At 35.8% G+C, this 72089-nt stretch overlaps 1 pseudogene; it reads right to left on the bottom strand.

Moving 5' to 3' along the window:
- Window positions 1-34090: 34090 nt before the first annotated feature.
- On the bottom strand, window positions 34091-35236 carry LOC137758592 (adiponectin receptor protein 1 pseudogene; annotated as a pseudogene).
- Window positions 35237-72089: the final 36853 nt, after the last annotated feature.

Consider the following 72089-nt stretch of genomic DNA (forward strand, 5'->3'; position numbering starts at 1 on the left):
CATCTGAATTAGTGCATAACTACCAATGACTCTCAGAGAAGAGCATGGAAAAGTACAGGCCTACCTATAATCTAATTTAGTCTCAATCCAAGCAACAATTCAAGTTTAGTCTCAATCAAGGAAATCTCTGATGATTAGTACTCATTTCCAGGACGATGAAGTTTTGGTTTCCTAGGCTGATTTGTACAGCAAATTGCTTAGTGACCTTGAACAAGTCTTTAAGTGTCTTTTCTTCTTCTAAAATAGTGACAAAATGGAAATATCTGAAGCTGTCTCGAGGTGTTCTGGGAATTCATTTTTGAAACAGCAATGAGAGACTTAAGAGGGATGGGACAGAAAGCCAAATCATCACAAATAATAAAATTAATAGCTCATCAAATATTTTTTTACTGGTGTTGAATCAGGGCTGAAAAAGAAAATTCTTGGCAATAAATGGTGAAGGTATTTCTCAGAGTGACTAGAACAAGGTACTAAAATACCAAGAGAGTATAGCCTGATAGGAATTTCACAGCCCATTTAAAATTTTTAAAAGCTTTTGTTATAAAAATTTTCAAGTATAACATTTTCAAGTCGAGGAATAGTGTAATGAACTTCAAGTACTCTTAAACCAGTTTCAATAATTATCAACTCATTTCAGATCCTGTTAGGAGTATGTCATCATCCCAAATTATTTTGAAGAAATTCCCTACATAATATTATTTTATCTCAGAGTCCAAATTATCAGATAAAATACAGTGAATTCAAATGTATTTCCAAATGGGTTTCAATCTAAAAAAAATATTTATTAATCTTTACTGACTTGAACCAATAAAAATCAATAAAAAATAATCAAAATTTGTAACAACAACAAAAAAGTACAGAACCAAGAGGTTCTTTTGAAATGTAGAAAATAATCAAGTAGGCAGTACTAAAGATTTATTTATCATGTTGCAGTGTAGAATTATGCAAGGGACACCACTAAAAAACCTGGCAAACCTTTCAAGGCAAGAAATAAAATCTAGTCCAACTATTGCAAGAAAAAATGCAATGCTTTTAGTAAATTTTGACTAATGAGACTTTTAACTACTTTAAATTTTAATTTTAGCATTTACTTCTTGGATTTTTCACCTATTTGCTTGCTTACGAATATTCCTGACCTATTTTATCAACTCTAACTTGGATAGCACTTTTAGAATTGTAGTTTTAAATTAAATGCATCCCATGTATGTAGACAATAGGAGCTGCATACTCTCTATGCTGCATTGAAAATGTTTTCATAGCATATTTTAGTGTGACTTTTCTATCCTTAATAAAACCTATTTCACAATAGTTTCAACTTTAAAAATTTGTTACTGAAGTTTTATATGCTTATATATACTCTTTCTATCTTGATGTCAGTTTAAATCTTCCTTCCACATGTGAGGACTTTATTAAGATTTCCAAAATATGAACTCAAATCAAAGTGACAGGAAATAGGATTTTTAGAAAGAAGACTAGTGTAGAGGCGCCTACTGTCTCATGGAAAAAAATGACAAAATAGTATTTAAACTAAAGGAGACAGATCATGGTCAATATTGAACTAGTTAAATGACATGAAATTGAAATCAAATCCCCATAGGTAAGGTACAGGAATAAAACTTTCTTTACTTTTCTGTAAAAATTTCACTTCATGGGAGGGAGTTAGAGCAGCTGACCTGCCGTCTATCCTGCATGGGTGCAGAGGGAGACCTTTTAGGGAAGAGAAAAGAATCAGGTGACCTGATCTAATTTCAGTTGGAGTTCTGAATAAATATACTAATGTATTTTTATCTCTGAAATGTCCTTAGCAGAATGTCCCTCACTAAGGATTAGCTATTCTAAGTAAAACCCAAGGGCTAAGACTTGGCTTCCTGGAGAATGTCACATAGGCTTTTCAACACTCTGGAGTATGGAATGAACATGTTTTATAATCTGAACACTTTCTTCAGTGTGAAGAACTCCCTGAATCTCATCTATTCTGGGCATATCCTGGATAGGGAAGGAAAGATATGGGGAACTGCCTTTGATGATTTAGACTTCTATTTGCTTTAACTGAACCTCCTTTTAAAAAATTTTTATTTTTGTATTATTTTTTAATTGAAGTATGGTTGATTTACAATATTATGTTAGTTTTAGGAATACAGCATAGTGATTCAGTATTTTTGCAGATTATACTCCATTATAGGTTATGACAAGACAGTGGATGTAATTCCCTGTGCTATACAGTGTATCCTTGTTGCTTATCTATTTTATATATAGTAGCTTATATCTGTTGGCCCTCCAACAGATTTGGCCCTCCCTGTTCCCCTCTCCTCTTTGGTAACCACAAGTTTGTTTTCTATATCTGTTTTGCATATACATTCATTTGTACTATTTTTTAGATTCCACATATAAGTGACATAATACAGTGTTTGTATATTTCTGTTTCACTAAGCATGATATTCTTTAGGTCCATCTACATTGCTGCATATGGCAGTATTACTTTATTCTTTTTTATGGTTGAGTAGTATTCCAGTGTGTGTGTGTGTGTGTGTGTGTGTGTGTGTGTGTGTGTGTGTGTGTGGTGTGTATACACATACCACATCTTCTTAATCCATTGGTCTGTGGATGGACACTTGGTTTGCTTCCGTGTCTCAGCTATTATAAATAGTGCTGCTATGAATTTGGAATGCATGTATCTTTTCAAATTAGTGTTTTTGTTTTTTCCAGATACATACCCAGGAATGGAAATGCTGGATCATATGGTAGTTCTGTTTTTAATTTTTTGAGAAACCTCCATAGTTTTCCACAGTGGGTGTACCAATTTACATTCCCACCAATAGTGTACAAGGGTTCCCTTTTCTCCACATCCTCTCCAGCGTTTGTTGTTTGTAGACATATAGATGATAGCCATTCTGATAGGCATGTGGTAATATCTCAATATTGTTTTGATTTGCATTTCTCTGATAACTAGTAATGTTGAGCATATTGTCATGTGCCTGTTAACCATCTCTATGTCTTCTATGGGAAAATATCAATTCAGGTCTTCAGCCCATTTTCTGATTTTTTTTTTTTAATATTGAGTTGTATAAGCTGTTTGTATATTTTGGATATTAATTACTTGTCAGTTGCATCATTTGCAAATATTTTCTCCCATTCCATAGGTTGTCTTTTTGTTTTGTCAGTGGTTTCCTTTGCTGCGAAAAAGCTTTTAAGATTAATTAGATCTCATTTGTTTATTTTTGCTTTTGTTTCTTTTGCCTTAGGAGACTGATTCAAGAGAATATTGCCATAATTTATGTCAAAGAGTATTCTGCCTATGTTCTCTTCTAGGAGTTTTATGGTTTCAGGTCTTTAAATCATTTTGAGTTTATTTTTGTATATGGTGTAAGGGAATGTTCTAATTTCATTGTTTTACATGTGGCTGTCTAGTTTTCCCAGTGTCACTTGTTGAAGAGACTGTCTTTTCTCCATTGCATATTCTTGCCTCCTTTGTCATAGATTAGTTAACCAAAAGAGTGTGGGTTATTTCTGGGCTTTCTACTCTGTTCCATTGATCTATGTGTCTGTTTTGGTGCTAGTACCAGCTGTTTTGATTACTATAGATTTTTTAGTATAGTCTGAATTCTGGGAGGGTTATACCTACATTGTTCTTTTTTTTCAAGACTGCTTAGGCAATTTGGGGTCTTTTGTGTTTCCATATGAATTTTAGGATTACTTGCTCTAGTTCTCCAAGAAATGTCATGGGTAGTTAGCACAAGGAGATCAACTCGGTGCTTTGTGACCACCTAGAGGGGTGGGATAGGGAGGGTGGGAGGGAGACGCAAGAGGGAGGAGATATGGGGATACATGTATATGTATAGCTGATTCACTTTGTTATAAAGCAGAAACTAACACACCAGTGTAAAGCAATTATACTCCAATAAAGATGTTAAAAAAAATGGGTAAGGATTGCATTAAATCTGCAGATTGCTTTTGATAGTATGGCCATCTTAACAATATTCTTCCAATTCAAGCACACAGGATATCTTTCTATTTCTTTGAATCATCTTCAATTTCCTTTATCAGTGTTTTATAGTTTTCAGAGTATATGTCTTTTACCTCCTTTGTTAGGTTTATTATTAGATAATTTTTTTATGTGATTTTAAATGGGATTTTTGTTTTTTACTTTCTCTTTCTGATATTTCATTATTAGTGCATAGCCATGCAACATATTTCTGTATATTAATCTTGTATCCATGCACTTTGATGAATTCATTTATTAGTTTTAATAGTTTTGGGGTAGAGATTTTAGGGTTCTGTATGTGAAGTATCATGCCACCTGCAAATAGTGACAGTTTTACCTCTTCCCTTATTTCTTTTTCTTTTCTGATTGTTGTGGCTAGAACTTCCAATACTATGTTAAGTAGAAATGGTGAGAGTGAGTATCCTTGTTTTCCTTAATTTAGCAGAAAGGCTTTCAGCTTTTCATCACTGAGTATGATGTTGGCTGTGTTTAATAGCCTTTATTATGTTGGGGTATGTTCCCTCTATACCCGCTTTGATGAGAGTTTTTATCATGAACGTATGTTGAATTTTGTCAAATTCTTTTTCTGCATCTATTGAGATGATCATGTGATTTTTATCCTTATTAATGTGGTATATCACATTGATTGATTTACAAATATTCAGCCATACTTGAAGCCTTGGAATAAATCCATGATCATACACTTTGATCATGGTGTATGATCTTTTTTATGTAGTGTTGGATTTGGTTTTCTAATATTTTGTTGAGGATTTCTGCATCTATCTTTATCAAAGATATTGGCCTATAGCTTTCTTTTTTTGTAGTGTCTTTGTCTGGTTTTGGTATAAGGGTAATAGTGGCCTTGTAGAATGAATTTGGGAGTGTTGCCTCCTCTTCAAGTTTTTGGAGCAGTTTGAGAAGAATAGGTATTAGTTTTTTTCTAAATGTTTGGTAGAATTCCCCTGTGAAGCCATCTGGGTCCTAGATGTTTGTTTGCTTTTTTTTTTTTTTTTTTTAATTACAAATTCAGTTTTCCTTCTAGTGATTGTTCTGTTCAAATTGTCTGTTTCTTCTTGACTCAATCTTGGCAGACTGTATGTTTCTAGAAATGTGTCAATTTCTTCTCCCCTATCATTTATTATTTTGTTTATTTGGGTACTATCTTTTCTTCTTGGTGAGCCTGGCTAAAGGTATATTAACTTTGTTTATCTTTTTCAAAAATCTAGCTCTTGGACTCATTGACATTTTCTATTTTTTTTTTTTTGATCTCTATTTTATTTATTTTCTCTCTGATCTTTATTATTTCCTTCCTTCTGCTGACTTTGGGCTTTGTTTGTTCTTCTTTTTCTGATTCTTTCAGGTGGTATGTTAGGTTGTTTCTTTGAGGTTTTTCTTGTTTCTTGAGGAAGGCCTGTATTGGTATGAACTTTCCTTGAACTGCTTTTGCTGCATCCCATATATTTTGGAAAGTTGTATTTCCATTTTCATTGGTCTCGAGGTATTTTTTTTTAACATCTTTATTGGAGTATAATTGCTTTACAATGGTGTGTTAGTTTCTGCTTTATAACAAAGTGAATCAGTTATACATACACATATGTCCCCATATCTCTTCCCTCTTGTGTCTCTCTCCCTCCCACCCTCCCTATCCCACTCCTCTAGGTGGTCACAAAGCACCGAGCTGATCTCCCTGTGCTATGCGGCTGCTTCCCACTAGCTATCTATTTTACATTTGGTAGTGTATATATGTCCATGACACTCTCTCACCCTGTCACATCTTACCCTTCCCCCTCCCCATATCCTCAAGTCCATTCCCTAGTAGGTCTCTGTCTTTATTCCTGTCTTGCCACTAGGTTCTTCATGACCTTTTTTTTTTTTCCCCTTAGATTCCATATATATGTGTTAGCATACTGTATTTGTTTTTCTCTTTCTGACTTACTTCACTCTGTATGACAGACTCTAACTCCATCCACCTCACTACAAATACCTCCATTTCATTTCTTTTTTGGCTGAGTAATATTCCATTGTATATATGTGCCACATCTTCTTTATCCATTCATCCGATGATGGACATTTAGGTTGCTTCCATGTCCTGGCAATTGTAAATAGAGCTGCAATGAACATTTTGGTACATGACTCTTTTTGAATTATGGTTTTCTCAGGGTATATGCCCAGTAGTGGGATTGCTGGGTCATATGGTAGTTCTATTTTTAGTTTTTTAAGGAACCTCCATACTGTTCTCCATAGTGGCTGTATCAATTTACATTTCCACCAACAGTGCAAGAGGGTTCCCTTTTCTCCACACGCTCTCCAGCATTTATTGTTTCTAGATTTTTTGATGATGGCCATTCTGACCGGTGTGAGATGATATCTCATTGTAGTTTTGATTTGCGTTTCTCTAATGATTAATGATGTTGAGCATTCTTTCATGTGTCTGTTGGCAATCTGTATATCTTCTTTGGAGAAATGTCTATTTAGGTCTTCTGCCCATTTTTGGATTGGGTTGTTTGTTTTCTTGTTATTGAGCTGCATGAGCTGCTTGTAAATCTTGGAGATTAATCATTTGTCAGTTGCTTCATTTGCAAATATTTTCTCCCATTCTGAGGGTTGTCTTTTGGTCTTGTTTATGGTTTCCTTTGCTGTGCAAAAGCTTTTAAGTTTCATTAGGTCCCATTTGTTTATTTGTGTTTTTATTTCCATTTCTCTAGGAGGTGGGTCAAAAAGGATCTTGCTGTGATGTATGTCATAGAGTGTTCGGCCTATGTTTTCCTCTAGAGTTTGATAGTGTCTGGCCTTACATTTCGGTCTTTAATCCATTTTGAGTTTATTTTTGTGTATAGTGTTAGGGAGTGTTCTAATTTCATACTTTTACATGTACCTGTCCAATTTTCCCAGCACCACTTATTGAAGAGGCTGTCTTTTCTCCACTGTATATTCTTGCCTCCTTTATCAAAGATAAGGTGACCATATGTGCATGGGTTTATCTCTGGGCTTTCTATCCTGTTCCAATGATCTATGTTTCTGTTTTTGTGCCAGTACCAAACTGTCTTGATTACTGTAGCTTTGTAATATAGTCTGAAGTCAGGGAGGCTGATTCCTCCAGCTCCATTTTTCGTTCTCAAGATTTCTTTGGCTATTCGGGGTCTTTTGTGTTTCCATACAAATTGTGAAATTTTTTGTTCTAGTTCTGTGAAAAATGCCAGTGGTAGTTTGATAGGGATTGCATTGAATCTGTAGATTGCTATGGGTAGTAGAGCCATTTTCACAATGTTGATTCTTCCAATCCAGGAACATGGTATATCTCTCCATCTATTTGTGTCATCTTTAATTTCTTTCATCAGTGTCTTATAATTTTCTGCATACAGGTCTTTTGTCTCCTTGGGTAGGTTTATTCCTAGATATTTTATTCTTTTTGTTGCAATGGTAAACGGGAGTGTTTTCTTAATTTCACTTTCAGATTTTTCATCATTAGTGTATAGGAATGCAAGAGATTTCTGTGCATTTATTTTGTATCCTGCTACTTTACAAAATTCATTGATTAGCTCTAGTAGTTTTCTGGTAGCAGTTTTAGGATTCTCTATGTATAGTATCATGTCATCTGCAAACAGTGACAGCTTTACTTCTTCTTTTCCGATTTGGATTCCTTTTATTTCTTTTTCTTCTCTGATTGCTGTGGCTAACACTTCCAAAACTATGTTGAATAATAGTGGTGAGAGTGGGCAACCTTGTCTTGTTCCTGATCTTAGTGGAAATGGTTTCAGTTTTTCACCATTGAGGACAATGTTGGCTGTGGATTTGTCATATATGGCCTTTATTATGTTGAGGAAAGTTCCCTCTATGCCTACTTTCTGCAGGGCTTTTATCATAAGTGGTGTTGAATTTTGTCGAAAGCTTTCTCTGCATCTATTGAGATGATCATATGGTTTTTCTCCTTCAATTTGTTAATATGATGGATCACGTTGATTGATTTGCGTATATTGAAGAATCCTTGCATTCCTGGAATAAACCCCACTTGATCATGGTGTATGATCCTTTTAATGTGCTGTTGGATTCTGTTTGCTAGTATTTTGTTGACGATTTTTGCCTCTATGTTCATCAGTGATATTGGCCTGTAGTTTTCTTTCTTTGTGACATGTTTGTCTGGTTTTGGTATCAGGGTGATGGTGCCCTCCTAGAATGAGTTGGGGAGTGTTCCTCCCTCTGCAATTTTTTGGAAGAGTTTGAGAAGGATGGGTGTTAGCTCTTCTCTAAATGTTTGATAGAATTCACCTGTGAAGCCATCTGGTCCTGGGCTTTTGTTTGTTGGAAGATTTTTAATCACAGTTTCAATTTCAGTGCTTGTGATTGGTCTGTTCATATTTTCTATTTCTTCCTGGTTCAGTCTCAGCAGCTTGTGTATTTCTAAGAATCTGTCCATTTCTTCCAGGTTGTCCATTTTATTGGCAGAGAGTTGCTTGTAGTAATCTCTCATGATCGTTTGTATTTCTGCAGTGTCAGTGGTTACTTCTCCTTTTTCATTTCTAATTCTATTGATTTGAGTCTTCTCCCTTTTTCTCTTGATGAGTCTGGCTAATGGTTTATCAATTTTGTTTATCTTCTCAAAGAACCAGCTTTTAGTTTCATTGACCTTTGCTATTGTCTCCTTCATTTCTTTTTCATTTATTTCTGATCTGATCTTTATGATTTCTTTCCTTCTGCTAGCTTTGGGGTTTTTTTGTTCTTCTTTCTCTAATTGCTTTAAGTGCAAGGTTAGGTTGTTTATTTGAGATGTTTCCTGTCTCTAGAGGTAGGCTTGTATTGCTATAAACTTCCCTCTTAGCACTGCTTTTGCTGCATCCCATAGGTTTTGGGTCGTCGTGTCTCCATTGTCATTTGTTTCTAGGTATTTTTTGATTTCCCCTTTGATTTCTTCAGTGATCACTTCGTTATTAAGTAGTGTATTGTGTAGCCTCCATGTGTTTGTATTTTTTACAGATCTTTTCCTGTAATTGATATCTAGTCTCATAGCGTTGTGGTCGGAAAAGATACTTGATACGATTTCAATTTTCTTAAATTTACCAAGGCTTGATTTGTGACCCAAGATATGATCTATCCTGGAGAATGTTCCATGAGCACTTGAGAAAAATGTGTATTCTGTTGTTTTTGGGTGGAATGTCCTATAAATACCAATTAAGTCCATCTTGTTTAATGTATCATTTAAAGCTTGTGTTTCCTTATTTATTTTCATTTTGGATGATCTGTCCATTGGTGAAAGTGGGGTGTTAAAGTCCCCTACTATGATTGTGTTACTGTCAATTTCCCCTTTTATGGCTGTTAGTATTTGCCTTATGTATTGAGGTGCTCCTGTGTTGGGTGCATAAATACTTACAATTGTTATACCTTCTTCTTGGATCGATCCCTTGATCATTATATAGTGTCCTTCTTTGTCTCTTGTAATAGTCTTTATTTTAAAGTCTATTTTGTCTGATATGAGAATTGCTACTGCAGCTTTCTTTTGATTTCCATTTGCATGGAATATCTTTTTCCATCCCCTCACTTTCAGTCTGTATGTGTCTCTAGGTCTGAAGTGGGTCTCTTGTAGACAGCATATATACAGGTCTTGTTTTTGTATCCATTCAGCCAGTCTGTGTCTTTTGGTGGGAGCATTTAATCCATTTACATTTAAGGTAATTATCGATATGTATGTCCCTATTCCCATTTTCTTAAATATTTTGGGTTTGTTATTGTAGGTGTTTTCCTTCTCTTGTGTTTCTTGCCTAGAGAAGTTCCTTTAGCATTTGTTGTAGAGCTGGTTTGGTGGTGCTGAACTCTCTCAGCTTTTGCTTGTCTGTAAAGGTTTTAATTTCTCCATCACATCTGAATGAGATCCTTGCTGGGTAGAGTAATCTTGGTTGTAGGTTTTTCTCCTTCATGACTTTAAGTGTATCCTGCCACTCCCTTCTGGCTTACAGAGTTTCTGCCGAAAGATCAGCTGTTAACCTTACGGGGATTCCCTTGTGTGTTATTTGTTGTTTTTCCCTTGCTGCTTTTAATATGTTTTCTTTATATTTAATTTTTGATAGTTTGATTAATATGTGTCTTGGCGTGTTTCTCCTTGGATTTATCCTGTATGGGACTCTCTGTGCTTCCAGGACTTGATTAACTATTTCCTTTCCCATATTAGGGAAGTTTTCAACTATAATCTCTTCAAATATTTTCTCAGTCCCTTTCTTTTTTCTCTTCTTCTTCTGGGACCCCTATAATTCGAATGCTGGTGTGTTTAATGTTGTCCCAGTGGTCTCTGAGACTGTCCTCAGTTCTTTTCATTCCTTTTTCTTTATTCTGCTCTGCAGTAGTTATTTCCACTATTTTATCTTCCAGGTCACTTACCTGTTCTTCTGCCTCAGTTATTCTGCTATTGATCCCTTCTAGAGAATTTTTAATTTCATTTATTGTGTTTTTCATTGTTGCTTGGTTCCTCTTTAGTTCTTCTACGTCCTTGTTAAATGTTTCTTGCATTTTGTCTATTCTATTTCCAAGATTTTGGATCATCTTTACTATCATTATTCTGAATTCTTTTTCAGGTAGACTGCCTATTTCCTCTTCATTTGTTAGGTCTGTTGTGTTTTGACTCTGCTCCTTCACCTGCTGTGTGTTTTTCTGTCTTCTCATTTTGCTTATCTTACTGTGTTTGGGGTCTCCTTTTCACAGGCTGCAGGTTCGTAGTTCCCGTTGTTTTTGGTATCTGTCCCCAGTGGCTAAGGTTGGTTCAGTGGGTTGTGTAGGCTTCCTGGTGGAGGGGACTAGTGCCTGTGTTCTGGTGGATGAGGCTGGATCTTGTCTTTCTGGTGGGCACGTCCATGTCTGGTGGTGTGTTTTGGGGTGTCTGTGGCCTTATTATGATTTTAGGCAGACTCTCTGCTAATGGATGGGGCTGTGTTCCTGTCTTGCTAGTTGTTTGGCATAGGGTGTCCAGCACTATAGCTTGCTGGTCGTTGAGTGAAGCTGGGTCTTGATGTTGAGATGGAGATCTCTGAGAGATTTTCGCCGTTTGGTATTACGTGGAGCTGGGAGGTCTCTTGTGGACCAGTGTCCTGAAGTTGGTTCTCCCACCTCAGAAGCACAGCCCTGATGCCTGGCTGGAGCACCAAGAGCCTTTCATCCACACGGCTGTCAGGATGCACAGGCAGAGAAGCCCAAACTGGGAGAGTGCAGTGGAGAATCTGGCCTCAGGAACACAGTCCTTTGTCTCTGCAGTTTTTCTCTGCCTCTATGCTGTCCACCTCGAGGTATTTTTTGCTTTTCTCTTTGATTTCATCATTGACCCATTGGTTTTTTAGTAGCGTTTTGTTTAGTCTTTGCATGTTTGTTTGTTTTTTTCCCCTTGTTTTCCTTCTGTAGCTGATTTCTACTTTCATACCATTGTGGTTGGAAAAAAATACTTCATATAATTTCTCTTCTCTTAAATTTGTCAAGGCATATTGTTGTGTGAGGAACCGAATAACCTCCATCCTTTTCATATATGAAAGCTAGAAAGGTAGACAGAGAAACCAGCACATAGCATGTGCATTTCATGTCACCATACTTTCTCAGAATGCCAATCAGGTAGTTACCCTTTTCTCAACCTCTTCTCTCTAAAGGCTAGAGGCCCAATCATGTGTGTCCATTCTTACCTGAGCACCAGTTCAGGTGAAAAGATATTTGGTGGAACAAAGCCAGATTCAAGCATTTCTCCTTTTAATGGTAATTAATGATTCTTAGAAAATAAAACAATATAATTGAAATTTCAAACAAAAATGAATAGTATGAGTAATCATCCTATTTGTTTGGGATTTAGATAATCAATTTCTTTTTTTTAAATAAATTTATTTATTTTATTTATCTATTTTTGGTTGTGTTGGGTCTTTGTTGCTGTGTGCAGGCTTTCTCTAGTTGCGGTGAGTGGGGGCTACTCTTCATTGCAGTGCATGGGCTTCTTATTGCGGTGGCTTCTGTTGCAGAGCATGGGCTCTAGGTGCGTGGATTTCAGTAGTTGTGGCACACAGGCTCAGTAGTTGTGGCTCGTGGGCTCTAGAGCACAGGCTCAGTAGTTGTGGCACACAGGCTTAGTTGCTCCGCAGCATGTGGGATCCTCCCAGACCAGGGATTGAACCTGTGTCCCCTGCGTTGACAGGCGGATTCTTAACCACTGCACCACCAGGGAAGCCCAGACAATCAATTTCTAGGGATGTACTGCCCCTTGTACAAATTTTTATAACTGAGTTTTACTTTTTCCCTGAACTCTCTTTTCATCCTATGTGTTGTGCAGTTTATTGTGGGCTATTTCCTACAGAATATAGGTCTAGATATTGCACCATACTGTGCTTTCTCATCTCCTACTTGCTTTTTTTGGCCTTTTCTGCCAAACACACCTTTATCCTATTACAACTATCTACTGCCATTGGGCTTTTCCTTTCTCTTTGTGTTTCTATCTTTTGCACTAAAAGCTATTTTTACTCTTTGGTTTTCCTAATCTAGAGCTGGTGTCTAAAGGCCTTTAAGAATAAGAATCAGGGACTTCCCTGGTGGCAGGATGGTTAAGAATCCGCCTGCCAATGCAGGGGATATGGGTTTGAGCCCTGGTCTGGGAAGATCCCACATGCTGCAGAGCAACTAAGCCCGTGTGCCACAACTACTGAGCCTGCGCTCTAGAGCCCATAAGCCACAACTACTGAAGCCCATGTGCCTAGAGCCCATGCTCCACAACAAAGAGAAGCCACTACAATGAGAAACCTGTGCACCCCAACGAAGAGTAGCCCCCGCTCGCTGCAACTAGAAAAGCCCATGCACAGCAACAAAGACCCAATGCAGCCAAAAAAAAAAAAAAAAACTATAAAAAAAAGAATAAGAATCAATTTTTGATATATAATCCAAGAAAATCACAATCCTAGGCTTTATTGCATTTTGCCTTTAATCTTTTTCTGCTCACTTGAAGTGAGTTATACAAGCTCCTGTTCTTTAAAATCAGATGGAATCAATTGGAGGAAACAGCCCCTTGCTATCAGGTTTCGTTTTTAGAAAATTCATGGAGAATATGATCTACCTTTCTATTGTAATTTTTGCCTCTAGTTCTATCCTCATCTGTCTGGACTGCTGTGCTAGATTAGTTTTTCTAAGACTCATGTGATTTTCATTTTCATACACAGAAATGGAGAGCAGCTTCTCCACACTGAGAGAATAAAGTCCACACTTGTGACTTGCCATTCAGAGCCCTATAGTCACCTTACATTGATCTTAACCATAACCTGCCTTTCCACTGTTACTTCTTTCTTCTTTTTCATATATCCTTTCATGTATTCACTGCATCGCTCATTCTTCTCTGTACACACAATGTATTCTTTAGCTCCAGGGTTTTGGATTACTTTTTTGGCTTCTGCCTGGACTATTGTTTCTTTTAATCTCTTAATAACCCATGTCCACTTTATTTTTCATGATTTAATTAATTAATTATTTTGATATCTACAGAGACACAATGTATTTTTTATTTTAAAATTATTTTTAATTAAAGTCTAGTTGACACACAATATTAGTTTTAGGTGTACAACATAGTGATTTGACATTTATGTACGTTACAAATTGATCACCATGAGAAGTCTAGTAACCATCTGTCACCATACAAAGAAGCAATATTATTGACGATATTCTCTATGCTGTTTTACATCCCTCTGACATTTGTTTTATAGCTGGAAGTTTATGTCTCTTAATCCCCTTCACCTATTTCACCCTGCCCCCAAACACCCTCTTCTCTGGGGACCACGAGTTTCTCTGTATCTAATAGTCTGTTTCTGTTTTGTTTTATTTGTTCATTTGTTTTGTTATTAAGATTCCACACAAAAATATGATCATATGGTATGAGTCTTTTTCTGTCTGACTTATTTCACTTAGTATGGTACCTCTAGGTCCATCCATGTTGTCTCAGAGGGCAAGATTTAATTCTTTTTCATGACTAAGTAATGTTCATAGTATGTGTATACCATATTTTCTTTATCCATTCATCTATTGATGGACACAGGTTGTTTCCATATCTTGGCTATTGTAAGTAATGCTGCAATCAACATAGATGTGCATATATCTCTTCAAAATAGTGTTTTTATTTTCATCAGATAAATATCCAGAAGTGGAATCCTGGATTATATGGTAGTTCTATTTATAAGTTTTTGAGGAAACTTCATATTGTTTTCCATAGTGGTGGGGTCAGTTCAAATTCCCACCAATAATACACGAGGATTCCCTTTTCTCCACATCCTTGCCAACACTTGTTGTTTCTTGTCTTTTTGATAACAGCCATTCTGACAGATGTGAGGTAGTAACTCGTTTTGATTTGCATCTCCCTGATGATTAGTGATGTTGAACATCTTTTCATGTATCTGTTGGCCATCTATATGTCTTTGTTGGAAGAATGTCTATTTAGGTCCTCTGCCTCTTCTTTTGTTTTTTTTTTTTATGTTGAGTTGTATGAGTTTCTTTATATATTTTTGGTGTTGACCCCTTGTCAGATACATGATTTGGAAATATTTTCTCCAATTTGGTAGGTTGTCTGTTCATTCTGTTGATGGATTCCTTTGCTATGCAGAAGCTTTTTAGTTTTATGTAGTCACACTTTTTTATTTTTTATTTTGTTGCCTTAGCTTTGGTGTCAGATCCCCCAAAAAAAATTAATGCCAAAATCAAGGAGATAACTGCCCATGGTTTCTTTAGGGGTTTTATGGTTTTTGGTCTTACATTCAAGTCTTTAATCATTTTAAGTTAATTTTTGTATGTGGTATAAGATAGCGGTCTGTTTTATTGTTTTGCATGTGGCTGTCCAGTTTTCCCAACACCATTTATTGAAGAAACTGTTTTTTCCCCATTGTATATTCTTGGCTCCTTTATTATAAATTAATTGACCATATAAGCCTGGGTTTATTTCTGGACTCTCTATTAGGTTCCATTGATCTATATGTCTGTTTTTATGCCAAGCATTCTATCTCTATAGCTTTGTAACATAGCTTGAAATCATGAAGTGTGATACCACCAGATTTGTTCTTTCTCAGGAAGGCTTTGTATATTCATAGTCTTTTGTGATTCCATACAAATTTTTAGAGTCGTTTGTTCTATTTCTGTGAAAAATGCCACTGGAATTTTGAAAGGGATTGCATTGAGTCTGTAAATTGCTTTGTGTAGTATGGACATTTTAACAATATTAATTCTTCCAATCCATAAGCATGGAGTATCTTTCCATTTATTTGTGTCTTCTTCAGTTTCTTTCATCAATGTCATATTTTTCAGTATATGGGTCTTTTGCCTCCTTGGTGAAATTTATTCCTATTTATTTTATTCTTGTTAATGCAGTTGTAAATGGGATTGTCAATTTCTTGTTCTGATAGTTTGCTCTTAGTGTACAGAAAGAAATGCAACAAAATTCTGTATATTAATTTTGTAGTGGAACTTTACTGAATTTGTTTATTCAAGTAGTTTTTTTGTTGTATTTTTAGGGCTTTTTATATATAAAATCAAGTTATTTGCATATAGTGACAGTTTCATTTCTTCCTTTCCAATTTTAATGGCTTTTATCTCTCTTCTTGTCTGCTTGCTGTGGCTAGGTCTTCCAATACTATGTTGAATACAAGTGGTGAAAGTGGACATCCTTGTCTTGTTCCTGATCTTAGAGGGAAAGCTTTCAGCTTTTCATCATTGAGTGATGTAAGCTGTGGGTTTGTCATATATGCCTTTTATTATGTTGAGGTATGTTCCCTCTTTACCTAGTTTGTTGAGATTTTTATCATAAATGGATGTTGAATTTCATCAAATGCTTTTTCTGTATCTGTTGGGATGATCATGTGATACTTATCCTTTGTTTTGTTAATGTGGTGCAGATCACGCTGATCTGCAGATACTGAACCATCATTGCATTGCTGGAATAAATTCCACTTGATCATGGTGTATGATCCTTTTAATGTATTTTCTTCCTCCCTCCCTCCCTCCCTCCCTTCCTTCCTTCCTTCCTTTTTTATCTTTATCTGATTTTGGTATCAGGGTAATGTTGCCCTCATACAATGATTTTGGAAGCATTCATTCCTGTTCAATGTATTGAGAAAGATAAGTATTAACTCTTCCTTAAATATATGGTAGAGTTCACTTGTGCAGCCATCTTGTCCTGAACTTGTGTTCAGAGATTTTAAATTACTGAATCAATTTCACTACTAAAGATTAGTCTGTTAAGATTTTCTAGTTCTTCCTGATTCATTCTTGGAAGATTGTATGTTTCTAGAAATTTATCCAGTTTTTCTAGGTTGTCCCATTTTTTGGCATATAATTGTTTATTGTATTCTCTTATGATCCTTTGGATTTCTTTGGTGTCAGTTGTAACTTACCCTCTTTCATTTATTCTTTTATTTATTTGGGTCCACTCTTTATTTCTTAATGAGTCTGGCTAAAAATTTATTAACTTTGTTCATCTTTTCAAAGAAACAGGTCTTAGTTTTATTGGTCTTTTCTATTGTCTTTTTAGTCTCTCTCTCATTTATTTCATCTCTGGTCTTCATTATTTCCTTCCTTCTACTAACATTAGGTTTTGTTTTTTCCTTCTTTTACTAGTTTTTTTAGGTTTAGGTTTAGGATTGTTTATTTTAGATTTTTCTTGTTTCCTGAGTAGGCCTGTATTGTTATAAGCTTCCCTCTTAGAACTCCTTTTTCTCTGTCCGATAGATTTTGGAATATTGTGTTTCTGTTTTTGTTTGTCTCAAGAATTTTAAAATTTCCTCTTTGATTTTCATTGACCCATTGGTTGTTTAGGGGCATATTGTTTAGCCTCCATATGTTTGTGGTTTTTCCAGTTTTCTTCCTGTAATTGATTTCTAGTTTAATACTGTTGTGTTCAGAAAAAATGTTGGATATGATTTCACTTTCCTTAAATTTGTGGAGACTTGTTTTGTGCCTAACATATGATCTATCCTGGAGAGCGTTACATGTTCACTTGAAAAGACTGTGTATTCTGCTGTTTTGGGGTGGAATGTTCTGTGTATATTTATTAAGTCAATCTGCTGTAATGTGTCATTAAAGGCTAATGTATCCCTTTTGATTTTCTGTCTAGATGATCTATCCATTGATGTTCACCATTGGTGGATAGGTTGGGTGGGGCTGGTCCTCAGGGGAATGCCAGGGCAAGGCACATGGTGTTAGCTCAATGGAAGAAGAGTAAAAACAAAGAGGAACCCTTCAGCAATTTTGGTCCCTAGGGAAAGTCCCACCAGATCCCTGCCTCTCCAGGATGTGCCCTAAAATTAGTTAATTAATTTCCTTCTTGTGTGAACCAACCTGCTGCCTGTGCACTGGGACTTAGAGTCAGTGAGTTTATGCATGATCCCTTCAAGAGTGCACTCTTGGTTTCCCATAGCCCTCTAGCTGTCCCATACATAAGCCCCATTGGTTTTCAAAGCCAGACATCATGGGGGCTTGTCTTCCCATTGCAGATCCCCTGAGATTGGGAGCCTGATGTGGAGCTTGGACCCCTCGCTCCTCAGAGAAGACGTCTGTAGTTTGATATCCCTTCTGACTGTGAGTCACTACACTGGGGTGTGGGTTCTGAGTAGCCTGCATCTCTGCCCCTCTTACCCATCTCAATGTGGCCTTTTATTTATATTTTTAGCTGTAGAATATCTATTCTGCTAGGCTTCAGTTTGTTCTCAAAGATAGTTCTCTATGTAGTTGTAGTTTTGGCGTGTCTATGGGAGGTGACCTCAGGATCTTCCTACTCTGCCATCTTGATCTGGACATTTTACGATTCATTTTAAATACCTCTGTCTCCCTAAGCCTGCCCTTCCTTCCTTCCTCCCTCCCTTTGTTCCTTCCTTCTTTCTCTGTCTCTCTCCCTTTTTCTTCTTTTACATTCTCTTTCTTCTTCTTTCTTTTCTTCCTAAGAATCAGGCCTTAGTCCCTTTATTCTCTGTGTGTAAGTTGACAGAGCTTTTTGAATATTCTCCCTCTTCTTATAGTATAAATTGTTTCCCAGAGACTTCTAAATCTCTCAAGTAAAGAGATCATGGAAGTCAAGCTCAACTGGTTCAACAGATATGCTGTGGCAGGTTCTGTAATATAGAAAGAGCTCAAAAAGTAACTGTTGAATGAATGAAAAAAATATGGAATATCAGCTGTGCCATCTGAAATCACTGTAAAGAATTATTTTGGTGCATATTTTATTTCCTCTAAAGTTCTTAGAAACTAGGGTGGCTTTCATTCAACTTTGTACCTTCTAAGGCTCCTCACTTTTTTATTTTGCATGTAATGGCTTAAACAATTTTTTAAGTAATGGATAATGTTTCTTTTACATTTGCACTAAAAATGCATAGGTGTGAGATGTATCACAGAGTAAAATATGGCTGATAACTGGTATGTAGTCCAAAGTTCACATTTGGGTAACTTTATTATTGCTTGCATATTATAGTTTAATTTTTGCTAAATGGTTATCTTTAATCATAAGGGATAGGTATCTTTTTTAGCCTTCTAATTTTAAAATTTCTATTTTAACTAACTGTTGGCATTTGGCATTTTGCAAAATGGTTTTTTGTTTATATGATTCCTATCATAATGACTTTTTTTTTTAAACAAGTGAAAAAAAATTAGATGCTTTCACAGAAGTCAATATAATACAAAGCAACAGTCACAAAATGTTATCGATGTTTTAAAAGAAAATAAATGTATTTATCCAGGGTCTTTATGCTAAGTATTATTTATACCATGTGTTTGTTATGATTATTTATATGCTAAAAAGACATACTAAAAATTTTCTCTTCTTGTAGCAGTAGATCATTATTTTACATAAGATTTCATCTAATAATACATGAATGCTATTAAGGAGGGTGAGCTGTAGGAACAGCAATAAAGATGACCTAGAAGAAAGTGTTCACTTAGTGACAGGAGAAGCTGAAAGAGTTTCAAGATTTGTAGAAAGAATAAGACCCAGAAATTTGCTGAGGGCGGGAAAACTTGAGGTGAGACAGGTGTGACAATATTAGCACGATTCTTTATAATCATGACTTGAATGGTATGTTGTTGTTACTAGACAACTGGAATGCATTTGTCTTATGTGTCTAAACAGAATATTCATTTAATTTTGAAATCAAGGGTTTTAAAATTATAAGGAATATTTCTCTTGAGGATTATATACTTTCCAAGGAGATATGAATGAAAAATTAATGAATGTGTGATGTGCAATTCCTTAGTTCAGTGAATGGTATTCTATGTTACTCAGGCCAGAAGAAACTTTTTTTTTTTTATCCTGAACATCAAATCCATCAACAAAGCCTTTGGATTTTACCTCAGTATCTTATAAATCTTCCCACTTCTTTCACCAAAATCACTGTAGTCTACATTACCATCATTTTCATCTGAACTACTGAAATAGCCATTAAACTCATTTTCTTACATATCTTTTCTCTCTCCTCCAATCAGTTTTTTTGCAGTGCAGTTACTGAACTTCTCAAATGGCAAACCTTATAACATTATCTTCTTGTAAAAAATCTGTCAATGGCTTCCACTGCTCTCAGAATAAAGACAAAATTATTTCACATGCCCTACAAAGGCCAACAGGATTTGGTCTCTTTATCCAGTATTATCTAGCTGCTGATAGCTCAAAAATCTATAAATACAGCTCTGATTTGTCCCATAAACTTCCAGACACATATCTAAGTGCCTAAATGTCTAAAACTGATTATCTCTCTTCTCCCCAGATTTTGTAGAGTTTGGTAATATATTGATATTTCTTTCAAAGTGTTCAGGCATTTTGTTTAGCCTGTCACTTTTTTTTGGCATAAAATATCTTATAATATTTTCTTATTGTTTTGATAAATCTTATCTCTATCTATGATAAGGATAAAACCTATCTTATCTCTAGGTTTGATATAATATGAAAGTCATTCTTACAAATGACTTTTGCACACCTTTCAGGAATGTAAATCGTTGAAAATCAGTTATCCTATGCAATAATCCCATTACAGAAATAATAATCCCATTGCAAAATATTATCAGTGGTTACCTGAAGATAGTTACAAGTAATTTTCATTTTTCTCTCTTTGCACATCTATATTTTCTGAATTTACTACAATAAACGTGTTTTGTTTCTTTAAAAACAATGATGACTGTTTTTAAAAGGTCAATGTTTAAATTGAGTTAAGAGCATTGGTAATAGAATTAAATATTAAAACTTTTTGGAGGTAGCCATTGTAAAATCTGTATAAAATATGAAAAAACATAAAGGCACTGGAAAGCATCTAAAATTAGATAGAATCTAGAGGAGGTTTTACTCTTGAAAAACTAACTGCACAGGGTGAACTTTGAGGGTTTGTAGCTATTTTTCCTGTATGTTCTCCTCAACCGCTGTTTATAGCAGCAGAAAACCACTGGCTTATCGGTGGAGATGACAAAAACAAAACAAAACAAAACCAGCTTAGGGCTGGAAGGATTTCTGGAGATTAAGAGGGAAATCTGTGAGAGAACTACAGAATGCAAAAGACCCCAAACTGAGAATAAATTGCCTAAATCTCTGACAGCTAACTTATGTGTCTTCAGGGAAGAACCTAGTGGGACTATCCCAAAACAGATAGAGATCAGGGAGGAAATTAGCCTTGAAAGATAGGACTGCACTGGATGAGATTTGTGAGTTTGCTGCTATTTTAACTGAATATATTTCCAGAACTATGCACAGCTTGGAGGTAGACAGCTGAAGCCTTACTGGCTTGAGGCATCAGAGGACAGAACTTGAAGCTGGAAGAGCAGTTAAAACTTAAGGGGAGAATCCCCCAAAGCAATGTGATCCTAGAGGGGGTAAGCCCCCAAATCTGTGTATATACTCTGCTCAAATACTTGGCTGCCTGCTGAGCTGTGCAGATGCAGGGGACACTCTCAGGGTTCCAGGCTAAGAAATGTAGCATTGGGAAGTTGTAAAAATTAAGCAGAGATTTGTAAAATGCAGGGTAGAGAGAGTTTGCACTTTGAGTCTGGAGTAGGTAATTGCCCATTATAACAGCAGCAACAAAACACAGTAGAAAAAAAGAAAACAATGGCAAAAACAATAATGAAAAACAATCCTCAGAAGAACCCAACAGATTACAATATCTACATTGTCTGCGTTTTAAACTAAAAAAATCACTAGACTTGCCAAGAAACAGGAAAGGATGACCCACACGTAGGGGGAATAAAGCAATCAATAGAAACTGACTTTGAGTGGGTCCAGAAGTTGTATTTAGCAGATAACAAATTCAAAACTGTTACTATAAATGTGCTCAAAAATTAAAAGGCACATATGATTAAATAATAAAGAAAAATTGGTCATCTGAGTGAAGAATTAGGGAAAAATCAACAGAGAAACTGAAACAATTAAAAGAAGATATTCTAGAGCTGAAAATTACAATAACTAAAAGGAAAAATTGACATAGGCTCAACAATATTTGAGGGTGGGAGAAAAAAATAGTAAACTTGAAATTAGATCAATAAAAAGTAATATAAAAGAGGAAAGTTTATTTTTTAAAAAACTGAGCAGAGACTTAGCTGTGGGACAATATCCAGCAGTCCAATATATATGCAATTTATGTTCCAGGATGGGAGGAGGGAGAGAAAAGTCAATGATCAAGAAAAATCTTGAAAGCAGCCAGAAAAGAATAACAAATTACATGCAAGGGAATAACAGTACAATTGATGATTGACCTCTCATCAGAAACAAGAGTCTAGAAAACATTGGAATGACATGTTCAAATTATTGAAATTGTCTGCCAAGAATTATATATCCAGTGAACCTAGCATACCTGCTCTGAAATTTCCAAAGGAAGTTCTTTAGGCTGAAGGGAAAGGACACAGATGGTAACTTAGATCTACAAGAAGAAATAAAGTACACAGGAAATGATACATACGTTGATAAATATAAAACAGTAACGTTTTTCTTTTTCTATCTTAAATTCTTTAAAACACATGTGGTGGCTCAGAGCAAAAGTTAAGACACTGAACTATTGGGTTTATAATATACATAGGTGTGATATGTGTTAACAGTAACACAGGGGATGGAGCTATCTATAGCTATACGGTTGCAAGTTTCTAGTATTTTATCTTAAATAATTGAACATAAACTCTAAGAAGATTGTGATACATTAAAGATGGATATTGTAATTTTTGGCAAAGACTAAAATGAAATAAAGAGATAGAGCTAAGAAGCCAAAAGAGGAATTAAAATGGAATACTAAAAATAAGTTCGAGTAACAAAAAACAAAGCAGGAAAGGAGGAAAAAAGATGAAAAAATAGATGACGAATAGAAAATATATGGCAAAGTGGCAGAACTAAATACAATCATATCAATAATAGCTTCAGGTAAAATGGGCAAAACACTCCAATCAACAGTTTTAAAGAGGCAGTAAAATTCAAGAACTAGAAGCAGCTTCATGCTGTCTACAAGAGATACAATTAGACACAAAGACATAAACAGGGTGAATATAAGAGGTAGGAAAAATATATACTATGCAAACAGTAAGACTAGGAAAGCTGGAGTGGCTATGTTGATGTAAGAAAAATACTTCATGACAAGAAGGATTACAAGAGACAAACAGGGACATTTCCTAATGATAATTGGGTTAATATATTAAGGAATTATAATAGTTTATAAATGTAAATGTACCTAATAACAGAGCTTTAAAACACATGAAGCAAAAACTGACAGTCTTAATGGACAAATAGAAAAATAGACATTACTGATGATTTTAACATATCTCTCTCAGGTATCAAAAGAACAATTTCACAGCAAAGAATTAGTAAGGTTATAAATTATTTGACTGATTCTGTGAAGCACCATAATGTTATATAATTTTAGGTTTTTAATTTGGTCTGTGACCCAGTTTGGGTAACTTTATTTTGGTACTGAATGTGAGATATGAAGAGAAATTCAATCTTCTCCATATGCTGGCAATACATTGAAAAGAAAACCATTTCTACATTAAATTGCCTTTGTATCTTTATGTAAATTAACTATATATGTGTGGATCTATTACTGGACTTTTTATTGCACTTCCTTGATGTATAGTCATATAGTCTTTTTTTTTGAAAACCACATACCACATGTCTACTACATGGTAAGTATGGAAATCTGGTTGTGTAAGTCATACAAATTTTTCTTTTTCAGAATTGTTTTGGCTATTCTAGTTCCTTTGCCTGGACATACAGATTTTAGAAAAAAATTGTCAAGTTCTAACAAAAATCAATACATAAAAACTGTTGAAGTTTTGATTGGAATTACATTGTACATGAGTTTGGGAAGAAAGGACATCTTAACAATATTGAGTTTTTCAATCCAGGAGTATGATATGTATTGCTCTGTTAATTTAGGTCTTATTTAATTTTTTTAATTAGAATTTTATACATAAAGATCTTGCATATATTTTGTAAAATTTATACCTGTGGTATAAGGTATTTGGTGCCATTGTAAATTATAATTTATTTTATTTTATTTTATTTTATTGGGGTATAGTTGTTTTACAATGTTGTGTTAGTTTCTACTGTACAGCAAAGTGGAGTTCCCTGTGCTATACAGCAGGTTCTCATTAGTTATCTATTTTATACATACTAGTGTATATATGTCAATCCCAATCTCCCAATTCATCCCATCCCTCCATCCCCCATTGGTGTCCATATATTTGTCCTCTATGACTGTGTCTCTATTTCTGCCTTGCAAACAGGTTCATCTGTACCTTTTTTCTAGATTCTACATATATGCGTTAATATACGATATTTGTTTTTCTCTTTTGACTTACTTCACTTTGTATGACAGTCTCTAGGTCCATCCACATCTCTACAAATGACCCAGTTTCTTTCTTTTTTATGGCTAATATATGTACCACATATTCTTTATCCATTCGTCTGTCGATGGGCATTTAGGTTGCTTCCATGTCCTGGCAATTGTAAATAGTGCTGCAGTGAACATTGTGGTACATGACTCTGTTTGAATTACGGTTTTCTCAGGGTATATGCCCAGTAGTGGGATTGCTGGGTCATATGGTAATTCTATTTTTAGTTTTTTAAGGAACTTCCATACTGTTCTCCATAGTGGCTGTGTCAATTTACATTCCCACCAACAGTGCAAGAGGGTTTCCTTTTCTCCACACCCTCTCCAGCATTTATTGTTTGTGGATTTTTTGATGATGGCCATTCTGACTGGTGTGAGGTTATACCTCATTGTGGTTTTGATTTTCATTTCTCTAATAATTAGTGATGTTCAGCATCTTTTCATGTGCCTCTTGGCCATCTGTATGTCTTCTTTGGAGAAATGTCTATTTAGGTATTCCACCCTTTTTTAATTGGGTTGTTTGATTTTTTGATATTGAGCTGATTGTATATTTTGGAGATCAATCCTTTGTTGATTCGTTTGCAAATATTTTCTCCCATTCTGAGGCTTGTCTTTCCGTTTTGTTTAAGGTTTTCTTTGCTGTACAAAAGCTTTTAAGATTCATTATGTCCCATTTGTTTATTTTTTTTGTTTGTTTTCATTACTCTAGGAGGTGGATCAAAAAAGATCTTGCTGTGATTTATGTCAAAGAGTGTTCTTCCTATGTTTTCCTCTAAGGGTTTTACAGTGTCCGGGCTTACATTTAGCTCTGTAATCCATTTTGAGTTTATTTTTGTGTATGGTGTTAGGGAGTGTTCAAATTTCATTCTTTTACATGTAGCTGTCCAGTTTTTCCAGCACCATTTATTGAAGAGACTGTCTTTTCTCTATTGTATATTCTTGCCTCCTTTGTCATAGATTAGTTGACCATAGGTGCGTGGGTTTATCTCTGGGCTTTCTATCCTGTTCCATTGATCTATATTTCTGTTTTTGTGCCAGTCCCAAACTGTCTTGATTACTGTAGCTTTGTAGTATAGTCTGAAGTCAGGGAGCCTGATTCCTCCAGCTCTGTTTTTCTTTCTCAAGATTGCTTTGGCTATTCGGGGTCTTTTGTGTCTCCATACAAATTTTAAGATTTTTTTGTTTTAGTTCTGTGAAAAATGCCATTGGTAATTTGATAGGAATTGCATTGAATCTGTAGATTGCATTGGGTAGTATAGTCATTTTCACAATTTTGATTCTTCCAATCCAAGAACATGGTATATCTCTTCATCTGTTTGTGTCATCTTTGATTTCTTTCATCAGTGTTTTATGATTTTCTGAGTACAGGTCTTTTGCCTCCTTAGGTAGGTTTATTCCTAGGTATTTTATTCTTTTTGTTGCTATGGTAAATGGGATTGTTTCCTTAATTTCTCTTTCTGATCTTTCATTGTTAGTGTATAGAAATGCAAGAGATTTCTGTGCATTAATTTTGTATCCTGAAAATTTACCAAATTCATTGATTAGCTCTAGTTGTTTTCTGGTGGCATCTTTAGGATTTTCTCTGTATAGAATCATGTCACCTGCAAACAGTGATGGTTTTACTTCTTCTTTTCCAATTTGGATTCCTGTTATTTCTTTTTCTTCTTTGATTGCCATGGCTAGGACTTCCAAAACTATGTTAAATAATAGTGCCAAGAGTGGACATCCTTGTCTTGTTCCTGATCTTAGAGGAAATGCTTTCAGTTTTTCACCATTGAGAATGATGTTTGCTGTAGGTTTGTTGTATATGGCCTTTATTATGTTGGGGTAGGTTCCCTCTATGCCTACTTTCTAGAGAGTTTTTAATCGTAAGTGGGTGTTGAATTTTGTCAAAAGCTTTTTCTGCATCTATTGAGATGATCATATGGTTTTATTCTTCAATTTGTTAATATGGTTTATCACATTGATTGATTTGCATATATTGAAGAATCCTTGCATCCCTGGGATAAATCCCACTTGATCAAGGTGTATGATCCTTTTAATGTGTTGTTGGATTCTGTTTGCTAGTATTTTTTTCAGGATTTTTACACCTATATTCATCAGTGATATTGGTCTATAATTTTCTTTCTTTGTGATAGCTTTTTCTGCTTTTGTTATCAGGGTGATGCTGGCTTTGTAGACTGAATTTGGGAGTGTTTCTCGCTCTGCAATTTTTTGGAAGAGTTTGAGAAGGATCGATGTTAACTCTTCTCTAAATGTTTGATAGAATTTGCCTGTGAAGCCCTCTGGTCCTGGACATTTGTTTGTTGGAAAATTTTTAATCACAGTTTCAATTTCATTACTTGTGATTGGTCTGTTCATATTTTCTATTTCTTCCTGGTTCAGTCTTGGAAGGTTATACCTTTCTAAGAATTTGTCCATTTCTTCCATGTTGTCCATTTTATTGGTATATAGTTGCTTGTAGTAGTCTTTTATGATCCTTTGTATTTCCACGGTTTGTTATTGTTGGTCTTTTCCTTCTCTTGTGTTTCCTGCCTAGAGAAGTTCCTTTAGCGTTTCTTGTAAAGCTGGTTTGGTGGTACTGAATTCTCTTAGCTTTTGCTTGTCTGTAAAGGTTTTAATTTCTCCGTTGAATCTGAATGAGATCCTTGCTGGGTAATCTTGGTTGTTAAGTTTTTCCCTTTCATCACTTTAAATATATCCTGCCACTCCCTTCTGGCTTGCAGAGTTTCTGCTGAAAGGTCAGCTGTTAACCTTATGGGGATTCCCTTGTATTTTATTTGTTGTTTTTCCCTTGCTGCTTTTAATATTTTTTCTATGTATTTAATTTTTGATAGTTTGATTAATATGTGTCTTGGTGTGTTTCTCCTTGGATTTATCCTATATGGGACTCTCTGTGCTTCCTAGACTTGATTGACTTTCCTTTACCATATTAGGGAATTTTTCAACTATAATCTCTTCAAATATTTTCTCAGTCCCTTTCTTTTTCTCTTCTTCTTCTTGGACCCCTATAATTCGAATGTTGGTGCATTTAATGTTGTCCCAGAGGTCTCTGAGACTGTCCTCAATTCTTTTCATTTTTTTTGTTTATCCTGCTCTGTGGCAGTTATTTCCACTATTTTATCTTACAGGTCACTTATCCATTCTTCTGCCTCAGTTATTCTGCTATTGATTCCTTCTAGAGAATTTTTAATTTCATTTATTGTGTTGTTTACCATTTTTTGTTTGTTCTATAGTTCTTCTAGGTCCTTGTTAAACGTTTTTTTGTATTTTCTCCATTCTATTTCCAAGATTTTGGATCATCTTTACTGTCTTTACTCTGAATTCTTTTTCAGGTAGACTGCCTATTTCCTCTTCATTTGTTTGGTCTTGTGGGTTTTTACCTTGCTCCTTCATCTGCAGCATATTTCTCTGTCTTCTCATTTTGTTGAACTTACTGTGTTTGTGAACTCCTTTCCTCAGGCTGCAGGGTCATAGTTCCTCTTAATTCTGGTGTCTGCCCCCAGTGGGTGAGGTTGGTCCAGTGGCTTGTGTATGCTTCCTGGTAGGGGGTACTGGTGTCTGTTTTCTGGTGGATGGGGCTGGATCTTGTCCTTCTGATGGGCAGGGCCATGTCCAGTGGTGTGTTTTGGAGTGTCTGTGAGCTTAGTATGACTTTAGGCAGTGTGCTAATGGGTAGGGTTGTGTTCCTGTCTTACTAGTTGTTTGGCTTGAGGTGTCCAGCACTGGAGCTTCATAAATTATAATTTTTATTTCAATTTCCAATTGTTCATTGCTGCTATATAGAAGAATATTCTTATTTTCAGATTGTCCTTGTGTTTTGCAATCTTGATAAACTTGCTTTCTAGTGCTAGTTGCTTTTAAGATTCTTTTGGAATTTCCCAGGTAGATGGTCTTGTGTTCTGAGAATATGGACAGTTTTCTTTCTTTCTTTCTAATCTGTGTTTTTTTCTTTTTGTCTTACTTTATTGTGCTGAGTAGGACAACCAATGAGATGTTGGCTAGGAGTGGTGAGAGCAGAAATCCCTGCCTTGTTCCCAATCATAAAGAAAAGAAGCATTCAGTCTTTTACCATTAAGTATAATTTTAGCTGTAGTTTTTTTTCTGGGTGCCCTTTATCAACTTGATGATGTTCCCTTCTATTACTAGTCTGCTGAGAGTTTTATCATGAAGGGGTGTTGAATTTTTCAAAGGCCTTGTCTGTGTCTATTGAGATAATTATAGGGTTTTTCTTCTTTCTGTTGATATAGTGAATTACAGTCAATCCTCATTATTTGTAGATTCTGTATTTGTGAATTTGCCTGCTTGTTAAAATTTATCTCTAACCCCCAAATCAACATTTGTGGTGCTTTTGCAGCATTTGCAGACATGCACAGAGCAGCAAAAAATTTGAGCAACCTAGTGTGCATGGTCCCAGCCAAGGTCAAACAAGGTGATGCTTTACCTTCTTGTTTCAGCTCTCATACTGTAAACAAGCATCATTTTCATGGTCTATTTATCGCCACTTTCTTCACTTTTTTGTGCTCTTTATTGATAAGTTTACTGTTTAAAATGGCCCCCAAGCATACTGCTGAAGTGCTATCCAGTGTTCCTAAGTGTTATGACGTACAGAAAAAAAAATACATGTGTGAGATAAGCTTTGTTCAGGCATGAGTTACAGTGCTGTTGGCTGTGAAGTTGGTGTTAATGGATCAACAATATACTAAATAAGGTGTCTTGAAACAGAAATGCACATAAAACAAGGTTATATATTGATCTATTGATGAAAATTCACCAATGAAACCATTTGGGCCTGCAGTTTGCTTTACTGGAGAGTTTTCAGGTATAAATTCAATTTCTTTAGTAAATGTAGAAACAGTTTATCTATTTCTTCTTCAGTGAGCACTGGGAGTTTGAGTCTTTCAAAGAATTTTACTATTTCATCTAAGTAGTTGAATTTATGGGTGTAGAGTTGTTTATACTGCTTTCTTATTAACCTGTCATGATGTTGTCTCTTTGCTTTCTGACATTTGTAATTTGCTTATTTTCTCCCTTTTCTTGGTTTGTCTGATGAGAAGCTTATCAATTTTATTGACTTTTTTCCCAAGGAACACACATTTGGTTTTATTTATTTTCTCTCTTTTGTTTATTGTTCTCAATTTCATTGATTTCTGCTGTTATTTTTATTTTCTTCCTTCTACTTGCTTGGGATTTAGTTTTCTTTTATTCTTGGGTTTCTTAAAGTAGAAATTTTAGAATATTAACTTAAGATATTTTCTCTCATATAATACAGGCATTTAATGTATAAATTTCATTCCAAGCACTGCTTTAGCTTCCTGAATCTCCCAAAGTTTAATGTTATGCTTTCATTTTCATTCAGTTAAAAATATTTTTAACTTCCCTGTTATATCCCCTTTGGTTCTCATGACCCATTAGAAATATATTAATTTCCAAATATTTGGGGGATTTTCCAGATAACGTATTATTGATTTCTAATTTTAATCCATCATTATTAGAGATCACACTTTATATAAATCAATTGTTAAATTTTGTTAAGGTTTGATTTCTGACCTAGAATATGGTCTGTCTCTGAAAGTATTTCTTATGTGTTTGAAAAGAGTTTATATTGTGCTGATATTTAGTGGAGTGTTTTATAAATGGCAAATAAGTTATGTTGATTAAAAACATTATTCATATCTTCTATGTAGTTACTGAATTTCTGTCTACTTGTTCTATTAATTACTGAGAGAAGAGTATTGAAGTCTCCTCCAACTGTAACTTTGGATTTTTCTATTTCTCCTTTCAGTTTTATCAGTTGTGCCTCATATTGTGAAGCTCTGTGTTTAGGTCCATAAATATTTCGGATTATTTCTTCATTTTGGATATTTAACTTTATGATATAGAAATATGACCACTCTTTTATTTTGATTAGTGTTTGCATGATATATCTTTATCCATACTTTTACTTTAATGTACTTTGATGTGGTTGGATTAAAATCCATCATCCTTTTAACATTTTCTATTGGTTTCATTGGATATTTGATTCTTTTTCCCTCTTTTTTTCTGACTTCTTTTGGATTAAGTATTTTTTATGATTCCATTTTTACTCTGTTATTTGCTTGTTATTCATATGTCTTTTACATTTTTTCCAGAGGTTGCTTTTGAATTTACAATATCTATCTTTAATTTATCTGAATCTATCTTCAAGTAATATTAAACCACTTCATATGTAGTATACGGATCACAAAAGGGGATACTCTAAATTTCTTCCTTTCCTCCGCAATGCTATTATTGCAGAAACTTATGCTTGTACATATGCTACAGATGTACAATACAAAGCCCCTATTTTTTGGGGGGGTGGTTAGTAATTTATCTTTTAGAACAATTGAAAATAAGAAAAAATGAATTTTATATTTATCTTCATTTATGGCATTTCTTTATTTGTGTTCTTTATTTCTTGAATGTAGATACAGTTTTCTCGCTGGTATCATATTTCTTCTGGCTGGAATATTTCCTTTAACTTTTGTTACTATACAAATCAGCTGCCAATGAATTCTCTAAATCTTTCTTTCCCTGATAACATCTTTATTTCCCTTTTATTTTTGAAAAATATTTTCAGAGTATAGAATTCTTAGTTAACAGTTTTTTTCTTTCATTACATTAAAGATATCACTATACTGTTTTCTGGCTTGCATTGTTTATGATGAGAAGTTTACTGTAATTTTTATCCTTGTTCCTCTATAAGTTATGTGCCTTTATTTATTATTTTAAAAACATTTTTTATTTTATATTGGAGTATAGTTGATTAACAATGTGTGTTTCAGGTGTACATCAGACTGATTCCGTTATACATATACATGTATCTATTCTTTTTCAAATTCTTTTCCCATTTAGGTTATTACAGAGTATTGAGCAAGAGTTCCCTGTGCTATGCGGTAGGTCCTTGTTCATCATCTATTTTAAATATAGCAGTGTGTACATATCAATCCCAAACTCACAATCTATCCCTCCCTCCCACTCTTTCCCCTGGTAACCACAAGTTGGTTCTCTAAATCTGTGAGTCTGTTTCTGTTTTGTAAATAAGTTCATTTGTATCATTTTTTGTAGATTCTGCATATAAGCAATATCATATGATATTTGTCTGTGTATGTGCCTTTAGTCTTTGGCTTTTTTCAAGGTATTTTCTTTTTCTTCCCTTTTGAGTAGTTTGAATATGAAAAGTCTAAGTGTGCATGTGTTTTATATTTGTCCTGCCTAATGTTCACTGAGACTCTTGCATCTGTGTTTTGGAAAATCGCCAGCCATTATCTCTTCGAATATTTACTTTTCCTAGTTTCCTTTCCATCTGCTTTTAAGATTTTAATGACATAGATGCTAGGCTATTGATCTTGTCTCATAGCTCTGTATGTACTCCTCTGTTTTTGTTGTTTGTTTTGTTTTTTTCCTTTCCTGGTCTTTCCTGTTTGTGGCTCAGTCTTTGTTATTTCTCTTGATCTGTTTTCAAGTTCACTGATTGTTTTCTTTGCTGTATCAAGTCTACTGATGAATTTGTCAAAGGCATTCTTCATCTGTTTCCATGTTTTTCATTTCAAGCATGTACATTTAAATCTTCCTTTTAGTTTCCTTTTTCTGCTGAAATTTCTTACCAGATCATGAATGTTCTCTGCCTTTTGCACTGAAGCCTTTTACATACTTATCATAGTTATTTAAATTTTTCTGTGTTATAGTTCTCATATTTAGGAAGTCTTGTTTTGTTGATTGTTTTGTCTCTTGAAAGTGATTTTTTTGCTTCCTCTTATGCATTTAATTTTTTGTTGAAAGCTGACATCTTGTATAGGAAAACAGAGATGGAGGGGAATAGATTTTTATGCCTAAAAATGAGTACACTTTTTTTTTTTTTGGCTAGGCCTCTGGTGCAAAGGGTGGAGTCAGTCAGGAATTGTAGTGTGTTTGGTTTATTTTGTTGCTATTATTAGCCTCTGTACAACACAGACTTCAAATTCCTCCCTCAGTTCCTTGTGTTTAAGATGGGGGCTGGTTTGCCACAAGATTTTTTTCAATATTTGCTTTTTTCTCAACTTTAGGTCTTCCCTTTGAACTTGTACATCAGATAGAGACTTTCTTTACCCTTTTGCCCCTTTCCAGGCAGAAGACTGCTGTTCCTCAATGCTTGCTAGTCTGGTGGTGGAGGCAGGAAGAGAAAGACATTCTTCATTGTTCTGGTTCAGCATCAATCTTAGGCAATGTGTCCCTGAATTCTGGTTGGGGGGCAGGAGGGCTTTCTCAATGATCCTCCCCTCTTTCCCCCAGTTGTAGTTTCCAGCCCAGAATTTATTTTTATTCACACTCAGGGGTAGAGGGATTGTCCCTTTTTCTTCCTTCAGATACACCAGTACTATAAAGAGAACATCTCCACTAACCCTATAGGACAACAGGATTTGCTGCCCTTTACCCAGCAGTTTAAGACTTTTGTTCCATAAGGAAGATAAGGGAGAAGAATCTAGGCAGAGCATCATGCCTTTGGTGCAGTACTTTGGCATGTTTTAAATTTTTGTATCTGTTCTCTGACTCAGCAGTATGTTTGAAATACTTTCACGTTGTTTTGGGTATAGTTTGTTCATTATTATTGCTGAAGAGAATACAATTTATCAGTGATCATTATACTGCTATTTATTTATCGATTCTATTGGATAGATTTTGTTAGATATTTGGGATGTTTCCAGTTTGGGTCTATTATGAATAGAGCTACTATATATATTCTTGTACATGAGTTTTGGTGAACATATATATCATATTTCTGTTGAGTATATTTATATCTATGAGGTACATTGCTGAATCAAATGCTGTGCATATAATTGGGGGCTTTACGTGGCCCTGCCTAACAATTTTCAGAGTCCTTATACTGATATACACTCCTACTTGCAATGTAAGCAAGGTTCAGTTTCTCCAAATCTTTTCCAGCACTTGGAATTTTCTCTCCTTTTCATTTAGCCATTCTGGAGAATATTAAATTGTTTTAACTTTCCTCATAACTCATGAAATTGGCCAACTTTTCATGTGTTGGCTATTTGGTTAGCCTCTTTTCTGAATTGCCTAATCAATTGTTTTATGCATATTTCCACAACTGGTATTTTGTTCGTATTTCTATGACTGGTGCAGAATACAAAGATCAGATGTGGACTATATATGTATGTCAGCTGACTTAGGATTCTACAGTGTAGTAGATGGGGTGTCTTTTCAATAAATGTGAGTGGTAGGATTAGGGATGACTTTATTTTAATTCTTTTATCTTTATATTTGTTTCTAAATGTTCTACAATGAACATATATAACTTTAATCAGCAAAAGGTTTGAAAACTAAAAATTAAGTCTTGTCATGATGTAAATATTTTTTGTTGATATATATTGATATGGACACTCTAATTTTGATCCATGAATTGACTCAGTCAGCAACATGTTAAAATCTGGCTAGAGGCTTAGAAGTTTTAAAATGACAAGAGGAGGAATTATGTATCTTTTATTCAGTATTCTTTCTACAGTGTTTGTGATAACATGAATACATGAATGAATGGGTAAATAATGACCTAGAGGAATCCCTTTTGTGTTTTTTTTTCTTTGAATGCCAAGTGTCTTCTGTACTCTTTTATTATCATCATAGTCTTTGCATCAAGATACATAGCAATGATAGCAGGTTTCTTTTTAAAGCTTAGTATTAAATATCTTTCCCCACTTTAATTTTACATTACTCTGCCAAGAAAAAAATTAAAACTCAAGTTATTTGAAGCCTGGACATACTTCCATGATTAGCCGGGCTGTGTAAAAGTTGGTGGCTTTGTTCTTCCTGCTTTGTGAGCAGGTCCAGGCCCTAGAAAGATGGGACGAGGTTATAAGTGTTTTGCAAAAGTGTGCTACAAAAGCAGATGGCCTGTTATAAGCCAGGTTACAAAGTCAAGACCAGGGTGAGGGAGGGACAGTTTCTTCCAGAAACAGAATTTCTGAGGAGTCCCAGTCCATCATTTTCCCCAGAATGGTTGGAGGAGGGGTAAAATGTCAACATGAGCTTCAAAGCTATGTCTCTGTGAGGGGACAGTAGTTGCCTTAATGAGGGGGGCACGGCTGCCCATCCCCACTGTTCTCAGCGAGGGAATGGAGAGTTTATTGCCCAGTGAGTGTGAAGTGGGCTGAAGCTCGGTTGGTACTGAATTCTCTAAGAGGTTTCTTCTAGAAACAGACAACTTAGACTCTTCCTCTCACTTCAGCAAAGAAGGTCTTTTAAAACCACTTGGCAAGCTCCTCCTGCGCCCTTGCAGGGCGGCTCAGAGGAGGGGGGAGTCAGTCCAGCCCCTTTCCAGGCAATATTGGAACTCCTGAAGGTTGGAGACCCCGTAGAAATGGATGAAGGCAGCTGCCACCCCCAGGACATGGAAGATCTGATGAGGCTGGAACCGTATGTCGAATTTTCCAGGGAAGAAGCGCTCAGGAACCCACGTGGCATAAAGGCCAGCTCCGGTGATGTATGTCACAGCCATGAGGAAGAACCAGCCCATCCGGTCCGCCGTGGTGGCCTTGACAAAGCCCTCCGCGATTGTAAAGTGCGTGGTGGGCACGGCACCACTCAAGCCAAGCCCCAGGAACACCCCTGCTCTTGTCTGCCGGTGCTTAGGACAGGCAAACTGGTCCCACTGGGCCACAATGATGGCAGAGATGCCCAGGACACAGACGATGGGGAGGTAGATGAGCCGTGGCTATAGGGAGCAGTAGAAGGAGTAATAGAGCCAGAGGACAGAGCTCCCCATAATCAGCAGGGCAATCCCTGAATAATCCAGTTTGGAAAAGGGCTGGAAAATAATCCAGTTTGTTCACTGCTCTGAGTGACAATAGACGGTGTGAAAGAGCCAGGAGAAGCTGAGGCAGAGCACCGCACCCAGGAAGAACATCGCGAACACCACCTTCTCCTGAAGGCGGGCCATGAAGTACATGTTTGGTCTGAGCATGGTCAGGATTCCCAGCAAGTGAAACGGCACAAAAGCAAGCAGGTGGGTCCAGAAGTTGCCCGTCTCCGTGTGCATGCGGAAGATGCTCTTGAAGCAGGCCCGGAAGGAGGGCATGGGCGGCCTGCGGCCGTGCAGCAGGTAGTCTTTGTCCTTCAGCCAGTCGGGGAGCACGTCGTGCGGGATGACCCTCCAGCGCCCCTCCCAGACCTTACACACAACCTCCTCCGTCTTCTCCATGCCATGGTGGGCTTATAGGGGAAGTGTCAGCCCCCGTCCCTCCTCCTCCTCGTCTTCTTGAGGCCCTGGGCATGCCTGCTCTTCTTCAGCTTTGCTTGGGCTGGTGACGCCCCGCTGGCCTTGCTCCTCTAGCGGGGGTCCCAGCTCAGCCAGCTCCACTGTGTCAGCCTCCCTGTTCCTGGCAGGAGCCCCATTGCCCTGGGCCACCACAGGTCCTTTGTGAGAAGACATCTACCTCAATGCCCTGTGGCTTCAGCTTGGGGAAAGGGTGGGGTCTCTCAGCCCCAGGAGGCAGCGAGTTCCCTGTGATGAAAGACAGGCGGGGGACAAGCTCTGCTGGGGACTGCGGACCCCGCGCTACATCCCACGGCGCTGGAGGCGGCCTGCGGCCGAGCAGCCCGGATCCAAGAAATCCCCTTTTGTGATTAATAATCTCGATATTTACTACTCATAAGTACTATTACAATTTTTATTTTTAATGTATTGCTAAATCATTGGCTTCAGAACTATGTTAGCTTAATTGTAAAGGCTAAATATATGGGTTATGTAATTTTTGAGGGCATTAACCGAAATGTTACTTGTCTTCTTGGAAAGAAATTATATTCTCAGTCTTTCCAAATGTTATATTAAATAGTGTAACATTTTGAATAGAGAAGAGATTGATTTTTAATTTCCGATGGCTGATTGTTTTTATTATCTTTGTTCACCTCACTATGTTCCTATTAAAGATATGTTTTTGCCTTGTTTGGAATAGAATTTACTAGGATTCATGTTAAATATTATGTAAAGTTTAAAAGTAGTAAACTTTGAATGTCAATTTTACAAAATATGAAACTCCTTTACAACATTGCTATTAAGGATAGGACGTACCTTTATAAGTCTAATACAAATATTATGCAATTTTTAAGCAACATGTTGATATATCATAGGGGATGTTTACTGTAATGTTCTCCCCAAAGTCAGTTTAAAAAAATACTCAGTTTTTATATTAGAATATGAAAGGCCATGAGAAAAGTGGTTGGATTCGTTACTTATGAATTATCTAAATGGAACACATACATACCATTCCACCAAAACAATTTCATCTGACTTAGTTACTGTTAGAATAGCTTAAAATATAATTCACTAAATGATATGTCTACAAACCCACTGATTGTAGACATTGTACTATGCAAAATGTAAAGCTAAAAGTAACTAATGCTCTTCAGAAGTATGGTAGCCTTTGCAAATTGTTTGGAATTAATTTGTTTTGAGTAAACGGAAATTAGTCTGTTAAATGAAGCATATAAAAAAGGATTACAAAGGGGTAGGAGACTATCTCACCAGGATAGCTTAAAACCCACACATTTGTATGAGTCAGGAGAAATACGGTCCTTTAAAAATGATCTTATTCCTTCCAATTGCCTGAGCTTTGTGCCTCCTGATGTGATCCGGAGATTTGGCAAAGGAGAAACATATTTAGAATCTTACTCATTAGAATACTGAACTCATCCGTCAGTCTGATTGACAAGGTCTTAGACAAAGCATTTTGCCTGGCACACAACCTGTACTGAGATTTTCCTGTGGCTATAATGTAGCACACCTGACAGATGTTTGAGTCATTTAAAACAGCAGGAGGTACTCATAAACACCACAGACTGGCATTCAACATGATAGGGATTATTTTTCTTTTGTCTGCCTGAAGTTATATGGCCTATAATCAACAAAGGATTTAGGTATAACTAGCTAAAACATAGGGTGTGATATCATTTTTATGCAATATTTCTCTCACTATAAAGCTTACCAAGTGTCCTAGAAGCTGAGATACTTTTTGATACAGGTGAAACACATTTTATATGTTTCCCTTTTCATGATCAGAACTGGTTTAGAAAAGTGTCAAGGACATTATTTGCTCATGGATTAAAGATAATATATCACCTATTTATTTTCTTGATAGTTCCTTAATGATATAATGGGCTTTCCTAAATCCATGTTAATTTTTCACTTCAATCAACATGGCGGTGATGAAGTAGAACAACTACAAGGACACTTTTTCACAATTCCCTATAACAATGTGTCTGTATTAGAAAAAGAAAGGCAAAAATAAATATACACCATCTGTAGTTTAAAAAATTATATGTCCTAAGGGATGGAGATGGATGCTATTAATTTAAATGTCATGCTTGCACAGAATGAAGCATGGCAATTTTAAATTTGGCTTTATTAAAGTTTCTTTTTTAGCTCAAGTATCTCATTTGGTAAATAGCAATTGGAAGAAATGCTCACTGATAAAGTTTATTTAGGTGCTTTGGGGAGCAGTAACAGGCAGGGGGCACAATACTTTCAAAATAGCATTTTATTGCATTTACAAATTATTACATAATCAAAATAACCTTGCAGTCTACAACTACATAGGGACTTCAAAAATAGGGAAATTAACACCATCTTAAAGGAACAGATAAATACCATAATTGAACCATGGTGCTTCCCTGGCATATATAACACTTATTTTAGAAGTTGTTTTTGTAAGCATGAGTTTGTTGGGAAAAGATTCTGGTTCTGTTCTGCAGAGGTCATGGCTTTTTTTTGTTTGCTTTAGGGTTCAATGATTTGCTGGATACAGCTGCATGTGCAGATGCAGACACTGTTTCATCCTAGGAAATAAGCAGAGTTTAGTATTTATGTGTCAAGATAAGTCTGTAGAAGTTAATGAACACATTCTCTAAGGCTATGCCCAAACACGAGGAATAGTTGGAATTCCAAAAAACACATATATCTCAGAAACATCGAAATTAGTCAATTTATCTTTCCAATGTTTTATTTATTCCTGTTGCTAGCTACAGTTTACTGTATTTTCCTAATACTCGTACTCTAACCCCTATATATCCAGGGTGATGACCCATACTGACATTTGATTTTTGGTCCATTGATGGTGATATTTTGAGCAAGATTTTTCTTGGCTAGCTTCAGGATTAGATGTTCTGCCCTGCTAGCTACTTTGGAAAGGAGCTTCTTAAGACCATTGTAATCTAATGGTCTTAGACTGGATATGTGTATCTTAGATATGTATATCTGTGCTTTTGTTTTCATTTTAAATAAATTCACTCAGAAGGGGAGAGAGCAGAGCTTTGAAATAATACAATTGAGACCTACACTGTGAGCACTGACTATATGCTAGTCCCCTCAAGTGGAAAGATTTTCCTTCAGATTTGAACTAAATTTCCATTTCCTTAGGGAAGCTTGACCTGACCTTTCTGACTAGCTCAAGTCCCCCTCTTATGTGCTTTCAAAATACCATGTAACACTCCTTTTTCATGAGTGTCACCATTGCAGTTTCACATTTATTTTTTGCTTATTTGATTAATATCTGTCTCTCCCACTAAACTCCAAGCTCCATAGTGATAGGGATTGTGTCTGTTTTTCTCATCCTTTTATCCTTGGTGCTTTGCATGTGATGGGGACTCAGTAAATGATTGTCGAACAAATGCATTTTATAAAGCACCTACTTGATATTATTTATATAATTTTAAAATGTTTAATTATAATTTTGAAATATTCTTAAAGCATACACTACTCTGCCAGCATTTTGGTGGTGTATATTGTAAGGTTTTGGCAGACCAGTAAATAACAGCCTCTTTCCCTCCCTACTGGGGAATCATTTGAGAGATGCATCCAAAATTCAGACATGGATTGGAGGACATCGCTTAAACGTGAGGCATGATTGTGTTACTAATTCCTCATCTTTGCTCATTTCAACCTCACCAGTCACAGTCAGGTTCCTACTTGGGAACAAAGTGGAAGAAAAATTATCTTTGATCAATGGATAACTAAGGAATGGGAAGCACCTCAAAGGGGAAAATGTTGGGAAAGGGTTTAGAGATGATTCAAGAGATCTTGAAGGTGGAGGAAGTAAATGGGGGTGAGAACATTAACCCTCAGTAGTCATTTACTCTTTTCACCTACAGATTAAAAAAACAAGAACCACTGAGCAAGAAGAGAAACTACATTCTCGCTCCATCTTCTTATGTTCAGGCTTTAAGTTAGAAGACTGAACTATCTGTGAATTATAAAATAACATACATCAACTAGAAGAATGAAATAAACTTCTCTGAACTTTGATATTTGAACCTTAAAAGTTTCAGATTCAGTCTTAACTTTTTCAGTATTAACAGCAGATAACAACCTGTTCCCTATTTTCTGCCATCCCCTCCCATGACATTGAAGTCATAATTATCAGCAAGCAATATATACACCAGGAACAGTGTTAATACTTTACATCTACAATCTTATTTTATCTGGGAGGGAGTAGAGTGTAGATGTTAAGAGCAGTGTAGCATAGAGATTAAGACCCTGGTTAAATGATGCACTGTATAGAACGTATTTAGTAGTACAGCACCTGATAATATAGTCCTCTGTAAAATGTTAGTCACCATGATGACGATGATGATGATGACGATCGCTATACCAAATGGAATTTCCCATTGTTCAGTTTACTCAATTATGGCTCAGTGCTGGCGTGTTCTCTTCTATAACAGTCCCACTGTTCTGGGTGTTAAGAACCTCTTCTTTACCTTTTGGGAATCTTGGAATATTCTGGACTTTCAAAAGAGAGTACACATGAAGACAGTGGCAGTCTGCATGGAGCTCAGCAAAGACTCAGGTAGGCACCTCTTGACCAGAGGCCCACACTGTTCAGTGAGGAGATGAACAGCTGGCATGACTTCTCTGTCTGGGCAAACATTAGTGCTCCCTGGTGCTGGCTTCAAAGATTAGGCCCTTGAAAGTGTTTCTGAGTCTCTGTATGCTGACCCCATTCCTCTCCACCCATGCCTCTCGCATTCATTCCCTCCACTTCCACTTTTGACTTCCACTAAAGTCTCACCCTGTCTGCCAGCTTCCTCTATCCCCCCTCGTAAGCTCAGGTGACTCGTCTATTCTCCAAGGAGGTATGGGTAAGAATGATCTAGGTCTTCGTCTAGTCTCTCCAGATTTATTACCTTTGGCTGTAAAAAGCTCTTTTTCCTCCTCCATTTCCTCCTTCTCCTCTTCCTTCTTTATTCTAAAAAGCCTGTTCTGGAAGTTAAAATAAAAACAAAAACAAGCATTGATTATATCTTGATCTTTTTCTTCCTTTTACTTTAGAAGTCATACTTCTCCCTAAAGCAATGTTGAAGCCTTTTTCCTACTGGGGAAAAGTCATCACTTCCCCTTATGGAAGTGGGAAAAAGAAATTAACATGAAATGATATTCCAAGACATTATTTTTTTTTCAAAATAACACTATCAATTAAACACAGTTACTCCTAGTTTGTAAACAAACAAACAAACCCTAATACACTGACAATGCAAGTTTCTTGCTCACGGTCACAGCCAGAACTAAGCCCAGGAACTCTGGCTTCAGAGTACATAACAGAGTGTTTCTCCAAAGAAGAAGCACTAAAATGCTCTCCCTTGCCTCAGAACCTTTGCACATACTGCTTTCTTTTCCCACAGCCTGGCTAACCCCTACTATAGTGGTCTCCAAACGGTCTGACATGTTGTGTATCCCAGGGTTTGAATGGAACGATTCATTGAAATGTGGGAAGAAAATATTACCACTTCAATTTTTGTATTTCTGTCTACAAAGTAGAAATAAGTAAAACTTTTAAAATGTGTATTCTGACTCAACACTGGTGTTCTCGGTGCCCTTGAGGATTTTTAGAAGGAGAGGACGTTCCACAGTGGGGGGAGAGCATGGCAAAGCCCTCACTCTTGTTCATACAGTGTGTGGTACAAAATGTTTTACAGTTTATCCATGCCCAGTTAAGTGGATTTATGGCTGTACTCTCTCATTCTAAATAAACCAATCCTCACAAAATGGGCAAAGGTAATAAGAATTTTCCTGAAAAAAAAACCCCCAAGACTGAAGACAAAACTATTATTCCAAGCACAAGCAAATGACAGGAAAAGAACAAAGCTGCCATGTCACCTGTTGTGAGTATGAGCAAAGTAAGTTGACACATAGAAAGCATCTGAGACAATAAATTAATACATATTCACCATGCGTCACCAGAGACTGAGCTGTGATGGAACTGGGTTCCAGTAAACAGGCATCACTCTGCACCTTCACATCATCCTTCAAAAGCTAAGGCTGGTGCTCTCCTCTGCTCTGAGTGCTGTCCTGGCTTCTCAGTGGACTCACTCTTCAGCATAGTGAACACTTCCTCCAGTCACCTCTGTCCAAAGCCCCAGTAAGACAGCAAGAATGAGCAAGAATTTCCTTCTCTCGCACTCAGTAAGGGGTCTAGGTCCAGCGTTCCTTGCCCTGTCTACTTCAGTCCGTCCTGTTTTTAGGCAGACCACAAAATGGATAGCTGATGGGTAAGAGAGGTGGTGAGGGTTGGAAGGGTTAAAGGGAGAAAGTGGACTCAGAGTCTCTCTGACGCAGCCCTCATTACCCCCTTTAATAACAACGATCACGTGTGGAATGGCAGTGGTAGTCTTTGGCAGCCTTGCGTGCCGGCAGCGTAGGGTCACCTTATGACGTGGCAGTGGAGAGCAAGGCCAAAGGCAGTGCCAGCCAGGAAGCTGTCACAGGAATCCAGGCTGGGCTAAAGGTGACCTCAAACAAAGTAGAGACCATGGACGTATTTGAGAAATGAAGGAGATAGAAAGTAAAGATTTGAGTCGTAGATAATCTCACGTTTCTGGCTTAGATAGTTGCAGACTTGGTGATGCTATTAAGAGAGGGGTCGCTGAAAAAGAGGGACACATTTGTAGGGTAAAAAAGATGAATATAAGGTAAGAATTAGTCACTTTATGATTCCACACTAAATTCAGGTCTCAACACATGATCAGGCAATCAGTGTTCACTGGTAAACTTTGTGTGTTTTCTTGCTGAGGCCTAGACCACATTCTCCATGGTGATACCACACACCATTCACTGCTCTCCTCAAACCCATGCCTGAACACTGCCTGCTCCTGCTCCTTCCACCCTCAGAATCATCCCAGAGACAGAGTGCTGTCTCCACGTCTCAGAGAAAACAGAGCAATCAGGCCAAGAGCCCTCCACCCTCTCTACCGTTTCTCTCATCCCCACTTCCAGTTATTTCCCCATCTGTTTGCTTCTAGACTATCTTTGAGTCCCTCCATTTCTCTCTCTTTCCCACCATCACCAGCCTACTCCATGTTGTTATTGCCTCCTACCTTGATTTTTCTAACAACCTCCTCCCGTGACCTCTGTTTCCTCTCTTGGCTCTCTGCATTCTATCCTCAACATTGAAACCAGAGTGATCTTTCAAAACTGCCCATCAAATGACGTCAGCCTCTGCTTAACACCCCCAGTGACTGATTAGCCCGACTTCATGATGCAGCTGTGTCTTCTCTAGCATTGCCTCTTGTCACGTTTCCCTGTTCTCTTCACACTGATTCAATTCTTAAGATGCATCACATTTCTTAGTCTTTAGATATTTGCATATGCATCCCATCTGATGTGAATTATTATTTGCTTTTCATTTATATCATTATTATTTTTAAATGTTGAGTCTTATAGTTTTTATTTAAATGTAACTTGCTGCTGGAAGTTTCCCTGACTCCCACTCTTCTCTCAAATATGGATTAGATTCCCTCCTATGTGCCCCCAGTTCATCTCATACTTCCCCTATTATGGTACATGTACTGGAGCTTCATAATTTTCTATTTGTCATAATCCCAGACTACAATATGTCAAGTCATGCTCCATTTCTGTTTTGTAACCAATATCTCTTAGTGCCCGATAGAGATCCGATTATATAGTAGATGCTCTGTTAATACTTTCTAATGGGATTGAATGTTGAACGATTTGTACGGTGTTATTCTATAAACATAAACAATTCTGAATGTGTACTATAAATAATTTAAGTTAAATGAAGAGCTTGACAGTTTTATCAATGTAAATGGCTAATCTCGATAATTTGACCCATTGGGATCTTGCTTTTGCCCATCTAGAGTATTTTGACAATTATTTAAAATAATGTGTTAATGAAGATAACATCTTCAAATTGCAGTCTTACCATCTTTTCTGAACGTGTAACAATATATTGAGATCTGAGAAAGCCTGAATTTCTGAAACTTAGATTAATACAAATACATCTCCTTCAAATTATATTTACTTATGAGTATTATAATGTTCTAAAAGTAGACTGTTTTCTCCTTAGCTGTGACTAGTCATTTATCATTTTTCATCTGCAGAGCATGGTTCTCCATGCTGTTAATTATCATTTTCTATAATTTCTGTATAACTGAATATCATCCCTATTCTCTCTAGGTCACTTTGAATTGTGCTGTTACCTTTTAAAACCTTCTTATTGAAGCCATCCTGAACATGGCCATCAGAATAATCTTCTTAATATATTCAGTGAATTTCTTTCAGTACCTACAGAGCTTGGTTTCAAAATTTAATGCAGAATAAATTTTCCTTCCAAATAAACACTTGTAGAATCATTTTATAAATCAGATGTGTGTGGATGTGGATGGGTGCTTGGCAAGTAGCCATCCCTGGACGAAAAAGGAGATACTAGTTTTAGGAACAGGAGAGTCAGGAAGAGAGACAAATGAGCCACAGTGTTTATAGAGTTAAGGCAGGGGAGATTTGAGCAAGAATCATGAGATATGAAACTCTGGGGAAGGACAAGGATAAAGCTAATTTTCAAGATATTTTGTGGTATTATGCAATGTAGAACTCTCATTCTTCACTATTTCTTTAAGAAAAATTAATGTGTTGAACCAACATTTCACGGGATATGGATTACACCTCTCACTACCAAAAATACATGTTGAAGCTCCAGTCTCAAGATCAGTAACAAAAGCAGCCACCCAGAAAGTATCTTTATTTTTGTCATTCATCTTCTCTTGAATATTCAGTAGAGGCAGTTATTCCCTCGCATGAATGGAAGTTCAGGCAGGTCCATGATTTTCAGATCTCTTTTTGGAAAAAATTATGATCATTTTAAATTTCAAATATAGCTATTATCCTGTAATTAAAAGTACCTAGTACCATGTTATAATCAAACTTCGAATCTGATTTAAAGTTAAATTTCTCCCCAGTTGGGGTCTTTTGCAGATACAAAGTTTAAGAAGGGGGCTTGCTCCTTTTTCTCTCTTTCTAAGCCTTTGTTTTCACCCTTCCTTTCCTATTTTACTGACTTTCCCAACCCTGATGAGGCAGGGGAAGAAAGGGTGGGAAAGGGAAGCAGGGAGGAAATAAGACTTTATTATTTTAATCAACAGTTTGGTGTGGTTACACAACAGTAGATAACTGATACACACATCTAGGTGATTTTGCTGTTTAGGACCTAGAAGAATCACATGTCCATGTGCATACTTTGTCCTGACAAATTTTGGGAATGCAGGCTGAATTCCATGCAACTACCTCTTCTTCCAGATGATCTGTCTCTTCCCTTCTAGATTTTCCAGACAAGAGCTGGGTGCCAGTCTATCATATCCTCCTAAGGAAAGGGGCATATCTGTCTCCTCAGAGTTGTTGTGGAAACTTCTCTCATTAGACTTTGGTTTAGGACATATTATCCTATTTCTCCCATTTCTCCAAAGAAATCACTTTCAAATTGTTTTTTTTCCCCATGGAGATAAAAGATATAGTATTGTATATGTGGCTTTTGACTACTGGTTTATAATCCTTATCTATAATTCTGAAATCTAAGAAGTTGTAAAAAAAATAAGGAACAAACATCTCTCTCTCTCTATATGTATCTACTATATATATCTCTCTTTATATATCTGTATATATAAATATATATAGATATAGATGTCTTCTATCTTGTATATTTATTTGAAAGTAATACCTCTCTTAAACTAACATGACGCTATTTATAATCTTATCCCACTTGGTGGGAATATGCATACATTTTGCTGCAGAAATATTGATATATAGTATCCACTGAGGGTATTATATAATATACAGTGTACTATCTCTCTAAAACTAAAAAATTAAATTACGAAATATATATTTGTAATAGTTAATTTTATGCGTCAACTTGACTGGATCATGGGGTGTCCACATATTTGGCTAAACATTATTTCTGGGTGTGTCTGTGAGGGAGTTTCTGGGTGAAATTAGCATTTGAATTGGTAGACTGAGTAAAGCAGATTGCCCTCCCGGATTTGGGTGGGCATCATCCAATCCTTTGAGGGCTTGAATAGAAAAAAAATGTGGAGGAAGAGAGAATTTGTTCACTTTGCCTGACTACTTGAGCTGAACATCAGTATTCTCCTGCACTTGGACCAGGATTTGTACTGTGGCTACCCGGGTTTTCAGGCCTTCAGGCTTGAACTGAAACTACCACTGGCTTCCCTGGGCCTCCAGCTTGCAGACGGCAGATGACGGGATTTCTCAGCCCCCATAGTCACATGAGCCTATTCTGTATAATAAGTTCTTTTCTCCATCCTTCCCTTCCTTCTTCTCTCTCTCTCTCTCATATCTATCTATCTATCTATCTATCTATCTATCTATCTATCTATCATATATATCTACATCTATCTATCTATCTATATATATATGATATATATATACACACATATATAGTCTATCCTGTCCTGTTGGTTCTGTTTCCTCTGGAGAACCCTGACTAATACAACATCCTTCCTGAAATATTTCAGAAAAGAGGCTCTGCAGCTCTACAGAAGCAACTTCCTTTCTATGAATCTTTGCATCCTGATTGAACACCTCATTTTGGTGTCTGATATCTATTGTCTTATCTTGCTGGTCAAAATGCCCATTTTAACAGTTTGTTACATATAGATTAACATTTTTCTTCAAGTTACTAGCATTGGATTTATATTTCTTTTAGAAGAGTTACCATGTATGTGGCAGGATACAAAAAGACCAGTTTTATTAGACATGGTATAGGCATGATTTATTTTCTCAAAGAAATTATCTTCTTAAGGGATCAATATACTTCTTTGTATCTCTTTTACCTCTTAGCCTATTCGCCCCCCCCCCCAAGATGTTAAATAAAAATTGTCAATCAGATTAGGGTTAGTCCTCCTAATTCATGCTGGGAGTGAGTCAGTGGGTTCATACTGCTCAGTGGACCTGCTCCAGGGGCCTTTGGTAAGGTTGAGGCAGTATCTGTGAGTCTCAGGGTTCTTGAATGCACCTAATCTAGTGGATGCTTTCTTTTACTCTGTATTAAATACTGAAATTCATGATTTTCCCTGAAGAAAAAATCGACACCGATTGTATGAAATACATAGATGTTTTGGAATTTTTGCATAACTTAAGCTTTTCCCCATTAGCATCACGTAGCCACAGCCACTGTTTATTTCATGAAATTAATTTCTATGCCTTATTCCACAATCTAAAGTTATTATGATAATTTTAAATAAAGATAATAATGGATCCATACTTATGTACGAACCTCTCACTGAACTTTGCAAACATTTTACATTAGCATTTTTTTTCACATCTTTTTGTTACAATTTTTTAAAAAATTGGCTGTATCTCCCATTAGACTGTAAGGTGTTTGGGGGTGCATTTAACTTTTCTTAATAGCTTTCTCACATAACAGGTGTTTGATATTTATTAGAAATAAATACTCTATATCCTGAGCTGCTCTAATTCAGCTCCACATGGAGAAAAATATCTTGCTTCTATTCACTTTCCCTTCTCAACTTAGGCACACATCCAACACTATCTTCTGCCTTATCTATGTTTAGTTTAATTATCTTTTAATTTTTAAGTAGAGCTTTCCAGTTTTCAAAATTTCATATATGTCATCTCATGTGACCCTCACGTCAGTGAGACAGATTCACTCAGAAGGAAAGGTATCAACCACTAAGTAATTTTCATTAAGTCATAGAGATATTGAATATAAAGGAAAAGCTAGAGATCAGTGTTTTCAGTACCATTATGTTACTTTACAAAGCATGTCTCATTATCTTATACCCACAAAGGTTCCTGTTCCTGTTATTTTTTTCTACCCCAGATCATGAAGGTGATTACAAAGAAGTGTGTCATCGAAATGCATTTTTACTTTGTTTATGAATTTTTGTGTAAACATTAAAAAAATTAATACACTGGAATATGTGTTCCGTAAATATTTTCTCTACTTCACTACTAATGAAGTTGAAATTTAAATTTAATAGATATAGAAAACATGTAATTTACTTGTGAACCAAGTAGGATGGCTTTGTGAGAATCCTTTAAATAAACAGTTTAGCGGAATATGTTTAAAAATCTTTTGGAGACTCTTAAAAATACTAAAACATACTGTATTTTCCAAGTTTGCCACAAGATGGCAGCAAATTCATTTGTTTAGTTTTTTAAATTGCTATCCTTTCCCCTGCTTGAAAAATTAAACCCGTTTGTGTTTCCTGAACATTGCTGCAATAGATAATGAGCTAATAGGAGATTGCAAATACAGATTTAACATCGCTTCTCCAACCAGAATTCTCCCCTTCATTATCATTTGTACCAACACCCTTACAGTTTCCAATAGTGAAAACATTGGCAGCATTATTTATTTTTCTCCTTCATTTTCTGAGGATGTATCTCTAATCCTTACCATGAAGCAAATTCTTTGTTTTTTGTGTTTAATGTTAAACAGATTAACCTCCTTCTCTCCTTTGTCCCTTTCATAGAAATTGCTTTTAATTAAGCTTTGATTATTAGGTGGTTATTATAGCAACTACCTGGCTTCTAGACTTCAAAATACATTCAAAATATTCTAAGAAAACATTATTACTTAGAAGTAAAATATTAAGAACTACTATAATTGTATCACTGCCTTGATTCAACCCTTACTATCTCTAAAATCAAGGCCTTTAATCCTTTCTTCCCCCTAACTGTTTTTCCAAGCATTTTATTCACAACTCAATTAAGGTAAGTTTTAGTATTGTTACCAGCATGCAGCTCATTTATTCTCATTACCATCTTCACACGTATAATTTTTAGTATTCCATGCATTTCTACTGCCTCTTTGCCATTTCATCTCTTGCTTACAAGTTTTTTGAAAACTTGCCTCTTTTTGAAAGTATTCCTTACCCCAGAATAGAAAAATGTCACCTTTTTGTCTTGTTCTAGCCTCCCTAGAACTGGTTTGCTTATAATATATATCTCTATTTACATATAGATTTACATAATATTTTATGGTTTTTTGAAGATTTTTAAAATCTTTTATATTTTTAATTTAATTGGTGTGATTTCCATTATTCAGAGGTATCAGACCATTAGAGAATAAAATTTAATATGTCTGTTGATTTCCACTTAATTTGTTCCTCAATGTCATCTATACATCTGTGTACAGTATAAGTTACCTAGTACTTATTTTCATGCATTTATATGTATCAAAATATAACACAATAAGCTTTACAGAACATCCTGAAATCTTAATGATTAAAGATTCAAGAGTTTTTATTATATAGCTTTTATTTTCTATGTATGAAAACCTGAATACCAACTTTTGCCATAAAACCAAACTAATTATACTTTTACAGTATGACCTATAGATATTTGATATGAATTAGTACATTAATATCATACAGAGACATAGGGCTTTGAGAGATTACCTAATGAGTCTACTATGGAAAATCACATTCAAACTTTCCACAGAAGATATGCCTTCATCTAGTCTTAATGGAAAACATAGAGAAAATTCTACAGTATCTCTCAGTTATTATTTCTGTTATATCCCTTGACACTTGCTGGCTAAATGTTCTTTGTTTTTGCTCAAGGCAGATGTTTCAGTTTATATAATAATGTGTTAGAATTTACCCAGGGCTTGAGGTGGCTTTGCCTTATTATAATATCGTATTTGATCCAATACCTTGGCAACCAGTCTGTTTTAATCCTAGGACACTTTGATTCTTGTGATAGATAATGTTTCTATCTTTGCTTTTTTTCCTTTGGCAATAGCAAATTTGTTTCACTTTTTTTGTGTGTGTGTGGTTTTATGGCCAACAGACATTTATTTATTTACTTATTTATTGAATTTTATTTTATTTATTTTTTGATACAGCAGGTTCTTATTAGTCATCAAGTTTATACACATCAGTGTATACATGTCAATCCCAATCACCCAATTCATCACACCACCATCCCCACCCCCCCGCGGCTTTCCCCCCTTGGTGTCCATACGTCTGTTCTCTACATCTGTGTCTCAACTTCTGCCCTTCAAACCGGTTCATCTGTACCATTTTTCTAGGTTCCAAATACATGTGTTAATATACGATATTTGTTTTTCTCTTTCTGACTTAACTTCACTCTGTATGACAGTCTCTAGATCCATCCACGTGTCAACAAATGACCCAGTTTCGTTCCTTTTTTATGGCTGAGTAATATTCCATTGTATATATGTGCCACAATTTCTTTATCCATTCGTCTGTTGATGGGCATTTAGGTTGCTTCCATGACCTGGCTATTGTAAATAGTGCTGCAATGAACATTGGGGTGCATGTGTCTTTTTGAATTAAGGTTTTCTCAGGGTATATGCCCAGTAGTGGGATTGCTGGGTCATATGGTAATTCTATTTTTAGTTTTTTAAGGAACCTCCATACTGTTCTGCATAGTGACTGTATCAATTTACATTCCCACGAACAGTGCAAGAGGGTTCCCTTTTCTCCACACCCTCTCCAGCATTTGTTGTTTGTAGATTTTCTGATGATGCCCATTCTAACTGGTGTGAGGTGATACCTCATTGTAGTTTTGATTTTCATTTCTCTAATAATTAGTGATGTTGAGCAGCTTTTCATGTGCTTATTGGCCATCTGTATGTCCTCTTTGGAGAAATGTCTATTTAGGTCTTCTGCCCATTTTTGGATTGGGTTGTTTGTTTTTTTAATATTGAGCTGCATGAGCTGTTTATATATTTTGGTGATTAATCCTTTGTCTGTTTATTCATTTGCAAATATTTTCTCCCATTCTGAGTGTTGTCTTTTTGTCTTGTTTATGGTTTCCTTTGCTGTGCAAAAGGTTTTAAGTTTCATTAGGTCCCATTTGTTTATTTTTGTTTTTATTTCCTTTACTCTAGGAGGTGGATCAAAAAAGATCTTGCTGCGATTTATGTCAAAGAGTGTTCTTCCTATGTTTTCCTCTAAGAGTTTTATAGTGTCTGGTTTTACATTTAGGTCTCTAATCCATTTTGAGTTTATTTCTCTGTATGGTGTTAGGGAGTGTTCTAATTTCATTCTTTTACATGTAGCTGTCCAGTTTTCCCAGCACCACTTATTGAAGAGACTGTCTTTTCTCCATTGTATATCCTTGCCTCCTTTGTCATAGATCAGTTGACCATAGGTGCGTGGGTTTATCTCTGGGCTTTCTATCCTGTTCCATTGATCTATGTTTCTGTTTTTGTGCCAGTACCATATTGTCTTGATTACTGTAGCTTTGTAGTATAGTCTGAAGTCAGGGAGTCTGATTCCTACAGCTCCGTATTTTTTCCTCAAGACTGCTTTGGCTATTCGGGGTCTTTTGTGTCTCCATACAAATTTTAAGATTTTTTGTTCTAGTTCCGTAAAAATGCCATTGGTAATTGGATAGGAATTGCATTGAATCCATAGATTGCTTTGGGTAGTATAGTCATTTTCACAATATTGATTATTCCAATCCAAGAACATGGTATCTCTCTCCATCTGTTGGTATCACCTTTAATTTCTTTCATCAGTGTCTTATAGTTTTCTGCATACAGGTCTTTTGTCTCCCTAGGTAGGTTTATTCCTAGGTATTTTATTCTTTTTGTTGCAATGGTAAATGGGAGTGTTTCCTTAATTTCTCTTTCAGATTTTTCATCATTAGTGTATAGGAATGCAAGAGATTTCTGTGCATTAATTTTGTATCCTGAACCTTTACCAAATGCATTGATTAGCTCTAGTAGTTTTCTGGTGACATCTTTAGGATTCTCTATGTATAGTATCATGTCATCTGCAGACAGTGACAGTTTTACTTCTTCTTTTCCAATTTGTATTCCTTTTCTTTTTCTTCTCTGATTGCCATGGCTAGGACTTGCAAAACTATGTTGAATAATAGTGGTGAGAGTGGACATCCTTGTCTTGTTCCTGATCTTAGAGGAAATGCTTTCAGTTTTTCACCATTGAGAATGATGTTTGCTGTGGGTTTGTCGTATATGGCCTTTATTATGTTGAGGTAGGTTCCCTCTATGCTCACTTTCTGGAGAGTTTTTATCATAAATGGGCGTTGAATTTTGTCAAAAGCTTTTTCTGCATCTATTGAGATGATCATATGGTTTTATTCTTCAATTTGTTAATATGGTTTATCACATTGATTGATTTGTGTATATTGAAGGATCCTTTCATCCCTGGGATAAATCCCACTTGATCATGGTGTATGATTCTTTTAATGTGTTGTTTGATTCTGTTTGCTAGTATTTTGTTGAGGATTTTTGCATTTATATTCATCAGTGATATTGGTCTGTAATTTTTTTTTTTTTGTAGTATCTTTGGTTTTCGTATCAGGGTGATGGTGGCCTCATAGAATGTGTTTGGGAGTGTTCCTTCCTCTGCAATTTTTTGGAAGAGTTTGAGAAGGATGGGTGTTAGCTCTTCTCTAAATGTTTGATAGAATTCACCTGTGAAGCCATCTGGTCCTGGACTTTTGTTTGTTGGAAGATTTTAAATCACAGTTTCAATTTCATTTGTGATTGGTCTGTTCATATTTTCTATTTCTTTCTGGTTCAGTCTTGGAAAGTTATACCTTTCTAAGAATTTGTCCATTTCTTCCAGGTTGTCCATTTTATTGGCATAGAGTTGCTTGTAGTAGTCTCTTAGGATGCTTTGTATTTCTGCGGTGTCTGTTTTTCATTTCTAATTTTATTGATTTGAGTCCTCTCCCTCTTTTTGTTGATGAGTCTGGCTAATGGTTTATTAATTTTGTTTATCTTCTCAAAGAACCAGCTTTCAGTTTTATTGATCTTTGCTATTGTTTTCTTTTTTTGTATTTCATTTATTTCTGCTCTGACCTTTATGATTTCTTTCCTTCTGCTAACTTTGGGTTTTGTTTGTTCTTCTTTCTCTCGTTCCTTTAGGTGTAAGGTTAGATTGTTTATTTGAGGTTTTTCTTGTTTCTTGAGGTAGGCTTGTATAGCTATAAACTTCCCTCTTAGAACTGCTTTTGCTGCATCCCATAGGTTTCTGATTGTCGTGTCTCTTTGTCGTGTTTCATTGTCTTTGTCTCTAGGTGTTTTTTGATTTCCTCTTTGATTTCTTCAGTGATCTCTTGGTTATTTAGTAATGTATTGTTTAGCCTCCATGTGTTTGTGTTTTTATGTTTTTTTCCCTGTAATTGATTTCTAATCTCATAGCATTGTGGTCAGAAAAGATGCTTGGTATGATTTCAATTTTCTTAAATTTACTGAGGCTTGACTTGTGACCCAAGATGTGATCTATCCTGGAGAACGTTCCATGCGCACTTGAGAAGAAAGTGTAATCTGCTGTTTTTGGATGGAATGTCCTATAAATATCAATTAAATCTATCTGGTCTATTGTGTCATTTAAAGCTTCTGTTTCCTTATTTATTTTCATTTTGGATGATCTGTCCATTGGTGTAAGTGAGGTGTTAAAGTCCCCCACTATTACTGTGTTACTGTCGGTTTCCTCTTTTATAGCTGTTAGCCATTGCCTTATGTATTGAGGTGCTCCTATGTTGGGTGCATATATATTTATAATTGTTATATCTTCTTCTTGGATTGATCCCTTGATCATTATGTAGTGTCCTTCCTTGTCTCTTGTAACATTATTTTAAAGTCTATTTTATCTGATATGAGTATAGCTACTCCAGCTTTCTTTTGATTTCCATTTGCATGGAATATCTTTTTCCATCCCCTCATTTTCAGTCTGTATGTGTCCCTAGGTCTGAAGTGGGTCTCTTGTAGACAGCATATATATGGGTCTTGTTTTTGTATCCATTCAGCAAGCCTGTGTCTTTTGGTTGGGGCATTTAGTCCATTCACGTTTAAGGTAATTATCGATATGTATGTTTCTATGACCATTTTCTTAATTGTTTTGGGTTTGTTTTTGTAGGTCCTTTACTTCTCTTGTGTTTCCCACTTAGAGAAGTTCCTTTAGCATTTGTTGTAGAGCTGGTTTGGTGGTGCTGAATTCTCTTAGCTTTTGCTTGTCTGTAAAGCTTTTGATTTCTCCATGGAATCTGAATGAGATCCTTGCCGGGTATAGTAATCTTGGTTGTAAGTTCTTCCCTTTCATCACTTTAAGTATATGATGCTACTCCCTTCTGGCTTGTAGAGTTTCTGCTGAGAAATCAGCTGTTAACCTTATGGGAGTTCCCTTGTATGTTATTTGTCATTTTTCCCTTGCTGCTTTCAGTACTTTTTCTTTGTCTTTAATTTTTGCCAATTTGATTACTATGTGTCTCAGCGTGGTTCTCCTTGGGTTTATCCTGTATGGGACTCACTGCACTTCCTGGACTTCGGTGGCTATTTCCTTTCCCATGTTAGAGAAGTTTTCGACTATAATCTCTTCAAAGATTTTCTTGGGTCCTTTCTCTTCTCCTTCTAGGACCCCTATAATGCGAATGTTGTTGCATTTAATGTGTCTCAGAGTTCTCTTAGGCTGCCTTCATTTCTTTTCATTCTTTTTTGTTTATTCTGTTCCGCAGCAGTGAATTCCACCATTCTGTCTTCCAGGTCACTTATCTGTTCTTCTGCCTCAGTTATTCTGCTATTGATTCCTTCTAGTATAGTTTTCATTTCAGTTATTGTATTGTTCATCTCTGTTTGTTCTTTAATTCTTCTAGGTCTTTGTTAAACATTTCTGACATCTTCTTGATCTTTGCCTCCATTCTTTTTCCGAGGTCCTGGATCATCTTCACTATCATTATTCGGAATTCTTTTTCTGGAAGTTTGCCTATCTCCACTTCATTTAGTTGTTTTTCTGGGGTTTTATCTTGTTCCTTAATCTGGTACATAGCCCTCTGCCTTTTCATCTTGTCTATCTTTCTGTGAATATGGTTTTTGTTCCACAGGCTGCAGGATTGTAGTTCTTCTTGCTTCTGCTGTCTGCCCTCTGGTGGATGAGGCTATCTAAGAGCCTTGTGCAAGTTTCCTGATGGGAGGGTCTGGTGGTCTGGTTCACTTCTAATAACTGTATAGCACGATATAGCACTGTATTGGCAGGCAAATTTTATCCTTGGATTTTTAATTTTCCTATCCGATTCCTTCTGTATTCCTTTTCCTAATCTTTCTCAGTTATTTTTACTTTTTCTTCATATGTATATTTTCTAAGTAATTTTAACTCTTTTATATAATGAAATAGCCACAAATAAATAACTTTCTGACACATAAACATGGTGTTCTATGGCACTAGGGAGGAATGTGCAGGTTCCAGAGTCTAAAGTGCTTTATAGATGTAACGCCTCTATACATATACTGAAGAGCCAGGAGAATCAGGATCAGCCATAATCTACACTAAAATAAAATAAAATAGATGTAGTCCCCTGCATAAGGACCCCACTGATAAATTAATATTTCCCCAAGAATTACATTTACTAGGCAAAAAGAAATAATATTGAAAAAATTTCCTGCCCTTAAACTTTCCCCAAACTACAACATGTAATGCACACCCAACCTCAGACTTTTGTTTCTGGCAACGTGGTTGAGTAGATAGTCTAAAAGCTTCCTGCTACAAAACATTTAAAATATACATATATGTAATTTAGCTCATGGAAAAGCAAAGGACCACAGGGTCCCAAAGAAAGAGCTGAAAACCAAAATAATAATCTGTCCCTAGTACAGAGATTGTCTTGAGAGTATTGCCAATCCAAAGATGATTGGGTTTTGGTTGCTGCACTTAAAGAGGAGTCAAGGACTTAGGACTGAATGAGGTGACACTTGGACCAAGCTTCCTGAAATAAAGCCTGTGCCCTTAGAGTACTAAATTCTGCATGAAAGAACTGATAAGAAAAAAAGAAAATGAACCTTATGGGAAACGAAGTCTTTATATGTTTGGAAACAACACACTTCTGTATAACTTAGAGAAGAAATCATAATGGAAATTAGATAATATAACTGAAAAGTAAGGAAAACACAATATATCAAAAATTATGGGACATGACTAAAACAGTGCTTAAAAAGAAATTTATTGCAAAAAAATGTTGAAAAATATGAGCTCAGTGTCCAACTTAAGAAGTTAGAAAGAGAACAACAGAATAAGTCCAAAGTAAATATAAAGAAGCACGACTGACAAAGAGAGAAGGCACAAATAAACAAATAAATAACCAAGGTGACATAATCACTCACAAAGCAGACATTAAAAATGTAGTCATCTTATTGCCAATACCTTTAAAAACTTGGGTGAAGGAAACAATTTATTAGGAAAATATAACTTTTCAAAATCTGACTGAAGAAGTAGAAGGCATGAAAAGATCTCTGACTACTCAATAAACTGAAACAGTATTTAAAACATCTACCACTAATTAATTTTACCTATCTCTCTGACCTTTCCCCCCTCTACCAAGCAGGCTAGTTTTACAGACAAATCAAATATTCAAGTAACAGATAGCTGCAGTATTGCCATATGCATACCGTTTCAGAGACTGGAAGAAGCGAGAAGATTGCCCAACTTCTGTAATAGAACAGTTTAACCGAATCAGATAAGATGGTAAGTGAAAAATTATAAGCCAGGCTATTGGATAAATTTAGAAGCAAAAAAAAAAAAAAAAAAATCCTAAACCAATGAATTAACAACCAATATAAAGTCTAAAAAAATGCATCATGCTTATATGGGTTTTATCTCAAGAATGCAAAAATGGTATACTGTTGGGAAAAACATTAATGAAATTCATCACCTTAACAGATTAATGAAGAAAAAAATCACAGGGTTATCTCAATAAAAACAAAGAGAAGTCAACAAAATTTAATGTTCTTTTATGATAAAACTTTTTAGAAAATTTGGAAGAGAGGAAAACTTCCTTAGTCTATCAAATCTCACTCATAGTGGTGAAACGTTAGAAGCATTCCTTTCGAAACCAGTTATGAAAAAAACATGTCCTATTTTGCATTGTACTGGCCAGTCTAGGAAACTCAGAGATCGAAGTAAGTAAATACAAGGCTTGAAAAGGAAGAAACAGTACTCTCTATATATGAGAGTAATAGACAACCCAAGAGAATTTACAACTAACTTATTAAAAATAATCAGCGATTTAAACAGGTTTATTATATATAAGATCCAGAAAATACTTTTGAAAATGTAATTTTAAAAGGATAGCATTTACAATAGCAACTAAAATGTAAAGCAGTAGGAGTAAATCTAACAAAAGATATAGAAGGCTTTTATGGAGAAATTATAAAACTATTGAAAGTTATTAAAGAACTAAATAGAAAAAGATACTGTGTGCAATAGAGTCAAAATACTAAAGATGTAAATCATCTCCAAACTTGTATATAAATTCAATGCAATATTCCAATAAAAATCTTACCAATATTTTCTTGGAACCTGAGAATGGTTCTAACATTCATTTACAATGAGAAAAGAAACTGAGACAGCTATGAAGAAGAACTTGGGGAGACATCCTACCAACATATCGAGACATTTTAAAGTAATAGTAATTAGGGAAAGGCAGTATTGATAAGGGCATAGATTAATAGACCAATGGAGACAAATAGAAAGTCCAGATACAGAATTGTGTGTGTGTTTACATGTCTGAAGCTGGTAGATGAGAAATGAGGCTCTGCAAATCAGTGGAGAGTAATGGATTTTTTATAAATTACCCTTATGGAAAAAAATGGGATCATTATCTTTCATTATAAGCAATAACAACAACAATTCTCTGTTGAATAAAAACCTAAATAAAAACAAAACTTTAAGGCTTTGCGAGGAAAACAAAGAAAGATCTCTATTTTGGAGTAATGAAGAATTTATTAAACAAGGAACAAAGCTTAGAACATATAGGACACAGTTGGTAAAATTGACTATGGCAAAATTAAACACTTCTCTGTATTAAAGGACTGTGGAAAAGAGAAAAGGCAAATGAATAGACTAGATGAAGTTATTTGTAGTGCATAGATCTGACAAGGATTGCTACCAAGAACTGTCAATTTTTTCTATAGTGAAAGAGTCAAACATTCCAGTGGGAAATGGGAAAAGAATATGAGAAACAAGAGGATGACATCTCACAGGCCAGTAAATACATGAAATGATATGCAACTTCATAAATATCATTTATGAAGGTTTATTACATATAAGATCCAGGTTTGTTACATATATAAGATGTACATATAAAATGCTGATTATTAACCCAATAAGGTACCATGTTATGGTTTACCCTGAAGTTAAAAGTCTAATGTATTGCCAAAGATATGCAGTAAGGGAAACTTGCACTTAGTACTGCTATGATTGTAAATTGGTAAAATCAGTTTAGAGAGAGAGCAGTTAGTTATTACCTAATAAACTTGACGATGCTGGTACGTTCAACCCATAAATTCCTAGAGGTGGTAATTTCCAGATATGTATCCAAGAGACAATATTGTGTATGTGCACAAGAGAGATGTACAGGAATGTTCAGAGGTCATTGTTTAAAACAGGAAAAGTTTGAGATAATGTAGGTAACTATTCTCAGCAGCATAAATATGTCGTGGAAGAGTCATATGATGGAATGCATTAAAGCAGTGGAAACAATTGAACTAGGCTAGAACAATTTGTATCATTATAGGTAAGTCTTCCAAACATAATGCTGAGTGAGAGAAGCTTCTTGGAAAAGAATACACCCAACATTATACCAATTGTTTAATTTTAAGAATATATGTAAGTAGTGACAATATAAAGGTACACATGGAAATGATAAATATTTAATTCAGAGTGATATTTACTTCTGAGGTGGAGGGAGGGGAATATAATTTGGAAGAGGGGCACAGGGCATTTCAACTGTATTTATATTTCATTTCTTTAGCTGTATTTTGGGTTCATAGGTATTTATTGCTTTTTGCTATTTTTGTATTTTCAGATATGTCTGAATTATTTAGTTGAAGAAAGTTTCAAAACAAAAACAACTAAAATTGGCTCCAGTTACAATATGCCTGTTAGGTATATCCAGCCCTTCTGAAAGGTGCTTATTTTTGATAACTATATATTATATACCAAATTAAGATAAAATTATGTTTCTAGGGAAAGACAAGTGCCCCAGAATCATGAATGCCAACTTCCTTTGTAATGGGAAATTTAATACTAATAAGTCTACTTGAAGCAAAGCAGAGACTACAGATGTTGGGCACCTTGTGTTTGTGTGTGTGTGCTCAGAGAGAGAGAGACAGAGACAGAGACGGAATAAGCTATGAACTGATGAACACCATGATTAAACTCACAGCTTTTATTTTTAAAGACTCAAAATCATCCACAAATACCACATTTAGATTGCATTTCTACCTGTTTCTTTCTCTTTCTTAGTCTTCCTCCTCTGTCCCTGCTTGGCTCAAGTAATAATTTTCAAATATCTATCCAATGTTTTGCATGTCAAAACTTAATGCTAGAGCTGGCAATCCTCAAGGAAAATGCTGCAAATCCTTCTTTGATTAACTCTTTAAATTACATATTATATAAATATAAGCATAAAATGACATAAGACTAAGAACACAAATGACTACTCTGCAATTTACAAATTTCTCTTTATTGCCAGATCCATTATTTTTTTTCCTCAGTGCATCCTCTAATGTAGATTTAAAAAATCCATTTATTGAACAAAAAAGCCATACAGCCCAAATATATCTTTATTATTTTTTTAAGGATAGAGCTGATTGTAATTCAGCTAGGAACCTTTGTGAAGATTAGTTCTATTCCTGAAGCTACAATTTTCGCAGCAAATGCTTTCTTATTCTTAAGAATAATTTATCTAACTTCTGTTATAAATGTGATATTTCTTTTCTTATATGTGTACCAAGGGCTTAACAAAAGCTTTTATTATCAGTTATTTTATCTATATTCAAAGCCTTTAAAGAAACGCTTGATGATTTTATTTTATATGAGACTTCCCATATATTAAATTAGGTATTCTATGTAAACATTTTTCATCTTAGTGAAGGTTAGAAAGCTGAACTGATTCCAATCCTGTATTGATATTTTTGTGATTTATTAGAATCTATTTACCAAGTGATAATTTCACTATATCATTTAAGTATAAGGATTCTTTTGTAATTTATACATTAATGATGATATTATGACCAAATAATCCTTTATAGGCTTATTATTAATCACCCAGCTGAAGACAAACACAAAGCTCACCGAGGAGGCAAACTTACCTATTAAGTATATTATTGGATCATGGTTCCTCAAGGTGATTAAAGTTTGTGTGTGTGTGTGTGTGTTAATGACAAATATCTTCTACGTGTGATTTTTAGAGTTTGCCTCTTTAAAGATTTGGAGAGGATATATAAGTTCTAAGGCACTCAGTTTTTCTGATTTATATACTAATGATCAGGGCCTAAACGTCCAACACCGCAGGACGTTTCTTTGCAGAATTTCCCAGTTCACCCACTGGTGCAATGTTTAAAACTCATTATGCCTATCAAAATCGGCTTGTTCATGGACTGCATGGGTGCTTCCTTCTGAGGGTCCTAAAACAAACATGGAAACAGCTCCCTTTCTTCTCAAGTCTATATGCGGAATGTCAGTGTCATAAGTATCTCACAGAAGTTATCATCTGAAGGAAGCCGTGATAGGGAACTTTGCTGAAGCACCTATCATTTTGGTCCAAAGTCATTTTCCAAACCCCATTTCTGAGAGAAGGGCCCCTATTCCTGTATTTGCTTTTTCTCAGATCCTAAGGCTATTGAAGGAATGGTGACATAACAACCTTTCTCCTTCACAACACAAGGTTGTGGGCTTAATAATAATTTCTGATGACCAGGTCACGTTTGAATTACAAATAAACCCCATTCATTCTCTAATCTCTGTTTTATTTCTAACTTTGGGCTCATTTAATGGGGATAGCAATTAGAATTCCTGATTTGGTCTGGGAACGTGAACTGTATATATAAGGTTCCCATAAACATTTCCCCTCGTGTAGGACTTCAGGCTGTCATGATTTGGAGCTGCCATTATTCCACATCCCTTTCCATTTAAACTCTTTTGGGGAACATTGGACACCCTCAATCTCCTCTTCGGTAAGATCAGTTCAACTCTTGGGCAACCCTGGTCAAAGTTGTCTTTGAACTACAGCCCCAGAAGGACAACTCCTTCACAGCCTTCTTGGAATTATTTATAGTTTCATTGCAAACGATTGTTAGTCATAACATATATAGCTGGGAATTAAGTTTGCCTATCCTCTCTGCAGGTAACCAACGAGTCCCTTATTTCCTGACTCTTTTTAAAAAGTTTATTGAAATATAGTTGACTTACAATGTTGTGTTAGTTTCAGGTGTACAGCACAGGAATTCAGATATATATATATATATATTTTCTTTTTGTAAATTCTTTTCCATTATGGTTTATCAGAGGATATTGAATATAGTTCCCTGTGCTATACAGTAGGTCCTTGTTGTTTATATATTTTGTTTATAGTAATGTGTATATTTTAATCCCAAACTCCTAATTTATCCCTCCCCACCCCTTTCCCTTTGGTAACCATAAGTTTGTTTTCTATGTCTGTGAGTTTATTTGTTTTGTAAATAAGTTCATTTGTATCAATTCTTTAGATTCCACATATAAGCGATATCATGTGATATTTGTCTTTCTCTATCCGACTTACTTCACTTAGTATAATAATCTCTAAGTCCATCCATGTTGCTGCAAATGGCATTATTTCATTATTTTTTATGGCTGAGTAATATTCCATTGTATGTATATATCATATCTTTATCCATTCATCTGTCAGTGGACACTTAGGTTGCTTCCATGTCTTGGCTGTTGTAAATAGTGCTGCTGTGAACACTGGGGTGCCTGTATCTTTTTGAATTATAGTTTTCTCCAGATATATGCCCAGGAGTAGATCACTGGATCATATGGTAACTCTATTTTTAGTTTTTTAAGGAACCTCCATACCGTTCTCCATAGTGGCTGCACCAACTTACATTCTCACCAACAGTGTAAGAGGGTTCTCTTTTCTCCACATCCTCTCCATCATTTATTATTTGTCGACTTTTTGATGATGGCCATTTTTCCTGACTCTTGTAGTTGTTAGTAAGTTGACTGATAGTCTAGATATGTTTCCAAATTTGTTCCTCACATGTTTACTAGGCTGTAAGAGCTGTCAAAAATAGGTGACTATTAAAACATACACCTTGAACAGAATCCCTTCCTATTAGAGTGTTCTGTTGACTACAACACAGAGTTGTAGGTCACTTCAAGCTTTCTAGGTCTGGCGACTCTATGTTGTCAAAAGAAAAAACAATCTGGAAATCATCTTGCCAAACATGACTGTATAAAAAGAAATGAATGAGTACCCTAATGTAGGTATATGTAAAAAGAAATCAAGAAAATAATGAGAAAGTAAACCATACACTCACACAATGGATGGTAAGATTGTGACTCAAGTATTCAGCAACTAGTGATTCCAAAACTGGCATCACAGGAAAGAGAGACTTAATTTCCCTCTGATTTAACTTTCTCTTCATTAACTTTGGGTTTATTCTGGGAAAACATTATTTTAAATTCCTGCCAAGTCTTAATTTTGTACCATGTGCATGAATTGACTACTAAAAAGTAAAATAAATAAAACTATAAAAAGTAAGTGCCACATGGTTAATACATTATTCTTCTTAAGGAATAGAACCAGGAAGGATGAGTTATAGTTCTGTAGAGAACATTAATTGTAGCTCACAAGCTCAGGTAGCAAGAGCTACATGACATCACTTTCTTTAAATCAACTTAAATCTTTTCTGAGGGCAATTTAACCCCAGTTGTTACTGAGATTCCCATTCCTCTGCAAAGCTGTACAAATTCTCCGGTTTCTATGAGATACTTAGACATGATAGAATCTCCTCTTGTTGTAGGTCCCCCCTGATTACTTCTGAGATGCCGATGGTGGCAGCCTGCATGGCCCCTTCAGATCCCCCAGGGTTACGTCTTCTCTCCCACTCCGATAACAGGGGAATCTTGTTACGCGCACCACACAGGTTTCACCTAAAAACTGTCACCTCCCTGAAGGACTGGCAGAGGCTTTCTAGGGGATTGTACGTTTCTTACCATTTCCTAATTTCAGGGCCATCTTTTTCTTCTCTCTTGTGGCTCTCAGAAGAATCAATTTTCTCTCTTCCCTGTCTAGCACACTTGGGATAATCTCTTCAAGGAGTTTAGACTTTTACAAAAGGCAGCGAGAAATGTTTATTCTCAGAAAAGCTTCTGCTTTCAGCCCAGCAAAAGTCCCTCAGCAAAAAAGATCAACCTCACTGAGAAGGATGAAAAGAAATATATAGTAATAACAAATGTGATTTCATATTTTAATAAGCTAATCTGCTATAAGTATATCTGGGATGTTCAATTATATTCAGTGAAATTCCCTAATCAACTTGTTTGTGAAAGAGAGCCAGATATTTCTCAAAAGCAGTGATGGTTGTGTGGTGTTGGTGTGAGTCTTCTTGAGAAGGGTTTATGGATTAACATCTCTAGAAGCCTATAAAACTGCAGTAATGGATTCAAGTTTCCGTTTATCTTCTGTGTTAGAGTGTAAAGTCCTCGGGCGTAGGGTCAGGGAAGGGTCAGTACAGCTATTTATTGCAGGCACCAGTTCAATGCTTGAGACGGAGCAGGCCTTCAATAAACCTTTGTTGAAAGAATGAATGAGTCAATGGAGCTAAATATGGTAACCTACCAATATTAGTTCTCAGTTCACAACCTATACGTAATGATGCTCCTGGACTTTCAAGATGATGAGGCAGCTTCTGAATCATCAGAGACAATTTCAACTTGAGCAATTTGTCGTAAATTGTATATACACTTTAATTCTAATTCCTTAGTATTGATAAGCAATATTTGGTGGAGTTTTATGACATTTTGCCAGAACACTCAGTTAATATTTCATTAACCATGATGCTCCTATGACCTAACTATCCTCTTTTAGTGGGACTTGCATCCACAAATATTTGAGATTCACTCTCAATAGGGCTGAAAATATTAAAGTGCAGTGGTGAAGGGACATTGCATTTTCAGTAGCTATTTTGTATTAACTTTTTTTAAAAGGTTAATTTAAATCTCATGATAAGCAATGAATTGGCTTCTGCTTAATCACTAAATATCATAATAGTTAAATTTTGCAGATTGCTCAGATCTCTAAAGAAAGGACGACTTTACACGAAGAAAGAAGTGTATTATATTTATTAACTCTCCTGCCTCTTTTTCAGAGTTCCTTGCAGAAGTTCTAAGTCTATTCTATACCCTTGCTCCCCCCATCATGAAGGGTCTTTTACCTATGAAATGGTCTACTCCTTTATAACTGTAAGCAGCATCTGTTATATAATCATATATTTCATATGCTATCAGTAACATTCTTTATGCTATTAATCCTATAATGGATTAGACTCAACTAGTTTCTAGATTGTATTAACATACTTTTAAGTAAATTTAATTCTCTGAACAGAACACTTGTGCTTTATGTGGATTATTATTATTTTTAGGTGTTGTCTTATTTTTCTGAATGTCATTACATGTGCGATGGGTTAATTGGAGTCATTCAAGAGTCCAAAGATGTCTTCTGGTCTATTTGAAGGCATGGTTTGTAAATCTGGGTTCTCTGTTTTCACTCCTGATTTTCTTTCAGAAATTATTTAACTTGAACGTGATATTTGTCTTCCATCAAGCCTACGTTGAGGCAGTGTTTAGTATTCTAGGCATGCTTCTCTACTAGCTAATGCGAGAACATCCTAAGTGAAAGGTGGGACTTCTAAATATAGTTAGGTTGTTGTGAACATTAATGTGCTTATGTTTTCAAATCATGTTTGCATGTTTGATAAATATTTAAATTTCAAATACTTATCATACAAGTCAGAATCTGGATATCTTCAAACTTTTAAAAGTGTGATTCTCATCCCTCACTTTCTGAGTATCTGTTAATTACTCTCCATATTTAGAGGACATTATTTTTTCTTGAAAAAGATCATTTGGTGAAAACTACAGCTTTGGTGAGTATATATAATTAAGAACGAGAGATTGAATTGCAGGCTACTTTTTGTTTTGTACTCTTATTAATCAAATCTTAGCACTTTTTCTTTTATCACCCATGTAGGACTGCAAAAGGAAGATAGTTACACACTTCGAAACAGGGATTAGGCCGGGGCCTTGATGAGTAGTGGTGGTGCCGCTGCTTCACTTAATGTGCTGCTTCCTACGTGCCAGGAGATGGAAAGTATTGCCATTCTGTGGCATCACTCAGCAGGTGCAAATGAAGTATGAAATGAAAAATCCCAACCCACACAATGCACAGAGAAAAAACAGATAGCACTATGTAGTCACCACTGTGTCAAGCTATTTGCTGTCATAGACCACTCAGATCCAGCTAGGCAAGCGCTCCAAATCTCTCCAACTCTGACCCCTGCAAGAGAAATTGGGTTTCACTCTGTGGTACCGGGGTTATGTTGATGCTCCTCTAAGAGTCCCCATCCTTCCTGAAGAAAACCAGTTAAAGTGTTTAGGAGCTGATTACTTTCTTAACAGGGAAGAAGGACGTGAGGGTGGGGGCAGGTGCTATTCGGAAATGTGGGTGATTCTCAAGATGGATAATAAGATGATTCTGAAATTAGGTTCCACATGAAATTATCATGCCTTTTTTTAACATAAGAGAAAATGTTGTAGCTAATATTTTTGCTTGTTCCATTGTTTAAAGGTCTGAAGGGAACCTACCATCCATCACTGTTGATATCTGTTGTAAGGATGAGTCAAATATTTGGATAATACAATTATCTTAATTCAGACAAATTAGTATCACCAAGTTTTAGAGTATTTTTGCCTATCTATCTATCTATCTATCTATCTATCTATCTATCTATCTATCTATCTATCTAATTGATCTCAGTCTATTCATTTTATATTATCAGTCAGAGCTAAAACTTAATGATAATTTTAAAGAATACAAATATTAGTACCTTCTGGAGTCAAGCCTGGATGTTAACTACAGTATATTGAAAAAGATGTCTCTGCTTATTTTTTTCTTCCAGTTTTATTGAGATATAATTGACTTATAGTATAGCACCACATAAGTTTAAGGTATACAGCTTAATTATTTGATTTATATACATCATGAAGTGATTATCACAAGATTACTGAACATCCATCACCTCATATGGGTACGAAATTAAAAAATAGAAAAAATTTTTTTCTTGTGATGATAACTCATAGGATTTACTTTCTTAACAACTTAGATATATAGCATACAGCAGTGTTCATTATACTTATTGTACATTATCCTGTACATTTATATTGCATATTATATCCCTAGTACTTATTTATCTTATAACTGGAAGTCTGTACCTTTTGACTGCCTGCATCCAATTCCCTCCTGTCTACCTCTGGTGACCATAAATCTGATCTCTTTTTCTATGAGTTTGTTTGGTTTTGAAGTAGCATAATTGACCTACAACACTATGTTAGTTCCTGTTACACAACATAGTGATCTGATATTTCTATACATTTCAAACTGATCACCAAGATAAGTCTAGTTACAGTATGTCACCATACAAAGATATTACATAGTTATTGAGTATATTCCCCACACTGTACATTTCATACCCACGACTCATTTATTTTGCAACTGGATTTGTACCTCTTAATCTTCCTCACCTATTTCTTTCCTGCCCCTAGTTCCTTCCCCTCTGGCAAGCACCTGTTTATTCTCTGTATCTATAACTCTATTTCTGTTTTGTTACGTTGTTCATTTGTTTTTTTAGATTCTACATATAAGTGAAATCATACAATATTTGTCTTTCTTTGTCTCTTTCTCTGACTTATTTCACTTAGCATAATACCGTCTAGGTCCATCCATGTTGTCCCAAATGGCAAGATTTCATTCATTTTTATGGCTGAGTAATATTCCATTGTATATATATACCACATCATCTTTATCTGTTCATCTATTGATGGGCACTTAGGTTGCTTCCACATCTTGGCTACTGTAAATAATGTTGCAGTGAACATAGGCATGCATATATCTTTTCTAATTAGTGTTTTTGTTTTCTTTGGATAAATACCCAGGAATGGCATTGCTGGATCATATAGTAGTTCTATTTTTAATTTTTTGAGGAACCTCCATACTGTTTTCCATAGTGGCTGCATCAATTTACATTCCCACCAACAGTGCACAAGGGTTCCCTTTTCTCCACATCCTCGCCAACCCTTGTTATTTGTTGTCATTTTGATAATGGCCATTCTGACAGGTGTGAGATGATATCTCATTTTGGTTTGATTTGAATTTCCCTGATGATTATTGATGTTGAGTATCTTTTCATGTGCCTGTTGGTCATCTGTATGTCTTCCTTGGAAAACTGTCAATTCAGATCCTCTGCCCATTTTTTAATTGGATTGTTTGGGTTTTCTTTGATGTTGAGTTGTATGAGTTCTTTTTATATTTTGGATATTAACTCCTTATCAGGTATATCATTTGTAAATATCTTCTCCCATTTAGTAGGTTGTCTTTTCATTTTGTTGATAATTTCCTTTGCTGTGCAGAAATTTTTTAGTTTTATGTAGCCCCATAATGTCTCTGCTTATTTGGAGTCCATATTTTTTGAAATTTGAATAGTGGATACTAAAAAATGTGTAACACAGTAATGTATATAGCAAAATTTGACTAATTTTAACAATGAGGAGGAGATAAGGGAGACTGTTAAAAGATAAAAGCTAGTCTGTTTTAATCAAAATAAGAACTATAGTTTAAAAATCAATGCTGTTTTATTATGCTAAGATGGAAATGCCAATATAAAATGTTAGATAAATGAAAATATAAAAATAGATGTGGGCAATATTGTAGATGCACAATTTCACATTGAATATATATTGAGGGAATCTCTGGCTTTCTCTCTAAGCCTAAATTTCCTTATCTTTATAAGAGAGTAATAGTAATAAAACAAGAGCTACCTGATAAGGTTTTATAGGAATTAAGGAAAATAATCCATGTATAGCAAAGTGCCTGGCCCATAATAAGTACTGGAACAATAACAGCAGCAACTGGATCCACTTATTAGTAGCTCTAAAGAAATCTCAGAGAGAATACATAAGTTTAAACTTTACAGTTTATATTTGGCCACAATTATCATGTAGTCTCAATCTGAATAAGTTAGCATTTAGAGATTTTTATGCATAAACAAGTCTAATTGGAAAAACGTATCTGGCATAAGGTCTTTAAAAGTGTAAAACTTATTTCATACTTTTAATTGTACCTATCCAGTTTTCCCAGCACCACTTATTGAAGAGGCTGTCTTTTCTCCACTGTATATGCTTGCCTCCTTTATCAAAGATAAGGTGACCATATGTGCATGGGTTTATCTCTGGGCTTTCTGCCCTGTTCCATTGATCTATATTCTGTTTTTGTGCCAGTACCATACTGTCTTGATTACTGTAGCTTTGTAGTATAGTCTGAAGTCAGGGAGCCTGATTCCTCCACTCCGTTTTTCTTTCTCAAGATTGCTTTGGCTATTCGGGGTCTTTTGTGTTTCTATACAAATTGTGAAATTTTTTGTTCTAGTTCTGTGAAAAATGCCAGTGGTAGTTTGATAGGGATTGCATTGAATCTGTAGATTGCTTTGGGTAGTAGAGTCATTTTCACAATGTTGATTCTTCCAATCCAGGAACATGGTATACCTCTCCATCTATTTGTATCATCTTTAATTTCTTTCATCAGTGTCTTATAATTTTCTGCGTACAGGTTTTTTGTCTCCTTAGGTAGGTTTATTCCTAGATATTTTATTCTTTTTGTTGCAATGGTAAAATGGGAGTGTTTTCTTAATTTCACTTTCAGGTTTTTCATCATTAGTGTATAGGAATGCAAGAGATTTCTGTACATTAATTTTGTATCCTGCTACTTTACCAAATTCATTGATTAGCTCTAGTAGTTATTTGTAATGAGATGGATGGAGTTAGAGTCTGTCATACAGAGTGAAGTAAGTCAGAAAGAGAAAAACAAATACAGTATGCTAACACATATATATGGAATCTAAGGGGGAAAAAAATATTGTGAAGAAACTAGTGGGAAGACGGGAATAAAGACACAGACCTACTAGAGAATGGACTTGAGGATATGGGGAGGGGGAAGGGTAAGCTGTGACAAAGTGAGAGAGTGGCATGGACATATATACACTACCAAACGTAAAATAGATAGCTAGTGGGAAGCAACCGCATAACACAGGGAGATCAGCTCGGTGCTTTGTGACCACCTAGAGGGGTGGGATAGGGAGGGTGGGAGGGAGGGAGATACAAGAGGGAAGAGATCAGGGAACATATGTATATGTATAACTGATTCACTTTGTTATAAAGCAGAAACTAACACACCATTGTAAAGCAATTATACTCCAATAAAGATGTTTAAAAAAAGTGTAAAACTGAGATTAGACATTATTGTTATTTAGTTCTTATATACAAAATTAAATATCATTTTATATACTTTGCGGGCTACCAAATTCCTTTGCTTACAGAGATACACAATTCCGTAGAAGAATGGTTTATGCCCTTTGCATTCACTATAATCGGGAATCCCTTTCCAGAAATCAATTGAAGATTTTCTTTTGGTGACCCTTTTTCTACCAAATCCAATGGCTTCTTGTCACACAATGTTTAATACTTTTAACCCGTGGCTTTCTAGGTGGTGGTTCTTGCATTTTGGGTGGGCCAGCAAAAATAGCCCATGTCCAGCATAGTCAAATATAAGACATACTAAGGAAGTCTAATCAACTAGATTTGTGACTGGTTAGAAGTATAGAGGAAGAGAGAAGTAGAAGTCTAGATTGACTCCCAAATTTTTAATTTTGCTTCCTAGAGAGGTAGTGGCGCATTTATCAAGACAGAGCATACAGGAGGTACAATACATTTGGTAGAAAGTTTGCTGAGTTCAATTTGGATATATTGTTTTTGAGTCAACTATGGTATATATATCTAATAGACATTGTAAATATGGGTCTATAGATCAGATCTATGTTATAGTGGTAAAGTTTAGAATTATGAATATGGGTTTCTTTTTTTTTTGAATGATTATTGTAAACCACATCCTTGGTAAGTGTTAAGAACATAGATAGGACAGGTTGTAGATTTATATGCAATTTCTGGACAGCAGCTCTAACTTCATTCCTTTCTTGGGAACTCTTCCATGACACATCTTGTGTCTTGGACACCACAGTGTCATTCAGAAAGAATCTTTTAAGGTAAGAAGAAGCAGAACTCTGGTCATTACCAATACTAAAGAATAAGTAGAAAAAGATCAGCAAAGGGAACTGTCAAAGATGGAGGAGAACTGGGGGTGGCATTGCGGAAGCCAAGTGAAACAGAGTTTCAAACCTTAACTGCCAAATGTTACTGTAAGGTCAAGAAGGCTAAATGAAAGATGTGTATTTGTTTGAATCAAGAAATCATTGGTGATTTTTTGCCAAAGCAGTTTCATTAAGCTGCTGCGGATGGAACCTCACTGCAGTGGGTTGAAGAGCAGTGAGTAATCAGTAATCAGGAGGTAGGTACAGTAATCCTGGAGTGTTCTAGAGAGGGGCGGTGCTATGGAAATAAAAAAAGGAGACACATATAGCTGGATGGAAGGAAGCTGGGAGTAGAAATTGTATGAAGATGAAAAAAGACTTGGCATATTTTTACTCTGTGTTGAAGTACCCAGAAAAGAGTAAGAGAGGCTGCAAATGAGAGAGAGAGCAAGAGAGTGAGTGTCTCTTAGGGAACATAAAGGGCACATGTGAGGAATGTGAGACATTAATCTTGATAAAAGAAATAAACCTTTCTTTAGGAGGGAAGAAGGTGAAAATTTGATAGGATTTGCATCTGATCACACTGATCTCTAGAGTAATAAACATGATCATATCTTGAGAAGGAGGTGGTATCAAAAAATGGTATGAATTTCACTCTTGACTGGCTAATAGGGAAGACAGACATGATAGAAACATGCAGATAAATAAATAAAGATAGGTGCTATGAAGAAAAAGAATGGAGTACTTTGAAAGAGAATAACAGGTCACATAATTCAGATCAAGAGTTGAGGAAGGCTTTCAATTCAACAGATACCTAAAGAATAGCAGGAATTGGCGGCGGGGGGGGGGGGGGGCGGGGAGATGAGAAGGAGAGAAATATTTGAAGAAAAGGGAATATATGTCTAAACTTCACGGTTAAATAGATGTTATTAGGTCCATTTTATGTAGAGAGTGAAGCTCAGTGAGGTTCCTTTTCCAGTGTCTCAGGACTAGGTGGTGTTAGAATTCAACACCCAGGTCTGTCTGATGCCACAGCCTGTGCTTGATCCCATTTCCTAGGCTGCCTCTCAAGTACCTTGTTTTAGGACACACTTAATTGAACGGTGTGTTAGTTCCAGCTGCTTTAACAACATACCATAGACTGGGTGGCTTATAAACAACAGAAATTTATTTCTCACAGTTATAGAAGGTAGAAGTTTAAAATCAGGGTGCCAGCATGGTCAAGTTCTGTTGGGGGATCTCTTCTGGGTTGCAGACTGTCAACCTCGTGTTGGATCTTCACATGCGGATAAAGGGAAGGGAAGCAAGCTGTCTCATAACTCCTATATGGGCACTAATCCCATTCTTGAGGGCTCCACCTTCACCCCAATTACCTCCCAAAGGCGCCATCTCCTAATACCATCACACTGATGGGTAGGGTCTCAACATATGAATTTTGGGGAGATACAAACATTCAGTCCATAACAGGTAATTTCTTCCTTTTCTCATTTTGGTCAGCTTCCTTTGTTTGCACTTCTAAGGCTGGATATCACTGAGACCTCTATCTATAGATTTTTATCTTCCTGCATTTTACTTATTCCTTCCGAGACGTCATCTATGCCCACGGCTATAACTATCACACTCTTGATTCCTACCTTTATATATTCAGCCCTGAGCCATATTTTAATCTCATTTTTCCAAATATTTTCAGAAAAATCCAAGTAAATGATCTGACATCACCTCAAATTTCATGTGTTCTGAATTGAACTTGACATCTCTTTGTATGCCCAAAAGGCTCTCTTAATTTGTCATCAGTTTAAACATCTTGAAACCATTTTTGTTTCTTTCTTCTCTTTTAAAAAAAACGTATCTGTCATGAAGTTTACCAGTGAAATGGAAATTACATTTCTTCTCCTCTCTCTATACACAAGTTCAGGCTGAAGGAATTACATGCTGCAACAGCTCTCCGGCTTGGAGTTGTCATTATCAAATACAGAATTCTTAGGCTTTCATGGCAATTTGTCATGTCGGTGCCTTCCTTGCGCTGGTTTTTATATTTTCTTGCCACAAAAGTCTTTCATAAAAATTGGGTCTTCACATCAAGTGCTTGTAGAAAATCTATCTTAATAGATTCTAGGGTAGATGGTATTCTTTGTCTAAAATTGTTCCGTGCCCTTGCTGAGGTTTCTCTGTGGGTAGAGCATATGTCCTCACTCTACTGACTTTAATCTTGGCCATGTGACCCACTTTGTCCAATGAAATACTGGGAAAAGTTCAGTGTGCTGCTGCTGAGTGGACTTTAGGCATTATGTGTATCTGCTCATTATCCTGTGCTCCTGTTCTGAACCATGAGAAGAGCAGTATCCTAGGTAATTATGTTTCTTTGGCCAGACTCCTGGAGTGAGAGACACTTGGATCCAGATCTGAATTGAACCTCTAGAAGCAGAGCTGCTCCAGGAAATCTGGGATACATGAGCAAGATGTATATGTTTGCTATTTGCAGTCTACTGAGATTTTAAGGTTGTTATGCATCATAATCATAGAAATAGCTGACTAATATATAGCCATTCTGGAAACCAAGTCTATAATAATAAACCCAATCATAACTCTGAAGTTTGCTTTCTTCCTAGCTATTGAGATTTGGGTTAAAAGTTCTGAAGAAGTGTTTGATCATAGTTTTATAAAGTTTTTGTTTTATGTGTTGGAAAAGCTGGGAATGTTTAGTTAAGTATCAAAATAATTCCAAGTTTGTTTTTGGTGACATATTACAATTCTGAGTAAAATTTAAGTTAGTAGAAAGAAACCGTTAGAAAT

This window comes from Eschrichtius robustus, chromosome 1, assembly GCF_028021215.1.
Source record: "Eschrichtius robustus isolate mEscRob2 chromosome 1, mEscRob2.pri, whole genome shotgun sequence".
Taxonomy (NCBI): domain Eukaryota; kingdom Metazoa; phylum Chordata; class Mammalia; order Artiodactyla; family Eschrichtiidae; genus Eschrichtius; species Eschrichtius robustus.